This window comes from Silene latifolia, chromosome X (assembly GCF_048544455.1).
Source record: "Silene latifolia isolate original U9 population chromosome X, ASM4854445v1, whole genome shotgun sequence".
In the NCBI taxonomy this organism is placed as follows: domain Eukaryota; kingdom Viridiplantae; phylum Streptophyta; class Magnoliopsida; order Caryophyllales; family Caryophyllaceae; genus Silene; species Silene latifolia.
The window spans coordinates 125,731,345-125,803,433 of NC_133537.1; the positions used below are offsets into that span (position 1 = coordinate 125,731,345).

The following is a 72,089-nucleotide window of genomic DNA, read 5'->3' on the forward strand; positions in this document are numbered from 1 at the left end:
CATGGGCCGAATTTGGAAAGTGTATGTCGACTTGAGCCCAAGAGGGAAGCATTCCTTCTTCACTAATGCGCCCTTGGTAGGCTATTTGATGGAAACTAGGATATAGTGTAACACCCTCATACACCAAGGTGGCTTACCAAGACCACCTAATGCATGGAAATGTTACCATCTCGGTTACCTGAGGCAATGTATATCAAACAGACCATAAAGAAACATACTTAATTAAGTAAATGAGTTTAAGTGTTTACAATTCCAAAACCAAACTGTAAAGTAAATACAAATGTTCCAAAACCAAACAACTGAAAAGCAAACTAAGTTCATGAGACAGCGGAAGACTCTAATGGCATGTGATGACTCCATCCCAGCTATCCCTCGTGCAAGCCATCTCATACCTTGCTCAATAACTGCTCACCATCCCCGAATAGATCACCACAGTTTTCAAAACACTTATATCCGGGCTAGTTACTGATTACATAAAGCAAGATACACAATATACAAACAACACACAACTCCCAACTCTATAATATCACCACACACCTGACTACACACTAAAGTGTGTAGTCCTACCAGAATACTCATCGCAACAGATATTCCACGCTGCCAGTGGGGGACCGCAGCCGTACCCACCAAATCCCCGCTCATCTATTCCGAGCGATAACCCATGTTCCTTAATGTGTTAGGTTCTTTAACCCACTTATTAGACTCTTCTAATATAGATCTAAGTTACTTATTAATTTAGATGTTATGAATCTAGTTGCATGCAAACAAAATAAGAGTAAGGAGAGAAAATAATGTTTTCCTTACATTGAATGAGACGAAAATATGGGCACAAGGATGGACTCCTTCCAACCTTGTTCTTGAGCTATGAATAAAAGGATGATCCTCCAAGTTTCAATCTAGAAACTCTCCTATTGATTGCACCCAAGATTTCACCTAAATATTTCTAGTAATATTAACTACACATTACAAGAAATTAAATCCCTTAATTTTATATTTATTACTACTCTTGTAATGTAATAATAATAATATAGTTGTGTGAGAATATTAGAGAGATGTTTTCACAAACATAGAACAAGAAAAAATGAGCAACAAAATTGCTCTTAAAAGCCTCACAAAACAGGTACCCCATGTCCATTAGTGAGCTATTACTTTTTCTTATTTTAATTTTGCATGCAAACATAGGCAGCATTGCATTAGAATAGGTTATGTCATAAGCATGTAATTAGGTGAATGATTACATGCAAGTGGTTGATTAAAAAAAAAGACAAAAATAAAATGTTGTCAACAACACTATATTTTCGGCCAACATAAGTATAAATGGACAATTTTGATTTTGTAATGTTTGTCACACAAATAGAAGAATCATATATTTATTTATCTTGCATAAATAAATATTAGTTTGATCATATAACAATTATATAATATAAACCAATAATTAATATACACTTAACTCTTAAGTGATAATTATGTCATTATATTAAAATATAATGAGTCCTTTAATGTCCAATTAAATTAATTTATAACCCTTTGTAAATATAATCAACGAATAACCTCTACCTCTAAAAATACAAAACCTCGATTAATTTAATGAATTAACGCTTAATTATTAAATTAAATTTTATTTAATCACATTATAATAAGATAAAATTTATTAGTTAATCAGCGCATAATTGAATAATAAACTTGTGTTGACTCGAGTTCTAAACTCGACTTCAACAAACTCACACAACTATATATATATATATATATATATATATATATATATATATATATATATATATATATATATATATATATATATATATATATATATATATATATATATATATATATATATATATATATATATATATATATATATATAGTGAAGTTCAAATGAGTCCACCTAAAATGGTGAGTCCCTAAGTCCTAATCTAAGCCATTGATCTTCTAAGATTGATGGTTGAGATTTGAAACTTCTAAGCACTTTTTAGAATGAAACTTTAATGTTTTATAAGTGAAACTTTAATCTGTGAATGAAATTTTAAATCTTTACGATTGTAACTTTAATTTTTTAAAGTTATTTTGTAAGTAAAAATTTAAATTTATGCATTTTTGAATATAACTTTAATGTTTTACGAGTGAAACTTCAATGCTTAAAAGTGTAACTTTAATTTTTTTAGGCCATTTTTAATATAAAAATTTGAATTTATGAAATAATATAATTATAACTAATATTTTTTAAATTTAACTGATTTTTGACTGTAACTTTAATGGTATATGAGTGAAACTTTAATGCTTAAAAGTGCAAGTCCATTTTTCCTAAGGCCATTTTTCATAAAAAAAATTAGAATTTATGGAATAATGTAATTTAGACTAATGTTTATTTAATCTAAGTGATTTTTGAGTGAAACTTTATGGTATACGAGTGCAACTTTAATGCTTAAAAGTGTAACTTTGATTAATTTAGGCCATTTTTAACATACAAATTTGAATTATGTAATAATTTAATAATGACTAATATTTATTTTATTTCACTGATTTATGAACGAAACTTTAATGTTAAACTAGTGAAATTTTAATGGTATCGAGTGAAACTTTAGTTTTTTTAGTCCTTTTGCAATATCAAAAATTGAATATATGTAATAATGTAAAAATTTTTGTAACTTTAATGGTCTAGGAGGGAAACTTCAACGATATACGAGTGAAACTTTAATGGCCGAGAGCCCGAGAGTGAAACTTTAATGGTCACCACAACCGCCATCAACCACCACGAACAAAAACCACTCCACCACACTCACCCCGCGGTCAGATCTGAAAAAAAAAAAAAAAAAAAAAAAAAAAACACAAACACGACCACACGACATCCCCCTCTTCACCACCCCCCCACCACCACCACGGTTCACCACTGACCACCACCAACAACCCAAAAAAAAAGCAAATCTAAAATAAAAAGACAACACCATGAGTCACCACGACCAAAAACCACTCCACCACCCTCCCCCGCGGCCATATCTGAAAAGGAAAAAAAAATAACCCACGAACCCCGCGGCTAGATCTAAAAAGGAAAAAAAGAAAATAAGCCACAACAACAACCAACAACCACCACTTACTTTCTCAGATTTGAAAAGTAAAAAAATAAAGGAGAATGGAGGTGGTGGCGTGGGAGAAGGAGGAGAAACTGCGACGTGATGTCGGGTGGTGCGCGGCGTGGCAGATCTGAAAAAAGAAAAAGAAAAAAAAGGGTGAAGGGACAGGCGGCACGATGGGTGCGATGGGAGAAGTGGTGATGTCGGGTGGTGCGAGGGAGGCAGCAGAGGAGACGAAGGAGGCGGTGTGGCAAGGGTGGCGTGATAGGGGCGGCCGAAAAGAGAGGAGATGAGGGAGTTAGAGAGAGAGAGGAGGGAGGTAGAGAGAAGAGGGAAAGTGACTGAATGAATAGGTGAGGAAGAGTGAATTAGGGTTTTTTTGTATTTATATCTCATCTTTTTTTTTTTCTGAAATCTTAGCCCTTCATTTTTTTTGATCCAAAGGTTTATAATGGGACTCATGGACTCATCTAATCTAAGGGGACTCACTTGAACCTAATTCTATATATATATATATATATATATATATATAATTGGGATCTCGTACGAACTAAATTACGGTGCGAACCGTACGAACTAATAAAATCAAATTGATTAATTAATCAGGGGACAAGATAAGCCATCAAAAGTTTAACACACCAAAATCGTATTCCTAACCCAAGGTGCCCCACACTACATCAGTACTCTCACCCATAACTTCACTCCTATCCCCAACTAGCTAACGCCGGCATAGGACTCCGACAACCATCAACGCCTACCGACGACTCTAATCGTCCCCTTAATCCTTCCTCTCTCCTCATTTGTAACCCGCACTCACTCAGCTCGTCGATCCCGATCCCGACGCCGACGTACCGCCGACTCTTCGTGTTCCCCAATATCTTCCTCGTCGCGAGCACGCCACCTTAACCCCACCGTCGACTATCAAATGTCCTCCACCTCCACTTCCACCAAATCTAGTCTCCTTATCTCTTTTCGACCAGATTTGGTCTCCTATCAATGCGGTTTTTTGTTTGTTAATTGAGGTGCGTGAAGTCTGACGTACTGGTTTAGTGTTAGGACAGTTGTGTCGCTTAGTAAAGTTAAGTGCTTGGTTGGTGTTGAGTAGGCTTTGCTAGGAATTTATGAATTGAAGAAATAAATCAGGTTCTTATCAAAAGTTTGATCTTCGCAAGTGTTTGATGGCTTAGTATGTAATTTTTGGAAATTGAATAAGAATTCTATTTTTTCTTAATGGGATCTCTTGTACGTACGCGAAACTTGAGGATGAATATTGTGGTTAGCATTTTATCTGTGTTTGAAGCTGGTTTCAGACGGTGTTGGTCGTGAAAATATGGTGTTGGTCATCGGTTTTAATAATGGTTAAGGCCGCGGAGATGAGTGGTGATTGTTTGGGTGGTGTCGAAATATGGTGGTCAGGTTGAGAGGTGGTGGGTCGAGTGGTCGTCGGTGCGGATGTCTTGGTGTGGGTGCTCGCCTCTGACGCCTAGTGGTGGGGTGGAAGGTTGTAGTGGTAGGGTTGGTGTGGTGTGTATGTAGCAATGGATTCGTGGTCGTGGCCGAGGGTAGTTCAGGTTGGTGTTGTGGGTGAGTGCCCGAGTGGTGACAACATTGTGGGTAATAGAGCGGATGTGTGTGGTGGCAGTGGCGATGGCGGTGGTGGTGGTAGTGGCAATGGCGGAGGTGGTGGTGACAGTGGCAGTGGAGGTGGTTGTGGCAGTGGTGATGGTAGTAGTGGATACACAAAATACCACCCTAGATACATTTGGTATTACAATTGGATACATTTGGTACCAGTAATAGGTACACATGTACATAGTAGTACTAACAAATGTATCCGGTAGTAATACTAAGTGTATCTAGGTAGTTCGTACGGTTCGCACGGGATCCTGCCCCTATATATATATATATATATATATATATATATATATATATATATATATAGATTTAGGATCCGGTGAGAACGAACACTCGGTGCAAACGGTGAGAACGAATATCTACCCAACTACTAACATTAACAACAACTACTATCTGACACCTAACCATAATTTTAATGTGGTGACATTAAAACCCAAACAACAAACACGATCTACAACCGCAAATCACAGCCACCACCGCCGGCAGCCACCACCGCCATAGACATCACCGACAACCACCACTGCCGTCAACATCACCGGCAACACCACACACCATTAACACCACCGGCACCCACAGAAATTGCCTCCACGACTGCCAGTCACGCAGGCGGTTCAGGCGAATTTGTTTGACCACGACGACGCATGGTAACTTCGCCACCGCACCTCCGACGCAAACACAACCAGATTCGCTATTCTCACAACCACTCATATTCACAACTCCGGCGAATCCCTATTAATCCCGATTGCAAATCCCATATCTGTTTTCGCCTTCATACGATTGTTGTCGCCGATGACGACAATCAGTAAGACGGACGAGCCACCAACGAACAAGCATAATGCCACGCAACCCCAGCAAGGTCATTGAGCATCACCAACAACCAAAAATCCCAATTTTCGAATCCCAATTTTGGATTGTACCTACACTAATTTTTTATGTATCTAAACACCATTTTAATGTATCTAATCATAGATACACAAAATAAATTGCTAGGTACATTAAAATGGCTTTGAGATACATCAATAAAGAATCTAGATACATTAAAATCGTGTAGCACAAATTGATTTCAGATCCATTTTCTTATTGTAGGACTTAGTGTCGCCGTCGTCTGCGTAGTGGAGGGAGACAAGAGGTGGTGGCTGTTATAAGTTGTGGTGAATTGTCGTAGTTAGAGGTAGTTGTTGGTGGTCGTCGGAGCCGCGACGTGTTGTCGAACCTTCGGTAGTCTCAAATAGCGTGGTAGGGGTGGCAGCCTATGAGCGGTGGTGGTGGTGGTGTTAGTGGTTCATGGGTTGGGATCGTGAATGGTGATGCGTTAATAATGATGAATGTCGTGTTTGGGGGAGGTTATGACGAAGAGCTTTTTTTAATTTGTGATTGTGAGTGTATGAGGTAGGATATGGGCCGTTGATTATTTTAATCCAATGGTTAGAGTGTGTTCTCACCGTTTGCACCGAGTGTTCGTTCTCACCCGATCTTGACTCTATATATATATATATATATATATGGTAGGTAGAAATTACTAGGTCGCTAAATACTAGAATTAAACTACCAAATTTGATATTTATAAACCAAACTTGACTCGACACTATGCAATTAAGAATAATAGTAAAGGGATGTAAGGGTCGAACCCAAGAGAAGGGATTAAGACTAAAGCTTGAATTAAACTAATGACAATGAACTAAACACAAGACTATGCACAAACTATGGATATTAATAATGGACAACAATTGAAAACACATAAGAGGAGAATTGGCATGGAGAAAACAAGGAACAAGATGAAAGATATATGATTTTGCAAACAATGATAAGAGATGAAACTTGGTATAATCCTACAAGTTCCACATTTTCTCAAAGTATGACTCTTTTCTTTCTAAATTCATTTACCCAACAACAAACCTTAAGCAATTGATTACCACTATCTAAGCCAAGAAGATAATCCTACTTAAACTACAAAGTCTAACATTAAACCATGTATGAATTGTAGCTAAGAGCATGAAGAGTAATACCAAGAGGAAAGTGAATGGAATATCACAAGAGTATGTCTAAGCCAACAAACCCAATGACATATTCAATTTCTACTCACAAAGGTTGATACTTTAAACCAAGATAACAACAATATGAGTTGCTTCAACAAAACATCACAAAAGTAATAAACTTTGCAACATTCAAGCAATAGATGAGTGTTATAGAGGCAAGGATAATTACTTCTCACAACAAAACATTCATCATGACATTCAAACATAGAAATTGAAATAAATGAAAGAGTAGAGATTAGAGAGTCAATACAATGATAAAGATGAAAGCTTGAAATGGATTACACCAAGTAGTGGAAGATTATCCTTTCATAGTCTTCATAAAATCCAAATAACAAAGAAAGATTACAACTTTTGTAGAAAAGTCTTCTAAAATGTTACAAGATTCAAAACCTAATTATGAGAGTGAATGAGATTGTATGAGATTAGATGATGTTCTTGAGGTCTTCAAATCTTGGGTATATATATGGCTTCACGGAAAACTAAAGAGAACCTCACTTAAGAAGCCCAAATGCGGATTTGAAAGCCCCGTAAAACAGAGCTGCGCAGGCTGTGCCAAAGTTACTCTTGCCTGCGTAATCGGGCGCAGCTGCGCTCCTCATTTGCACAGGCTGCGCCTAAGCTCGCATTTGGAATTCTTAATTCCTTGCTTCTTGACCTCTTCAATTGTTCTCAATTCTTCTCATCTTCACTCCTTACTTCTCCCAGCTAGATATTTGGCCATATGTGAGGTGCTTGCGCCATGTCTTGACCGTGGAAAGGTTCTCCTCGACCCTCGGGTTCCGGCATCAAAATCAAGTATAAAACCGAGGGAAAATGGACAAGTTATCACATCATAACCAATTATTGATTATTAGGATAACCAAACCTAAAGACCCATATTAAAAGACATGAGGGTGATAAAATCACCATCTTAGACCGACACAAAACACTACTATCTAACACCCCCACACTTAGACTTTTGCTAGTCCCGAGCAAAACCCGAAATAAGCAATTTTGCAAGTCTACCAAAGAGTGTAGGAGTATTGATCTCTCTTCCCTCACTACAACCTTCTTATATCTCCCTCTCAACAAATTCACCGATTACAAAAAGAAAATCTAGACTCAAAGGTTGACACACACTCTTCTCTCACTCGCCCTCCTTATATCATCCCTCTAAACAAGACACAACACACCTCCAACTCCGACTCATCAACTTCACAACCACCGTACTTATCACTCTATATCAAAGATGGTCACTCTTGCCTTATCCCAAGGCAATAGCAAAGTGACCTACACAATCCTCCAAATCATTCATTCTCCCCTTATATCACCCCCTTATCACTCCAAGCAGTGCAAGTTATGCTACTAAGTTGGCCAAACACCAATAAAGATTAACAACCTAGTAGCTAACATGAAAAACCACCAATTTGAAGCAATTTTCTTTGACTCAAAAAGAAATTAAATCCTAAATCTAGCCTTCTTCCTAAATCCTCCTTGTTTCCCCCTTCTTATCCCTCCATCTTTTTGGTGTTGCATTTGTCAATTTTTCGATTTTTTTGTTTGAAAATCCCTCATTTTGCCTAAGGTGCCCTTTCGGGTTTTCACCTTAGCTCTTCCTTTCCTCTCATCGGTGGCTCGCAACTCGTTTATTAATTTTGCCCGGAATGCCCTTTCGGGTTTTCATTCCATCCTCGGCCACCTTCCCAATCTTGCCTTAGGTTGTAATACCCCGTATTTTAGCCTCGGTCAACGATAGTCAAACCTTGTTTTATACGCGTTTTTTTTTCAAACGGATGTGTATAAAGTATTTTACGTAAACTGTTACTATTTTATAAATCGTAATCCTACGATTATTTCGTATTTCATAATCATTTTATATTTGACGATTATTTCATAAAATGACATTTCATTCGTATTTCTTTAATTTTGATAATATATTATAATTAAATATATTTCATATTTATATTTATTTCTCAATTATACTTGTTTTATTATTTAAGTCATAATTATATTTAAATCATAATTTTTATATATTTTATGTAAGTTCTAATAAAATTATATTCTCATAATTAATTTAATTAGTATAAATAAATTATATGTACTCGTTTATTTTAAGTTACGAGTCGAGGACGGTAAATAGAGATCAATTACCTAGAGATGCGTGACGGACTTTTAGTGATGGGCTTGGACTTGGATGGTGGTAGCAATGAACCGTGTAACACAACCATAAACCCGTTAACCCATCAACACACTACACGACATACAACCCTAATTCACCTATCCATCGACATTCACAAAGTTGTAACCTTCGACATTCACATTGGAAACCCTACTCCTCTATCACCTCATCTGCCTCCCCTAAACCAAACTAAACAAGAACCCTAATCTATAGTGACAACAGTGATTAGAAGAGAGGGAAAGCAGTAGTAACACAGCCGTCACCATCCTCGTAAACATCCATCCACGCCTAGGGCGAATTTGTTGTGGAATATTATTGAGCATCTATCCATTTGACTGTAGTACTGAGGTAGGGGAATACACTGATTGAGTTCTTACGATTATAAAGAGTTGGCATGAATCGGTGATTATATGACATATCTGTTTATCTTATTTATCTCATGAGCATTATTGTTTCATATATTTTATACATTTCTTATGCATTGGAGTTGGAGTGGAGGAGATGAGATTATCGTGATTAAGGCCCAGGCGGGTTCTGCAGGACTTGTCCTGGTGTCCTCAGCTACGAGCTGGTATATCGACGACGGTCGATTTGTATAGTCTGCCGGGGATCGGTATGGCTGGGCGTTCTGGGGATGTGTGTGATGGAGTTGAGATTGGAGGATCATATCATTGCATTCTTTATTATATCGTATTACCTACTCAACCTCGCGGTTGACCCCCTGTGTATTCGTATGCGCTGTGATGATCCATTTTCCGGGAGGATTGATTGTGAGTTGTTGAGACATATGGAGCTGGCAGGGGAGAGAGCATGGATCACCTGACTTAGAGCTAGCCCACTTTTATTCCAGTTTAGCTATCAGACTTTATTTCAGTTTTGAGACATGTTCCATTTGAGTTCTAAATAGTTATAACTTTCAATTTAAAGTACTGTTTATTTTTCCTTTGTTATCTACTGCCTCGGGTTTCCGAGATGGTAACACCCTTCTTTATCTGAGGAGTCCTAGTCCAGGCCCTTAAATAAATGGGGGTGTTACATAGGTGCCCACCCTTGTGGGTTTTCACCTAGCCGGGATTTTCAATTTCTTTCTTTCTTTTTTTTTTTTTTGAAAACTTGCATTAAAAAGAAACACTTGTACATAATTTACAATCAACTCAGTCCCCCACACTTAAATCACACATTGTTCTCAATGTGGAGGAGTGCCAAACTTCTTCACAAATTGTTGTTGGAGGGGCCCGAGCCTTTACCTTGCTCATATGCTCCTCGGTTTCCTCTTCTTCTTTCTCTTCTTTCTCTTTCTTTCTTTGCCCTCTCATAGGCTTCATTCACTTCTTGTTCATTGATGGTGGGTTGGTATTAAGGTTCATTTTGATGTTGGGACATGTCAAAGGGGCCTTGAATGAGACCAAAGGAATCCTCTTGTGCTTGGGCGTCGTGGTAGGAATTTTCAATGTATTGGTGGTGCCTTTAATTTTGCACCCCAAATTGTCGACTTACTTATTCCCTCCACTCATTTTGGGCTTGCCACATAGCTTGGTTATCCGCCCAAACCTTGGATTGTTGTTGTTTCCAGGTGAAAGACTCCTCTTGCCTTTTGACTATCCCTTCTAGCATTCTTGTTTGAGTCAATTCGGCCTCATCCCCCAACCTCTTGTGCTCCTCAAAGGCATTTTGAAATTATTCCAAACTCTCCAACCTTGGCCCATATTGTTGTTGCCAAGTATAGGAGCTCTCAACCCTCCCACTAATTATTTCCAACGTCCCCCAGGTATCCTCAAAATATTGAAACATTTGATGTTGCCAAGGTTCCATGGTGGGATTTGAGGAACCCCCGGCTTCATACATAGGGGTGTCTTGAGGTTGTTGGTGGGGTGAAGGGATGTGGTGGGTATCATGGAATCCTCCCTCAATGAACTCACCCTCCCGTTCCTTCACTTGTTGGGCACTTTGGGATGGCTCCACGACTCTCCTCTTCCTCACTCTTTGTGGTGGTGCCCCGGGTAAATCTCTCTCGGCGGGGCAAAAGAAGTCTCGGGCCCTAAACCCGCTTGGAAGAGGGGCATTTCTTGGTAATCTCATGTGTTGCACATCTCCCTCTCCCAACCAATAACAACTCCATGGGACCGCATCCAAAACTTTGATCATGTGGGTTTCAACCAACCCCGCGGCATTGTAGAAATTGTTACCCCACAATTGAGGTTGGTTGTCGGGAATTTGACCAACTAAATTGGCTACAAAGAGGGTGACTAGTCCCCAACAATTGATGCTTCCCTTTTTCTCTTTATGCTTAGTCCCACTCACCACAAAGAGCCTAGCCCAATCCGGTACTCTCTCCCCCTCAGGTAACATCATCCAAATACACTCTCACACACTATCATTTATCTTCGTCGGTTCCCCCATTGAAAAGAAGAAACAAGAAATAATCCGCGCAATGATTCGGATGGGGGGATTTGTAATGGCGGAGCTTTTATCATTGTTGGTTTGACGAGGTTTCCCCAAAATGCCACACCACACATCATTCAAAGTGGTTCCTTGTGGGTTGACGGAGGAAGGGGGTCTAGAGATTCTCAAAATTTCCCTCACCCTTTCAAAAGTGAGAGAATGCCACACTTTGCACAACCGGAAGTTCACCCTTTCATTCTCCCCTTCTCCCGTGATATGTAGAGTGGCAAGGAATTCCAAGGTATATGTTGGATATGTGTTGAGTTGGAGGTTGATGTATCGCTCAAGCCCCACCTTGGTTAAAAATGTAAGGGTTTGGTCATAAATCCCCATGTCTCTCAAGGTCCTGGGATGGAGGAATTGGGATATGTGTAAGGGTTTACTCTCAAGGGTTTTGAAGTAATTTTTGTATGGTGCGGGCAAACCCTCATCTCCGTGAAAAGCCTTAGGTGGGTGTGCTGGTGCATTAGAGGATTCACCTCTCTTTTTCGACTTTCCCTTGCCAATTCCGAACACCATCTTGCTTTCTCACAAAATTAAGTTCAAAAAGACACTAAAACAACCAAAAACTGAAATTTTTTTCTAAGGGGCAATTCAACAAACACCTTTTTTTTTGGTAGAATGTGAGCTTTTCATTAATAATAAAACACTATTACAACACTAACAATCTTATCAATACAAGTAAAGGCTACAAAACCTTAAAAGTTATACTTCAATACTTAAGCTAAGTAGCCAATCCTTATCCCTTTGAGGCAAAGTAGTCTGAATTTTCTGAAGAATGCGCGCCTTCACTATTGATTGAATCTCCATAATCACTCTCCTTGGTGTAGCTAGTGTCAAGGAAAGCCTGCACTCATTTATTTGTTTCCAAATACAATACCAAGTAGCCATCAATGCAAGCCTAACAACTTGCTTCTGCATCTTTGTACAGTTCAGGTTAGAGCCAGACAATCTCTTGCATAACCAGTGTTCAATCTCAGCAATAATCTGTGAACTATAAACACAGCTGCCAAAAAGATGATCATGTGTTTCAACAGCTTGTCCACAAGTCACACAATTGTTACTGTCACAAATCTGCAACTGGAACAGCTTATCCCTAGTCTGCAGACCTTGATGCTTAACCATCCAGCCAACTAAAGAATGCTTAGGTATGTTCCAAGAATCCCAAACACTATTATACCCGGACAAGGGGTGTGGACCTGCAACCGTAGTAACTGTGATCGAATTGAGTAGCCCCTAGCATCTAACTGCCAGTGACCACCCACAAAACCAGAGCTCAGTATATCCTTAACTTTACAGATATTTCTCCAGTTCTAATTGGAATCAGGAGGAGGTTGATAACTCAAGTGTTTAAGGTATGTTTGTGTGATTTTTCCCTTCCCTAGCAGAAAACTTTTACCAACAATCCACAACAATGAAAAATAGCAAGAATTTAACTCAATTTAACCTAACTAAATAGTGTAAATCGGATTATACAAGTTTGAAATGAAGAAACTAAAGGAAAATTGTTATACCTCCCCGAAATTCCTCAAACTTGCTTGAATAAGTGTGGATGATGCGTAAAAACCCCTTATTGACCCTTAAATCCTTTTGTAGAAGCTTCAGTTTCACCCGAAAAAAGTTAGGGTTCTTGGGAAATTTGGGGGATTTTTCAGAAATGTGGTGTTGTGATGGTGTTTTTGATGGAACAATTGAGTTGTGTGAAGAATTTGGTTGAAAGATTTGAAGGTTGGTGATGGAAAGTAGTGATTAGGTGAGGTTTTGAGAGATTGAGAGTAGGTTTGAGGGTTTTTGGTCGACAAAGAGGGGGTATTGAAAGCTTTGGAATGTCGGGTAATTGAGGATTAGGGAGATGAAATAGCAGACCTGCGTAGGCTGCGCAATCTTTCTTCTCGCCTGCCCAATTGGGCACAGCTGCGCACCTCATTTGCACAGGCTGCGCTTAAGCTCGTAGTTTTCCCCTTTGATGCCTTTAGTTCCAATTTCCATACTTAGCCAAATTTTGCCCTTTTTCTCGTGTTCCCCTTCCTTGGCTTTTTCATATGAATTTGTAAGGTAAACTCGGCTCTCGTCTCCTCTTGGGCACGCCTTCCAAGAGGGTTGTGCGAATCACTACACCATTAACAAACCTCAAGTGCCTCTTGAATTTCAATGCAAATTAAATTATGGAAAACGGAATTAACATGCCACGAAATAAAATACGGAAATGAACTACACTAAGAAAACAATTAAATTGGGATAAAATATTTACAAATTTTGCCGTTGTTTAATGTCGATGGCTCGACATAATGCTTCTTGAAGGTTAATCTTCATAGACGGGGTCCTCCAATTGTATTTCTTCTCCCCCAAGGTCTTGCATCCCTTCATGATAAACTTTGATTCGTTGCCCATTCACCTTTATCAACTTTCCCGAGTTGGGATGCTCCACATCCACCGCTCCATGTGGATGCACTTTCTTCACAATATAAGGACCGAACCACCGAGACCTCAACTTTCCCGGAAAAAGCTTAAACGGATTTTGAAATACAAGAACCTTGTCTTCTTCCTTGAAACTCCTCCGAGCTATCATCTTGTCATGCCACACTCTAGCTTTTTCCTTGTAAATTACGGCGTTGTCATAGGAATCCAACCGGAGTTCCTCCATCTCTTGAATTTGCAACTTTCGACGCAATCCCGCTTCATACACATTTTGATTAAAGGTTTTGATGGCCTAATAAGCTTTATGTTCAACTTCCACCGATAAATGGCATGTTTTCCCATATATGAGACGATATGGAGACATGCCAATAGGAGTCTTATAGGCCGTGCGGTACGCCCATAATGCATCGTCCAACCGTTTGCTCCAATCCTTTCGGTCCGGGTTCACCGTCTTCTCAAGGATTCCTTTAATCTCACGATTAGATAATTCCGCTTGCCCATTAGTTTGAGTGTGATAAGCGGTGGAGACCTTGTGGAGGACACCATATTTCTTCAATAATCCTTGAATAACCCGGTTGCAAAAATGCGTCCCCCGATCACTTATTATAGTCTTAGGGTAACAAAATCTTGAGAAGATATACATTGAATGAAGCTAGACACGGTCTTGGTATCATCAACTCTTGTGCGGATTGCCTCCACCCACTTTAAGACATAGTCAACGGCAAGCAAGATGTAAAGGAACCCGCTTGAATTCGGAAAGGGACCCATAAAGTCGATCCCCCAAACATCAAATACTTCACAAAAAAGTATTGGTTGTTGGGGCATCTCGTGCCGTCGAGAAATGTTTCCACATATTTGACACCGATCACAAGTCTTCACATAAGCTTGGGCATCCCGAAAAATACTAGGCCAATAGAAACCACATTCCAAGATATTTCGGGCGGTCCTTTGAGGACCAAAGTGCCCTCCACAAGCGTACTCATGGCAATGTTGGAGGATTGAGGGGATTTCCACATCCGGAATGCAACGGTGGATAATATTGTCTTGGCACATTTTCCAAAAGTAGAGGTCATCCCATATGAAGTAGCGGGAGATACTCCTCAACTTGTGGCGTTGGCTAGAAGATAAGGATGTGGGAAACTTCCTTGTCACCATGTAGTTGACAAGGTTAGCATACCACGGCTCAACGACTTTCATAGCATATAAAGATTCATGTGGTAAGCTACCATCCACTACTCCGATAGTCTTCACTAGATCCTCATTAATGTGAAGCCTACTCAAATGGTCGGCTACCACATTGGCACTCCCTTGCTTATCTTTGAGCTTGATGTCAAACTCGCTCAATAAGAGAACCCGCCTCATTAACCTTGCCTTGGTGTCCTTCTTGTCCACGAGTTGCCTTATGGATTTGTGATCGGTATAAATAAAGACTTTAGCACCCAAGAGATAAGCTCGCAATTTTTCAATGGCATACACCACCGCCAAGAACTCCTTTTCTGTGGTGGTGTAGTTTCGTTGAGCATCATTTAATAGAAAAGAAGCATATTGAATCACATGGGCTACCTTCCCCTCCCTTTGGCCTAAAACCGCGCCTAGGGCATAATCACTAGCGTCCGTCATGATTTCGAAGGGAAGGTCCTATTTTGGAGCTTGAATTATTGGGGCCGTCACAAGCCTTTGTTTCAAAGAATTGAATGCCACCCTACAAGCATCATAAAAAACAAACTCCACATCCTTGTGCAAAAGCTTGCACAAGGGGTACGTAATCTTGGAAAAGTCTTTAATAAATTTTTGGTAAAAGCCCGCGTGTCCCAAGAACGACCTCACGTCTCGAGTATTAGATGGATACGGCAAGGTTTTAATCACATCCACCTTAGCCGTATCCACCTCAATCCCTCTTCGCGACACTATATGTCCAAACACGATCCCGCTACTCACCATTAAGTGTCACTTTTCAGAATTTAAAATGAGGTGAGAGTCTATGCACCGTGATAGGACCATAGCGAGGTGGTCTAGACACGATTCAAATGAGTCCCCATGGATGTTGAAGTCATCCATGAAGACTTCTAAAATTTGCTCCACATAGTCCGAAAAGATGCTCATCATACACTGTTGGAATGTGCCAGGGGCATTGCACAATCAAAAAGGCATGCGGCGGTAAGCATAAGTACCAAAAGGGCAAGTAAATGTTGTTTTTGATTGATCCTCCGGGTGTATGGGGATTTGAAAATAACCGGAGTACCCGTCCAAAAAACAGTAGAATTCTTTTCCCCCTAGCCTCTCTAGCATTTGATCTAGAAAGGGTAAGGGGAAATGATCTTTAAATGTCACGGAATTAAGGCGGCGATGATCGATGCAAACTCTCCACCCGGTTTGAATCCGAGTAGGAATTAAAGCTCCCTCTTTGCCTTCGATTACGTCACCCCACCCTTTTTCGGTACACATTGAGTAGGGCTTACCCATTGAGAATCGCTAATGGGATAGATGATTCCAATTTGGAGTAGTTTGATTATCTATTCTTTCACGACTTCCATCATTGGCGGGTTCAATTTCCTTTGGGGTTGCCTAACCAGCTTTGGTTCTCCCTCCAACCGGATCTTGTGCATGCATATGCTTGGGCTCATCCCCTTAAGATCCACAATGCTCCACCCAAAAGCTCCCTTGTATTTTTGCAATACATCCACCAACCTCTTCTCTTGGTCACCCTCAAGTTGGTTTGAGATTATGAGGGGGAGGGTGTTGTTTTCCCCAAGAAAAATATACTTCAAGTGGTCGGGAAGTGGTTTTAGATTGGGTGTGGGTGGTTTTATAATGGAGGGGAGTGGTTGTTGGAAATCTATATCTCATTATACTCAACATATTCATATATGTTTCAAATTTAATTTAGTCATAAAATTAATTAGATCTTATGCATGCAAACATAACTAAATATAGAGAAAAAAATCATCATTCTTACATTGGAAATTTCGGATTATTGGGCACAAGTGAGTTCTCTTACTCACTTGTTCTTGAGCTCACCAAATATTGGATGAACAAAGGATTCAAGTATAGAATCCCTCCCAAGGAATAATACCCAAGATAACCTCCTAAAAGACTAATATTATTAATACTAGAACAATTTTAATCTTAATAAAATTGACCCAAAATATTGTTGGTACTCTTGCTAATACGGTCAAAAGTAGGGAGGATTTTTGGAGATTTTGTCTCTCTAATTTTAATAAGATATGTAGAGAGTTTTTATTTCTCACACTAGAAATATTATTGTAAAAATATGAATGAATAATGATAGAGAAAAAAAAAACTCTCTATGTTGTACTTGGAAAACCGGGGAGAGAGGAGAGGACAGGAGAGGTGAGCCAATGCATGGGCAAGTTATTCTTCTCAAGAAAAAACTAGGCTTGCATGGCTATAAGCTAGTTATCATCATTATGCTCTCCACTTAATAATTTAACACAAATTAAACATTATACTCCCTCCCATATTTCGGTCTATATTGGATAAAATGGATTCCATTTTATCTTTGTCAATTTGTCACATGTCACAAGTCATGTAAAAATGTCATGTATTTTTAACGTATTAAAAATCAACATATTAATAAAATACGTCATGTACAAAATCGACTTAGTAATTCACAATTACTTGTACCAAAACACTTTACCAATTATAAATTACAACACCTTGTATTTATAATAAATTATTCATTCAGTTCAATTGTTTCCGTAAACAATAATTTCATCTAAGCAATAAAACAATTCGATTACTTAGACCGTGTCTAATTTAATCAGATTAAAACGAGACACGTAAATATTACTCCCAAAATCATCCGTCAATTTTAAACAATTTAATTGACTCGTATCATCATACGACCAATTAAATATTCAATTAAGAGTGTTACCCTTTAGGTATGACCTAAGGGGATCAACTGATCACCACCGTCGCACGACAGTAATGTCAAACTCTAATCAGCCAATCATTACCGATATGTGTGGACAGTTGTGGTAAAATATTACTTCCCACATGTATTCTTAAAATGAGACTTAAACATGTGATCATCATGATCGACAGTTGTGATCGCATTATTGTCGGAGGACACATATTCCAACAATCTCCCACTTGTCCTCGACAAGTGTACGTCACCAATTCTCTTTTCCTATTACTATCTCTCACTCAATGCAAGGTGTCTTTCAGGTCGTACTTGCAAGTGATCATATCAAGAGTGGTTTCCTCGATCTGGAGAATAACTGATTGACCGGAATTTATCCACCATGGATACCTTCCGAGCGTGGCCACGCATTTCCAGTTCATTACTCCTCGAGTGGCCCTGAGATATTGTTATAACCCTGAAAAGGGGTGGACAATTCCTATTGCACTTATTCCCTTCGACTAGCCACAACCATCATAACCCAAAATATGCACATTTGACCCCATTTACGAAGGTCGTAGTAACACAAATCAAAGTTAATCTGAAACTGTGCCATCTTAGGCGAATAGTCTTTAGTCAAAAGAATCGACTCATTAGAATACTATAGTAGCTCTCGCCACGACCAGGCTATATAAATTTGCCAGAACTCTATAAGCGGTCATAAGGCCCGACAAAGTGTTCCTAACAGTCTGCCTATATGATCGACTAGTCATCTCACATGACTCTATGGCACTTGAACTTGCCATCAATCGTATCACACTCTAGTCACTTCGAGACGTCACCTTATACAAGTGACTATGGTCGAATACCATGTTAATCCGGGTTCACTTTAACGGGGTTCAATATTGTCTCCACAACCCGTTTGGATGTAACAAGGTATAAAAGGAGTTTTTAGATTTAAAAACTCGAACGACAAATGTGATTATCATATGAGTAGTCAATACTTGATTACTACTTCATATTCTATAATCCAATTTAGATCTTGTATGTAGTTGTTCATCTCAATTCAATTGAAATGACATGACTCATCATGTTAAGCCTATGAATAGGCATTGTAAGTAGGTCTTAGCAACTCCCTGCTCAACCTTGGTACATACTTGTTTTCCTTTTGTAATGTATACATTTGCATTATAAAACTTTCTGAGTACGTGTCTAGATCCAATCTAGACATAGGCTTTCTTGCCTTAAAATAGCTCCCACTGTTTTCACAGTGTACGGGACTCATCCCTCTTGCACATCCCATGATTGCAAGTGTACTCAATTTCCGTTGTAAATATTTCTCATTGTTCTTTATTGCCTAGAACGATTCTAGAAAATCTATTTCTTAAATAACATAGCCACAATGGTATCTTAACCATCCTAATATGTTTTGATTATGGTTTTGTCGGAAACCATGCGCAATCTCAATTGTCAATTGTCACTTGTGTAACACCCTTACACAAAATTGCATCAAAAAACACTTTGCATTACATCCTTAATGCTTCTGCAAGCACTTAAGGGTAATCTTCATGGCTTACTTGGTAACTATTACTTAAATTCGATTTGAAACAATTCATCATACTCAAAGTATATGAAGTGTTATACATCATTTCCTATTTAATTGATTCGGCAGCGGAAGCAAATGGAATCAATCAAATGTGTTCAATTCGATTGAACTAGTCATGAATCTTATCAACATAAGACTCCTTATTTGACATTAATATCATGTAGATTTATCTCCATAAATCCGGATATTAAAGATGTACTATAATACTCCAAAAGTCTTAAATCATTCCCAATGATCAATATGTCATCCACATATAAGACTAATTAAAATTTCCGTAACTCCCACTAAACCTCATGTATAAACACAACTTCTCGACTTATCGAGAAAGGTTTTATAACATGATTAAAACATTGATTCTAACTCATTGATGTCCTACTTAAGACCCTCTCTTAAGTTTCACATTATCTTAGGATTGTAAGAATCTACAAAACTCATAACATGTATCGAATACATTCCTTCAATGAAGAAGTGGGTTTTAGATTCACTCACTATATATATCTCATAATGAAACACAGTTCCTAAGAAAATCCAAATAGACTTAAGCATTTCAACTAGTGCAAAACCCTTTGCAACCAATCAAGCTTTGAAATCTCACTTTATTAGTGCAAAACCCTTTGTCACTAATCAAGCCTTTTATTTCGGATTTTCATGGCTCTAAGCCTTGTATTGAGTTGTGACTTAAACACTCTCATGTAAGTCATATGTTATTACATTCCAGAAATAATCAACTTGAATCAAACAATTTCATTGTAAGTTGTAAGCTCTTTACTTTCTTAAAAGTAACATGAATTCATCATCTTCAACAAGTGACGACTTTAACCTCCTAGGTTTTGAAGAAACAACGTTTTACACAAAACGTCTCATGTAGCCAAGAAAGACCAGTTTCTTGTGACATAACATTAACATTATTTGTGGCTCTTTGAATAATTTCTCCCACTCTGTCTTCTAGAAATAAACTTGTATTTTAGAAAGACAGCTTCACGATCCACAAACCCGTTGTACTCGTGATTATAATAAGGAAAAATGAGCATTTATTTCTTTTGAAAACTTACAACCATGGTACCCTACCATTTCATATCTCATATGATTCGTTTTAGATTTAGTGGAAAAATAATTTAGACAAAATGATAAAATCCCCAAAAGGATCAAGTAACTCAAAGTAACTTGATCGAAGTCCAAACCATATCGAATAGCGTTTGATTTCTTTATCCAACCACACATTATCCCATAATGTGTGCTAAGAGAGATTAATTTGTGATACTATATCACATTTTATTTGGCTTGCATCAAAGTCTTCACTTGATAATCCCATCACGACTAAATCGTGATTCCTTGAACTCTTTGAACTTCTTCAAAGATTTCTCTATTTACCTTATTAAGTGAACACATTAGCGTCAACTTAAATCGTTGGTAAAAGAAAATGATCAACCTATTTTGGATCAATGATTTACAACCTCGATCTCCTTTTCAACCAAAAGGCACGAGACATCTTGTTTTGAATACAAGATACGCATATACCATAAGATTAACAATGTAATGGTTTTAAGAGTACTCAATAACTCTTTGCGTTCATCATTCCAGAATCTAATGTTCAATCTTAGGTTACCAATTTGAGTCTTGCATTATCTACATGATATATCATTCTAGTTTGGTTTAGAATATAATCACCTTGATAATGGGCTAGCCATAAATCAAATCATGTTGTATAGGGTCACAAAAGTGAAACCTCTTTTGTATCTTAACAAGTTTATATTCTTATTTAGAGTTTTATGCACTTAATAGTCATAATTAAGTACAACTATAAACCCTAAACTAGATTGATTACACAATGACTCTATCTCTCGACATTATTTGATGCTAGTCGTCATATTATAATCATCTTATGTGTCGAATACAATGATGAAAACCTCCACTGGTTTCTAATATGATTGAAGTAGTACTAGCAAAATTTATGTTAATCAAATAAACATTTAAAGAAGAAGGTCCCATTAGATGTCCCACAACTAACTTGTTGATTCTTCAATAATTTGGGGTAATTTCCTTTCTATCGTCCAACAATTAAGACAATGGAAATTATATCGGTCGGGATTGATAGGTTTAGTATCGTTATTCTCAATAACTTTACTTTTAACATTACCTTGTATCAATTACATTCTATTTTTACTTCTTAAAAACCTTATCCTTTTCTTAACGGTTTAAGAGAATGCTCCCACTCAATTCAATGAATCTTTACTTTAGAGAAGCAAAGTTGAATCTTATGAAGACTACTCTTCAATTCAATTGTTTTAGTCTTAAAACTTTCATTGAAGTGGTTGCGGTATTTTGGTCAATTTTTATTTCCAACAAATCTAGTTACCAAAATGATTTAATGTTTCAAAGTACTTAACTCAATTCAGCATATGAGAAACAATTCATTGTAAGTAGATATGTTAGTCAAGAATCAAAAACCCTTTTGGTCACGAATAACTTTTATCTATACTCTTCACAAGAGATCCTTATAATGGATAATTCGAGGTTTTAGAAGAAATTTCATGTTTGTCTTTAGTTACGATGTTTTAATGGAGATTTGAATCAAAAATCGAAATGATATCGTATATGAATTGCGGTAAAGAAATAGAACAATATGATAACGGAATAGTGGAAAACTCAACATCTATCGTTTTATTAATACTTGTAAATAACAAGTAAAGCATTTACATAGTGACCTCTACCCAACTATTATAAATGATTCCAAGATCCAAATTCATATTAACTTGGGCACGGTGTGGCCGATGAAACCCTTATCAATATAACTCGGCGGATTAACGCTTTAGTCGATTCTACTTTTAGAACTCTTGGTCGATAAAATTACTCTAATATTTATCTATAGCCCAGAACACATGCGACTACGGTCACGAATACTTCCGTTGAGCTCAATACAAATTTCGAATAAACGTGTCCATGATCCAAACTCACATTAACTTGGGCACGGTGTGGCTGATGAAACCCTCATCAACATGAATTCGGTGGATAGACATTTATCACCCACTTCCCCTACGTAACAAGGTTTGTACCCCGGTGTGGCCGAGTGCACTCCCTCACGAAATAGGTTTTCATGGTTTCTACTTTTTGGTAATGCTAAGTCTCAATTGTTTATTTTTAGCGAGAGGTCATGTCAATTTATTATCTATCACGTTTTAAGTGAACTAAAGCGGTGAACTATGATAATTGTAATTGACACGGTCGATAAACTCGATTAAAATGATAATGCTTGTTTTAGTTATGGCGATTTAGCGATGCATGCAACATATAAATAAAATGCAAAGCATAAATCTAAATCCTAGTATGGCCTTTCTAAAATAGAAAATCTAATTAATTATTACATATTCGGAAACCAACTCCATTGGTCCCTTGAACTTCGGTTTTGGCACGCATCTCGAGGTAACACCGTCTTCAATGGATCGCCTTCTCGAGTGACACCGTCTTCAAGGATCTCCGGAATAAATAAATGATATAACAAATTACATAATTTCCTATTATACATTTATAATTAAAATAAAATTGTAATAACCCAAACTTTTGAAATAATTAATTATTTGAATAAACGTTTTATTAGTATTACGCGGTAGTGGTTATATAGTAATATGTTAATCTAATTGGTACTTGTATACTACACGTCTACACCTAATAATACTTGTATACTACACCTAATAAACATAAATATAGTAATAAATCTTGTGGTCCCACCCACCCATATATATTATATATAGTAAATAATAGCCCTTCCATATTCGGCTGATTGGAAAAAGAAAAGAAAAGGGAGGGGGAGATAGAGGAAGAGCGATTGGCCGCGAGATCGAGTAAATAAGAGAAGGTCTTTGCCGAGCACGCCGTCTTAACCCACCGTCCTCACTGTCTTACCGTCCTATTAACCGAGGTAATATCTGTTATTCCCTTCAATTCGTTCATGGTTATTGAGTCGTTTATAGTCGGAATTAATAGCAATGTCACCGTCTAAATATTATGGGTAATTTTGGTGGTCGTGACTGTGGGACGTTAGATGGTGATTTATGAACGTTTAAGGGCCACGATGATGGCTGGGCAGTAGTAGTACATGTACCTCGGTCTCAGGCTCGTTTGAGTCGATTTTGACGTTAGTTGAAGGAGCTTTGATGATGGGTCAAGAGGTGATCGTAGGGTAGTGATTTGGGACGTCCTTTAGAGTTATTTTAAGGTTAGTTGGAGTAGTGAATGGTGCTGGACAGTAGGAACAGGCCTGCTCTGTTTTGGAGCGGTTTCGGCCGAGGATACGTTGAGTTCATGTGTCATCTATGGGTCGGTTTATGATACGATATTAATACCTCGAGTCAGTGTATTGTCAGGCCATGTAATGGTAGTTGGTTCAGTCAGTTTCGTCGCCGTCGCGGCAATGCCTTAGTACTATGTCGCTTGAATTTCACAAGGGGCGTGGTTTGTGCGTGAGGATAGAGATGGAGTCGGGTGTTGTAGTGCAAACGGTGGTGGTGTTCGAGTGTCCGGTATTACTCGGGCCTGCTTAGTTGTCATGTGTTCGTGGTGTTTGGGAGTCCGATAGTGAGCCTTGCGTGTTCTAGACTAAGAATGTCGGGGGTTGTGTATTGTGGTAACCATGAAGCAACTTAGACGTAAAACATGGGTAATATACTAAGTAACTAACATTAGTGGGTTGACCAATTAAAGTTAGCTTTAATGGATGGATGTGGGCACTTTGTTAAATTAAGGGAGTTAACTAGGCTATTAATTAAATGAGTTAGCTAACTTACCTATCTATATGTATTATAATTGTAGGATTCGAATTGTAGAGGAGCAATTTCTAATTATTGTGTGACTTGTGCGCGGAGAGTATTGCTGAAAAGGTAGGATAATCTACTCAACTATATCTGGTTTGCGTGTTTAATACGTGAATGTATTGAAAGGATGATTGGTGTATGATTGCTTATTTAATTAAGCTAATTGAGTGATTAACTTTGTTAATTGTTGGAGTTGTGTATATTTTATACGATTATATTGTGGAATGGTTTATGAGAATTGGATTGCCCCAGGCTTAGTCTGTGGTGGATAATGTGAGTGGTGATTGGACTGCCCCAGGCTTAGTCTCTGGTGGATAACGTGTGTGATTAATTGGAAGGCCCCATGCTTTGTCTCTGGTGGATAACGTGTGTGAGTATTTGGGCGCCCCAGGCTTAGTCTCGGTGGATAACGTGGATAGTTGATGTCGAGATGTGACATGTGAGCAGTTGAGATTGGAATATTGTGATTTGAGAGATTGGTTGTTTTAATGTATTTTATCCTACTCAACCTCGTGGTTGATAGTGTATTCGTGAACACCTGTGATGAACCATAATGGGGAGCAGATTTGACAGGTACTAAAGATTAGCTGACTTGGGAGCATTGGGACGCGAGCTCGATTTGGACCATAGTTGTTGTCTAGATCACTTAGTTGACTTATACAACTTTATTTATGTATATTCCGCTGCGTAGTATATTGTAATGTTAAGGTTTAAATTTAATCGGTTGGCAATGTAATAAAACCATTATTTCAGTTAAAGTTATTAAAGTACTTTGGTTTGTTTTAATTTGTATCATTTACCTCGGGCAACCGAGATGGTAACAGTCCTATTTATTTGGAAATGTCTAGCTAAAGGCTCCTGAATAAATGGGGGTGTTACAAAGTGGTATCAGAGCAAAACGATCCTCAGGCCTAACCAATGAAGTTAATAATGAATATAGGATGTGTCTAATAAAATGAACCCGGGTAGAAACTGTTAGGAGCCCTTTTTGGCTTAGGATGAGAAGGTACCCTCACTCCGAACCCCGGCCCTTCCAGTTTTGAACCGGTTACCTTGAGAGATATTGAAGAGTGGGGTAAATTTAAAATGAATGTTATTTATTTTCTTAGGAGTCATTGTTGACTTGAAGGTGTATTGTTTTTATTGATTTGATGTGTATTGTTGATGACCAATGTTACAGGATGTAACCTTGATTTTAAGGAGGACGGGATGGATAAAATAATGATGTGATGTTGAATTTTTTTGATCATAAGCATGAAAGTTATTACAAATTGATATTGATTATGTGGTTGGATGTTGTGTGATAGTAGTATCATGTCTAGTGATATGCGGTTGTGTGAATCCCAAAGCCATGTTATTTAAAATATATTATGAAATGATCAAGCTTGTGATATGAATGCTTTAGAGTATATACTAGTCGTGTGTGAATGTTTATTGACCAAATTGTGTTGATATAGAAGTAGGAGGGTGTTAATAAGGGCTTGTGACCTAGTAAAAAGGAACCTAGAGCAGAACTTTATTTCGTCAAATTTTACCCCTATTTGATTTAGTTTCCATTTCACCTCCGTTTATCATACAAGGTTGATATTTTTATGAGTGATAACTCAGTGGGTTAGCTTACCAATGCCGTTGGTCTCATGTTTAAAAGTTTTATGGGTTGGGAGAAATAAATGTTTTAGTGGACAGTGGTCGAATATTCCTGTACAGTTAAGTTTTCGACAAACGATTTTGTAAAATCTCTCATTTACCTTGTACTTAAGATTTTTACCTAATTCCAACTCCAATATTTAAAGGACTCAAATATGTTTTCAAATTGATAATCCACGTTGTAAGGTGAATTTTTAACAATTAATAGTGATTTTTACAAGTTGACCTAAAAGTTTTGACTTTTTGCTGGTCAGTTTTGTTTCGACCCACTGAATGGTAAAAATCTTTATAAATTGATTATTCGAGATTTGGACTTGATTCTTTTTCTCATGCTTTAAAAACTCTTTATATTCTCTGGAAAATATAAAAACTCAACGTGGGATGTAATGGTTAATTAATGGTGAATTTTGAAAGTTACAGCTTGACTTTGATTTCCAAAAACGCGAGTCTTTCCAAAAGATTAATATAAATGTCTTATAATTCGTTAACCTGTGATAGTTGAGGGGTAGGAGTGATCATAGAAAGACCTAATAAAGGGTTATAAAAAGGATGGAATTGACCACACCTTATCTTTGTAAGTATAGAATATTTAAAAATGTTAAGCCATCTTTTCTCGGGTAGAAACTTATGTCGTCTTGTTTTACTTTTATAGAACCATGCCTCAAAAGAGATCTACACCTACACCCTCTACCATGTCCCAAGAGGAGATTGACCGTTTGATATCTATGAATGAGGCTTTGACCGTGGCACTGAAGGCTAAGGGGTCGGTTCAGGATCCAGCAAAGATGAGCGCTAGTATCGCAAGGCACAACCCGACGAAATATGACGGATTAGGTGAACCATCTTTACTTGGGGATTGGCATAGGGAGTTTGACAACCTTTTTGAGTTGTTGGGTTGTCCTCCGGAGTTTCAAGTAGACCAAGCTGCTTATTATTTGAGGGGAAAAGCGGGTTTATGGTGGAATCGTAGTAAGGAGGTAATAAGGGAAGCTTGGAGGGAGAGTGATGAATCTTTTATCACTTTGAAGAGTTTCAAGGAGAATATGAGAGCTGTATTTGTACCAGAACATATTAGGAGTAAGATGAGAGCTGAATTTGATTCTTTCAAGATGACTGAGGAGATGACAGTAGAGACTTATTATAACAGGTTTATGGAATTGTCAGAATATGTAGCTGATTTGAATTTTAGTGATGAGATGTTGGCACTCAGATTTGAAAAGGGATTAACAACCACTATTAAGAAGAGGCTTGCAGCTGGTCAACCAAGTACCATGGATGATGTTTATCAACGAGCTGGGCACGCAGAGAGGATTGCAGATATGTTAAAGGAAGAGAGGAGGGAGAAGGAGGAGAAGAAGGAAAAGAGTGAGAAGGGAAAGGTTGAGCCTTCTAGTGAGAATGCGGGGAGTAAGAAACAAAATTCTAACCAATATTACTCTTACTTTGCTAATAGTGCACCGATGGGAGGAGTGAGCCGTGGAATTAATGGTCGGTCGGTGGCTAATAGGGATTTTGTGGGTAGCTGTTTCAGGTGTGGTAAATTGGGCCATAAGATCATATATTGTAGAGTAAATTTGGGCAAGCAAGGAGGTGGCAATGGAAATGGAGGTTATGGGAGTCAAAACCAAAGGAACTACCAAACTCCAGTACAGAGTGCAGGGAGCAATAGAAATGCAGGGCAATGGAGTACCCAGAGGAGCTACAACAATAGGCAAGGCAATGGAGGTGATAAGAGTAATGGTGGGAAGACATTTGGAACAGCTGGTACAATACAAATGATTGGGGAGAAGGGTAATTAGTTTATTTGAGAGAATTAGACTCTTATAAATATTTATGTTGTTAGTAGTTTTAATAAAGTAGTAGTAGTTCCGAAACTTCGGGACGAAATTTATTTTTAGGGGGGTAGAATGTGACACCTCATGTTTTAAGTTTATTTTGTGATACATTTTCGTATTTTGATAAGAATGATATGGTTTGATAATGATTAATAAAGTTAATTGTGTTGCAACGATCGTGAGTTGAAATTGCATTCAGATGTGTTGATGGTTTCACGAGGCTTTTGTGTAGCATTTTTGGGTGAACTTCGGGACGAAGTTCATTTTAAGGAGGAAAGACTGTAATAACCCAAACTTTTGAAATAATTAATTATTTTAATAAACGTTTTATTAGTATTACGCGGTAGTGGTTATATAGTAATATGTTAATCTAATTGGTACTTGTATACTACACGTCTACACCTAATAATACTTGTATACTACACCTAATAAACATAAATATAGTAATAAATCTTGTGGTCCCACCCACCCATATATATTATATATAGTAAATAATAGCCCTTCCATATTCAGCTGATTGGAAAAAGAAAAGAAAAGAGAGGGGGAGATAGAGGAAGAGCGATTGGCCGCGAGATCGAGTAAATAAGAGAAGGTCTTTGCCGAGCACGCCGTCTTAACCCACCGTCCTCACTGTCTTACCGTCCTATTAACCGAGGTAATATCTGTTATTCCCTTCAATTCGTTCATGGTTATTGAGTCGTTTATAGTCGGAATTAATAGCAATGTCACCGTCTAAATATTATGGGTAATTTTGGTGGTCGTGACTGTGGGACGTTAGATGGTGATTTATGAACGTTTAAGGGCCACGATGATGGCTGGGCAGTAGTAGTACATGTACCTCGGTCTCAGGCTTGTTTGAGTCGATTTTGACGTTAGTTGAAGGAGCTTTGATGATGGGTCAAGGGGTGATCGTAGGGTAGTGATTTGGGACGTCCTTTAGAGTTATTTTAAGGTTAGTTGGAGTCGTGAATGGTGCTGGACAGTAGGAACAGGCCTGCTCTGTTTTGGAGCGGTTTCGGCCGAGGATACGTTGAGTTCATGTGTCATCTATGGGTCGGTTTATGATACGATATTAATACCTCGAGTCAGTGTATTGTCAGGCCATGTAATGGTAGTTGGTTCAGTCAGTTTCGTCGCCGTCGCGGCAATGCCTTAGTACTATGTCGCTTGAATTTCACAAGGGGCGTGGTTTGTGTGTGAGGATAGAGATGGAGTCGGGTGGTGTAGTGCAAACGGTGGTGGTGTTCGAGTGTCCGGTATTACTCGAGTCTGCTTAGTTGTCATGTGTTCGTGGTGTTTGGGAGTCCGATAGAGAGCCTTGCGTGTTCTAGACTAAGAATGTCGGGGGTTGTGTATTGTGGTAACCATGAAACAACTTAGACGTAAAACATGGGTAATATACTAAGTAACTAACATTAGTGGGTTGACCAATTAAAGTTAGCTTTAATGGATGGATGTGGGCACTTTGTTAAATTAAGGGAGTTAACTAGGCTATTAATTAAATGAGTTAGCTAACTTACCTATCTATATGTATTATAATTGTAGGATTCGAATTGTAGAGGAGCAATTTCTAATTATTGTGTGACTTGTGCGCGGAGAGTATTGCTGAAAAGGTAGGATAATCTACTCAACTATATCTGGTTTGCGTGTTTAATACGTGAATGTATTGAAAGGATGATTGGTGTATGATTGCTTATTTAATTAAGCTAATTGAGTGATTAACTTTTTTAATTGTTGGAGTTGTGTATATTTTATACGATTATATTGTGGAATGGTTTATGAGAATTGGATTGCCCCAGGCTTAGTCTGTGGTGGATAATGTGAGTGGTGATTGGGCCCCTGGCTTAGTCTCTGGTGGATAACGTGTGTGATTAATTGGAAGGCCCCATGCTTTGTCTCTGGTGGATAACGTGTGTGAGTATTTGGACTGCCCCAGGCTTAGTCTCTGGTGGATAACGTGGATAGTTGATGTCGAGATGTGACATGTGAACAGTTGAGATTGGAATATTGACAGTTGTGAGAGATTGGTTGTTTTAATGTATTTTATCCTACTCAACCTCATGGTTGTGGTGTATTCGTGAACACTGTGATGAACCATAATGGGAGCAGATTTGAGTACTAAAGATTAGGCGACTTGGGAGCATTGGACGCGAGCTCGACTTGGACCATAGTTGTTGTCTAGATCACTTAGTTGACTTATACAACTTTATTTATGTATATTCATTGCGTAGTATATTGTAATGTTAAGGTTTAAATTTAATCGGTTGGCAATGTAATAAAACCATTATTTCAGTTAAAGTTATTAAAGTACTTTGGTTTGTTTTAATTTGTATCATTTACCTCGGGCAACCGAGATGGTAACAGTCCTATTTATTTGGAAATGTCTAGCTAAAGGCTCCTGAATAAATGGGGGTGTTACAAAAATAAATCTATTAAATTACAAAACGGTGATACGAGATCACAATAAATTACAACCGAATCGATATTCCCATACATTTTGGGTAATACCAATTAAAAACTAAGGCCATACTAAGTAAAATTACATAATTCAAAAATTACATAAAATAAAATTATGACAATCATAAATAAAATGCAGCATTATAATATGTATGAACATGCCCAATTTTATGGTAAATCGCCTTTAAGGAGCCAATATCGTATATTAATCGGTTTTTACGGATTTGCGTGATTTAACCTTTTAAAATCACTATTATTACATAAATTCATATTTATGTAGAAGTTAATTACCCTAACCAACTAAGGACTCAAAATTAATCTCCACTAACTATTTGACAATAATTAACTTATATTTCTTAAAATTGTTCATAAATGGACTCAAAATTACAAAATAAAGTCATAAACTTCAAAAAAAATCAAAAAAATTTCAAAAAAATTTGAAATTTGAAATTTTAAACTCATGAACATTCTGGAAAAATACCATGACACTCATAATGTTCAAAAACTTAGGTTAAAAATTTAGAAATTCATCTAGGAAAAACAATGTTGCGGTTTATCGGATTTAACAATAATTACCATAAAAATATGAGAAAAATTATTTTCATTAACTATTCACTTTTAGATCTGAAATAGGTGATAAAATGCAACATGTGACGTTTTTCCTTAGTCATGAAGTATGTTTTAGCAATTTATACTAATTAAAGTCACTATTTATGTTATTTTTCATCAAAAATTCATAAATCATGCATAAGGACTTCATTATAGCCAATTATTTTACACACATCTTTTAAAATTCCATGTGACAACATACTAAATTTCTATGACCATAATCGCAATATTACTCATATTAACCTATTTTTCATTTAAATTCGATATTTATCATGAAAAATCCATATTTCGAGCATATGAACTCATAAAATTATGAAAATTTACAGGTCATAAAAATATAATACATTTAAAAACATATCCAAAAATCACTGGAAAAAACGAAGTTTAGCTAATTTTAGTCCAAAAATGACATTTTTATCATAAAATCACATTTTAATGCCATTATTATATAAAATGAACAATAAAAATCCATAAATTAACCAAAATATCCTAAATATATTTTAGGACCAGAAACTTTAACATGCATAATTGATTTCGTGATATATCATAATAAACACAAATTTATAAGTTTTATATGTTAATCGTATAACTCGGAAAAACTATAACCGATTTGCATGCAAACAACCTAAGGCTCATGATACCGCTTGTTGGAAATCTATATCTCATTATACTCAACATATTCATATATGTTTCAAATTTAATTTAGTCATAAAATTAATTAGATCTTATGCATGCAAACATAACTAAATATAGAGAAGAAATCATCATTCTTACATTGGAAATTTCGGATTATTGGGCACAAGTGAGTTCGCCTACTCACTTGTTCTTGAGCTCTCCAAATATTGGATGAACAAAGTATTCAAGTATAGAATCCCTCCCAAGGAATAATACCTAAGATAACCTCCTAAAAGACTAATATTATTTATACTAGAACAATATTAATCTTAATAAAATTGACCCAAAATATTGTTGGTACTCTTGCTAATTCGGTCAAGAGTAGGGAGGATTTTTGGAGATTTTGTCTCTCTAATTTTAATAAGATATGTAGAGAGTTTTTATTTCTCACAATAGAAATATTATTGTAAAAATATGAATGAATAATGATAGAGAAAAAAAAACTCTCTATGTTGTACTTGGAAAACCGGTGGGGAGAGAGGAGAGGAGCGGAGAGGAGAGGTGAGCCAATGCATGGGCAAGTTATTCTTCTCAAGAAAAAACTAGGCTTGCATGGCTATAAGCTAGTTATCATCATTATCCTCTCCACTTAATAATTTAACACAAATTAAACATTATACTCCCTCCCATATTTCGGTCTATATTGGATAAAATGGATTCCATTTTATCTTTGCCAATTTGTCAATTTGTCACATGTCACAAGTCATGTAAAAATGTCATGTATTTTTAACGTATTAAAAATCAACGTATTAATAAAATACGTCATGTACAAAATTTACTTAGTAATTCACAATTACTTGTACCAAAACACTTTACCAATTATAAATTACAACATCTTGTATTTATAATAAATTATTCATTCAGTTCAATTGTTTCCGTAAACAATAATTTCATCTAAGCAATAAAACAATTCGATTACTTAGACCGTGTCTAATTTAATCAGATTAAAATGAGACACGTAAATATTACTCCCAAAATCGTCCGTCAATTTTAAGCAATTTAATTGACTCGTATCGTCATACGACCAATTAAATATTCAATTAAGAGTGTTACCCTTTAGGTATGACCTAAGGGGATCAACTGATCACCACCGTCGCACGATAGTAATGTCAAACTCTAGTCAGCTAATCATTACCGATATGTGTGGACATTGTGTAAAATATTACTTCCCACATGTATTCTTAAAATGAGACTTAAACATGTGATCATCATGATCGACAGTTGTGATCGCATTATTGTCGGAGGACACATATTCCAACAGTGGTCTTTCAAGGGAGGCCTCTAGGGGAAGGAATTTGGATTGTTAATCATAAGGAGAGGAAGAAAAACAAGCCTCCACGGAGCTGGAAGCTGCGCAGGCTGCGCCCTGTGGTTGCGCAGGCTGCGCACTTGCTCGACATTTGCTCCTCAATTTCTTTTATTTCTTCTTCCTCCTTAGCTTCCTCTAACGGTTCTTCTTCCTCCAATGCTTCTATACATTCCTGCACATCATGAGACAACAAAAACCGCAAACATTCCTTCTCGACATTATTAGTATCGGCCACTTCAAGTGGGTCCCTATGACACAATTGTTAAGCTCGATTTGTCAATGGTTCAATTACATCAAGAAAGTAACAAAAGCTCAAATCATCGGTCTTTTTCATTGTCTCATACACATTGTACCTCACGATTTTTCCTTCAAATTCCATGGTTAAATTTCCATCATACATGTCAAGCTTTGTTTTAGAGGTTCTCATGAAAGGCCTCCCTAGCAAAAGGGGTGTAGCCTTGGAGTCCGGTTCCATGTCTAAAACATAAAAGTCAGCCGGAAACATGAACTTGTCAACCTCTACTAGCACATCTTCTACAAGGCCTTTGGGGTGAATCGTAGAACGGTCCGCTAATTGGATCACAACATAGGTCTTAGACAAGGGAGGCAATTCTAAGGTCTCATAAACGGAGTAAGGAATAACATTAATAGAAGACCCCGAGTCTAGCATAGCTCTAGCAAAAGCTTTGCCTCCAATTGAGCACGGTATAGTTAGCATGCCCGAATCATCACACGTTTTAGGAAGATTTCGTTTGAAAATTGCCGAGACATGCCTACTAACCGTGACACTTTCAATCCTTTCCTTGGCTTCCATTTAGGGGTACAAAGTTCTTTGAGAAACTTTGCATACCTAGGGACGAATTTAATGATAGTAAAAAGAGGGATGTTGACCTTACAATTCCTAAAACTTTCATAAAGATCGGAGTTTTTATCAAACTTCTTGGGATTTGTGAGGGCACTAGGAAATGGTACCTCCGGTTCAACATACTCTCTTTCGATCTCCTCAACTTGATCTTTGGTGTTGGTGCTTTCTTTCTTTCTTTTGTCCTTGCTCAAAGGATTCACCTCTTCTTTCCCATTGGCCCTTGAGGGTGTCCCTTTCTCTTTTTCAATCACAAGCTCTTATTCAATTTGCTCTTCAATGTTAATGACCCTCTCATGTGACTTTGATTTCTCTTCTTCTTTGGAGGAGATTCTAGAGTTCTCCCCTTCCTCAATGTCATTACACTAGCATTTTCCTTTGGAGGGTATGTTGTAGATGGGATTGAGTCGGGGTTCCTTTGATTGTTCTTGGCCATTTCTTGTGCAAGTTGGCCAAGTTGGATCTCAAGATTCTTCACCCTTGCATCACTTGAGATTTTATCCGCATCCATCTTATCAAACCTCTTGATTGTCTCGGTTTGCCCTTTAATAAGCATCTTGAACATCTCCTTGGTAGATAAATCTTCATCTCCTTGAGAAGAGGAGCCTCCCCCTTGAAAATTTTTGTGGTTACCTTGGTTACCAAATTGGAAGGATCCTCCTTTTTCTTCTTGAAGATTGTTGTTTCTTTGATAATTTGTGCTTTGACCTTGTGAGTTGGAGTTCCTCAAGTGATGGAATTGGCCATTTTGAAAGCTTCTTGAGGTATCCCCTCCCCAAAAAAGGTTGGGGTTGTCCCTTGACCCAATGTTGTAAGTGTTGCCGCTCGATCATACTTGTAATACCCCCCCCCCCCCCCCCATTGGGATTCCTAGAGTTATATTAACCATGCATCATGGCACTCACATTCTCCTTGCTTATCCCTTATTCCTCTATGATGGGGCAAGTCTTCATTGGGTGTGGACCTTGACAATAGTTGCACTCCAAGTTAGACCCTTGTGCTCCTCCTTGATTGTTTCCCACTAGTTGAGATACCATTCTTGTTAGCTCATCCACGGTTTTCTCAAGCTTGTTGTTGGAAGAAGAAGGTGTCTCAATGGAGTTAATAGTCTTGGATCCCTTCCATAGTTCCTTGTTCTAGCGGCCAGCCTTTCTATGATCTCATTTGCCTCCGCCACGGAATAGTTGCCAACCCCACCACCCGTAGCGGAATTTACCATGATTTGATATTGTTGGGTAAGACCATCGCAAAAGTTGACCAAAAGGTCATCATCACTAAGACCATGGTAGGGACATTGAGCAACCAATTTCTTGAATCTCTCCCAATACTCATACAAGCTCTCACTTGGATCTTGCTCCGGAGAAGTGATGGCTTTATTTGCATGGTTATGTCTTGAGTCGGGGTAGTATTTCTCAAGAAAAGCCGCTTTCATGTCCTTCCAAGTACAGATTGTACCCGGTTGAAGGTAAAACAACCAATCTTTTGCCACATCTTGTAGTTAAAATGGGAAGGCTCTCAACTTAAATTGATCTTCCGTGACACCATTGGGAATTGCCCCTTCACACATCATATGAAATTCTGAAAGATGGTGATTTGGGTCATCTCCCGCATGTCCATGGAACTTTGTAAGGTTGTGGATGAAGTAGCCTTTTAATTCAAAATTTGCATTAGCCCCCATGGGTGGGTAGGGTATGCAAAGAGGTTGAGTGTCATAATTCCTTGCCCGGAGCTCCCTAATAGTTCTCGTATCATTCGCCATTGGAGGGTATTCTACTTCAATGGAGTCCACCGAAAGTGGTTCAAAGGTTTCTTCTTCGAATTGTCCTCCCCTTGGAGGTCGTTGATACCAAGAGTTGGTGAATAACCAAGAATATGCTCCAAATGCGTCTTCTTCAATTGGAGTGAATTCACCACCTTGCTGGGAACTAGGCATAAACCTCTACACTAAACAAAATGGATTAGAACTACCACTTACTTCTAACAACAAGAAGGATATAAAAACAACTAAATATAAATTCAAAACTCAAGCTTTTAGCTATGTTGCCCCTCCCCGGCAACGGCGCCAAAATTTGGTAGGTATAAATTACTAGGTCGCTAAATACTAGAATTAAACTACCAAATTAGATATTTATAAACCAAACTTAACTCTACACTATGCAATTAAGAATAGTAGTAAAGGAAAGTAAGGTTTGAACCCAAGAGAAGGGATTAAGACTAAAGCTTGAGTTAAACTAATGACAATGAACTAAACACAAGACTATGCACAAACTATGGATATTAACAATGGACAACAATTGAAAACACATAAGAGGAGAATTGGCATGGAGAAAACAAGTAACAAGATGAAAGATATATGACTTTGCTTATGAAACAATGTAACAAACACTTGGTATGCAAACAACAATAATAAGAGAGGAAACTTGGTATAATCCTACAAGTTCCACCTTTTCTCAAAGTATCACTCTTTTCTCTCTAAAGTCATTTGCCCAAAAACAAACCTCAAGCAATTGATTACCACTATCTAAGCCAACAATGATAATCCTACTTAAACTACAAAGTCTAACATTAAACCATGTATGAATTGTAGCTAAGAGCATGAAGAGTAATACCGAGAGGAAAGTGAATGGAATATCACAAGAGTATGCCTAAGCCAACAAACTCAATGACATATTCAATTTCTACTCACAAAGGTTGATACTTTAAACCAAGATAACAACAATATGAGTTGCTTCAACAGAACATCACAAAAGTAAGAAAATTTGCAACATTCAAGCAATAGATGAGTGTTATAAAGGCAAGGATAATTACTTCTCACAACAAAACATTCATCATGACATTCAAACATAGTAATTGAAATAAATGAAAGAGTAGAGATTAGAGAGTCAATACAATGATAAAGATGAAAGCTTGAAATGGATTACACCAAGTAGTGGAAGATTAGCCTTCCATAGTCTTCATAAAACCCAAATAACAAAGAAATATTACAACTTTTGTAGAAAAGTCTTCTAAAATGTTACAAGATTCAAAACCTAATTATGAGAGTGAATGAGATTGTATGAGATTAGATGATGTTCTTGAGGTCTTAAAATCTTGGGTATATATATGGCTTCACAGAAAAGTAAAAACATCCTCACTTAAGAAGCCCAAATGCGGATTAGAAAGCCCCGTAAAACAGAGCTGTGCAGGCTGCGCAAGCTGCGCCAAAGTTACTCTTGCCTGCGCAATCGGGCGCAGCTGCACTCCTCATTTGCGCAGGTTGCGCCTAAGCTCGCATTTGGAGTTCTTAATTCCTTGCTTCTTGACCTCTTCAATTGTTCTCAATTCTTCTCATATTCACTCCTTACTTCTCCCACCTAGATATTTGGCCATATGTGAGGTGCTTGCGCCATGTCTTGACCGTGGAAAGGTTCTCCTCGACCCTCGGATTCCGGCATAAAAATCGAGTATAAAACCGAGGGAAAATGGACAAGTTACCACATCATAACCAATTATTGATTATTAGGATAACCAAACCTAAAGACCCATATTAAAAGACATGAGGGTGATAAAATCACCCTCTTAGACTGACACAAAACACTACTATCATATATATATATATATATATATATATATATATATATATATATATATATATATATATATATATATATATATATATATAAGGGACTGATCAACCTGTATCAAATACATTTGATCAGTTAATAATTTGGGTTCTATCCTATAGGTGTGACCTTAAGGGATCAACTGATCACCACCGTCAAACGACAGTAACGTCAAACTCTAGTCAGCCAATCGTTATCGATAAATGTTGATCAGTTGACTATATAATGTATCATCCCTTATGTATTCTTATTATGAGATTTAAATATGTGATCGCACTATTATTGAGGACACATACTCCAACAATCTCCCACTTGTCCGAGACAAGTGTGCGTCACCAATTCTCTTGTCCTATTACATCTCCCACTCAATGCAAGGTGTCTTGCAGGTCGTACTTGCTTGTGATCATATCTATAGTGGATTCTTCGATCTGCAGAGTAACTGTTTGACCGAAATTATCTACCGTAGATACCATCCGAGCGTGGCCACGCATTTCCAGTTCACTACTCCTTAAGTGGCCGTGAGATTTAGATAACCCTGACAAGGGGGTGGACAATTCCTATCGCACCGTTCCCTTTGTTCAGCAACAGTTCATGATGACCCAAAAGATGCCCATTTGCACTCCATTTTCGGAAGTCGTAGAGCAAAATTCAAAGCCAATCAGAAACTATGCCAACTTGGGCGAACAGTCTCTAGACAAAGAACCGACTTAAAAATAATACTATAGTAGCTCTCACCACGGCCAGGCTATATAAAAATTCCAAGAACTCTATAAGTGGTTAATGCCCGATAGAGTGTCCCATACAGTCTACCTATGTGATCGACTAGTCATCTCTTATGACCCAATGACACTTGAACTTGCCATCAATCGACTCACACTCTAGTCACTAGGAGATGTCACCTCATATAAGTGACTAAGGGCCAATATTAGAGTAAAGTAGAGTAGAAGGACCCAAAGTATGCAAAAGAGTAGGTTTAAGGACCTGAAATATTAAAGCAAAGGTTTAAGGACCTACAGTTAACTTTCCATCCATTTTGCCGTTACAAACCACTAAATAGAGTACTACATCTGCAAACTACAAGTTTCCCACCAAAAAAAGAGTGTTATGGACTTTACACATAAACCATTAGCCAAGTGAATGATACAAAAATTTCCAAATATGCATTTGTTCCCATAAAATATGGAAAAAATAATTCTTCACTTTGCTATACAAAAAATTCACCAACGTGCTGCAGAATATGTCCATTCACCAAACCGGATCATACTATATAATATATCGACCAAGTTTCCGAATAAGTACATATACTTCGAGCTTGATTATTCTTCTAAATTTCATTTCTTCTTTCCATGTTATGAGCAAAATCCTGATGAAAAAGAATGAAAACCCGAAAAAACGTTAACGATAATAGAGTATTAATTTAACCGAAAATATTTGTAAACTACCTGCAATCGCTGTTTAGTAACATACATTCTACCTTTTGAGTCAACGAAAGACAATAAAGTATTTTCTGATTGGATGGAGGCTTGAGAAGGCATACTGGGAATGTCATTATGCATATTGGTCATGGATTATAAGATTTGGTGACCTTCATTGTCAGTGTAGTATGCCATTCTTTTTCTTGGTTGCATCATCTATTTCGATTCACAAAAATACTTATAAAGACGAGTCCGATAAATTATAAAATATAGAAAAGTAAAAAAAAAAGTTAAGAATACTTACACTAGATGATCTGGTAAAACCATTTGGATAAGTATATACACCATATCCCCTCTGATGCATTGGTGTCCTAGACTGTTGTGCTCTTCCATTTGATGTCTCTGAATTTTAGATTTGTTGTGGACCGACTTATGGTACATCTTCACTTGTTCTAGTGCATGCTTGTACTCTTATAGCATTAGTGCTCTTGCACTTTCTTTTGTTGTGGCCAGATTTATTACATTTGCTGCATCTCATAATAACACCAGATTTGGTGAGCCTGCCAGATGAATTTTCACCAATTTGCGTCCTTCTTTTTGTCTTCGGCCTGCAAGCTCTGAGTTTCTTCAGAGGCGGGGGGTTAATTGGTTGATATTCGGAGTTATGCCATTCATGTGGACCATTGAGTGGTTCCATGCTAAACTGATAGGCTTTTAAGTACCCCGCCTTGTGATAGCATTCAGCAACATAATGCTCCGGGTGCTCCACGTTTTTCCATATAGCTGTTATTGCATGTTTACATGGTATACCACTCAATTGCCACGATCTGCAACTACATGTTCTGTATCTCAAATCTACTACAAACTTAACTTGAGTGGCTCCATCTCTTACTCCAAAGCAAAACTTCCCATCCCAAAAAGCCGACCAACCCCTTGCTTCAATCTTAGCTTTCTCTAATTTATCCTTGATTCTTGGGCATAAAAATATATCTTTTTTCCCAATCAAATCTCTTTTGTTATGCAATCTCTCCATCAAACTTTCTCGGATTTCTTCTAACATTGATATTACAGGTTTTTGCCTAAATTTTAGAATATAGGCATTGAAAACATCACTCATATTATTATCTACATTGTCACATTGTGATTGCGGAGTGTAGAAAGCTCTACACCATTTTTTATAATTCCTATTCAACAAATCATTCGCCCCTGAATCTAAAATTAACCTAAACTTTGCAATATTTTCATGAAAATCATTCTCGGTCGAGCTCTTAGCGATTGTCCAAAACCTTCTCCTGTAATCTAGCCCTCCTCCAAACACACCCCTGAAGTTCACATACACATGTCTAGCACAACACCTAGATTTTGCTTGTGGCCACACATCAGAGACGGCTCTTAAGAGCCCTTTTTGCTGGTCAGACATAATTGTGTACCCACTGCCATCGGTTGTTCCCAGGTCAGATGCTAGTAGTTCCATAAACCAACTCCAAGATTAGGTATTTTCTAATTTAACTACGGCCCAAGCAATAGAAAACATTTGGTTGTTCCCATCCCTCCCCACGGCCACAAGAAGTTGTCCACCGAATGGTCCTTTGAGAAAACACCCATCTAGAGATATAAAAGGCCTACAACCCGCCAAAAACCCTAGTTTCAAGGATGAAAAACATATATAAACTCTTTGGAATACCCCATTATCCAAGGAAAATTTAACAGTGTTGTCAGAGTAAGTCTTCAATATCTCAGCCGCATACCTGTGAAGCAACAAATATTGCTCCCTATATTCACCAACCACCGATAACTGAGCCTTTTTCCTAGCTTGTCCTACCATATAATTTGACACCTTACTCCCCCATTCACTCCAAACAGTGTCTATAATTTCCTGTAACTTTATATAAGGATTAATCTTAAACTTGTTCTTGTAGTACTCTACTATCCAAGAGGAACTGATTTTTTTCACCACGTTTCCTCTACCACATTTATGTTCACCATTATAAGTCTTTACTTGGAACGTCTTGCTTTTTCCGGCCCAAGATGCCCATATTCTCCAAGGACAACCTGACATTTTGCAATTAGCTCCTACTTTGTCTTTATGATTTTTCTTGTATTTGATATCGATCCCTAAGTTTACACAATAATTAACCAATGCTTTCCAAAAGTCAATTGCATTATTAAACATCTGACCAACAACAAAGGCGGTATCATGTGGGGTTGTCCCAGATTTGTATGTCATGTTACTCACCCTTATTTTCTTAGAACTTTTAGTGTTGGCAAGGTATCCAATGTCGTTATCATGCATCTGAGCTCTCATCAGGACTATTTAAGTCAGAGTTATCCTCATAATCAATTCTATCCCTATTTGGTTGCTCCTTTGACCATCCAACTAGCCTACCAAGACCCTCCATCTCACCCTCATGCGCTTTTTCTTCCTCTAAGCTTTCCTTAATTTTATCTCTAGCTTCAACGACTTCCTCATCTTCATTATCACTCCCTTCGTCATCATAATCAATGTCTCCAATGACCATATTATGGTCAGTTGCATTAGTTCCATGTGTGTCTTTCAATAACTCAATAAATGACATATTCATATCTAATTCACTAGTTCCGAAATCATTAACATCAAACCCAAGCTTATTTTTGATATCACCCAGTGCGACTGCATTACCATCATGTTCACAAAATAGATTAACCTCACCATGTTCAATCAAACAACAAACAAACGCTTCAAATGTTTGTTCACCCCCTAGAAATCTAACACCAGTTCGAAAATCCAATTGTGGAACCAAATAGTGAAGTTTGATGACATTAGTGTAACCTAAATCATCTACCAAATTACGAATATATCTTAGGTCCATATCATCAGGTACATTATCATAGATATTTACTTTTCCTCCAAGATAACGAATATCGGGTTCCATTTGCCATACTCCTCCATGGTGTATCACAATGCAGAATTTTAGAGATGACATCTAAATCAAACAAGCAAACAAAAGAATAAGGGACACATTTTGATTACAATTGATATATAATCGCAAACGATTTGTGGAGAAGTATGTAAAACTATATACACACCCATTAATCCATAAAGTTGCTTATATAAAGTATATACTAAAGTAATTAACACATCAAAGACTGACACTTTCTATTCCTTAAAAGACTAAAACATGTAAACAGCTAACTTAAACATCAAAATTAAACTATAATAAGAAAAAAAAAAAACAAGCTTTCGAAAAAAATAAAAAATCAAAAGATGTGCATTAATCATAATTACAGATTTACAAGAAAAAATATAAAGAACAAAAAGTTTCATCCATGTTTAAGAAGTGGAAGATTTAATCGCATACCTTAACTTCTAAAAAGAATGAAATTTAATCAATATGCCTTGGAAAATCTAGATTCATTATTACTTTGGTGATGATTGGTGTATTATGTTAAACTAATTTGGTGGGAAAGGGTTTGGGGTTTGCCTTTGTTGCCGCCAAAAACACAAATGGGAGAAGAAAGTGACAGTGCTTTTGATAGATTTTAGGTTTTCTTAATTTTCTATTTATTTGGTATTTACACGTGTAGATATCGATGCATAATTTGACGGATTTTATGACGGAGTTACTTTCAGTTCCTTATACCTACTTAATAATAGTTTGGGTCCTTAAACCTCTAAAAGTGTAAATGTTAGGTCCTTAAACTATGGTTTACTCGCCAATATTATGTTAATCTAGTTCACTTTAATAGGGTTCAACGTTGTCCTTATAACCTATTTGGACATAACAAAGTAATAAAAGAGTTTAATAAAACTCAAACGATAAATGCGATTATCACATATGAACAATCAATACAATATTATTGCTTAATATCTCATAATCTTAAGATTATAAAATCCATGTTACTTCATGGTGGTTCCTTCAAACCTGTAAAAAACTTGGTTGAAGATTATACAATATAACCATCACCCCAACTTCATAAATTGCAATTTCCTTCTTTCGATGTAATCTCTTAATTACATGAATTTTCTAAGTACATGTCTAGGCTTGAGCTCTTTAACTTGAAAGATGCTCCCACTGTTATCATATAACTTGTGACAAGATCCATGGTTTAAAGGATTTACTTCTAGTTCCTTTACAATCCATCTTATCCTTACCACAAAGTACTTAGACTCTATTTGTAGAATTCACAATGACTGACTTTTTAAGGTTGTTCTCGCTATTCGCACTTCTAACAATTGACAACAAGATCAGCCTAAGAAACTCGAGGTTTTGTAACCCTTAACACAAAACTCCATGTTTCTATAAAAGACAAGTACAAATCCTTATTCCTTCTCAAAAACTCAAGGATGTATCTAGCGGCTATCCATTGACCCTCACATGGATTGACTTGTCTTGCATAAAGCATACAATTTATCAGTACTTGCGCATATCTTAGCACATTAGGTCGATCCAATGTCAGAAACATTGGGAATCGATTTCATGCGTTCAACAATTTCAGATTCAGTGGGTAACTGTGATCGGTTCAAAGTAATCCCACAACCCCTTGGAATAAAATCCCTCTTGGATTTATCCATGCTGAAATGATGAAGAATCTTATCAACATAAGACTTTTGACTTAATGTCTATATCCTTTTAGGCCTATCTCTATAGATCCGGATATTAGTTATGCGATGTGCCACACCTAAATCTTTCATCTGGAAATGATTTCCCAACCACCCCTTAACGGAGGTAAGCATCGGTACATTATTCCCAATGAGTAATATGTGAAGACAATTTTGCTCCCACTAAACTTCATGTATAAACATGGTTCCTCGACACATCAAGTGAAACCATTCTCTATTATCACATGACTGGGAAAAATGAATTTTTACAATCTCTTAATGCTTTGATTAAAACCACATATGGATCCTTTAAGCTTAATTAGCATGTTAGGACTCTAAGACTTAAACCAAAGATAAGTGTCGTATACACATCCTCTTCTAAATACCTATTTAGAAAAGCGGTTTAATATCGCTTGCCATGTTTCAACAAAATGAAATGCGGCAATCACTAACATGATTTAAGCGGATTAACATCACCATGTTCATCTACGCTATTCTATACTTAAAAGATTTACTTCAAGGGTCCAATATCTTAAAGTAATTATTATTAGCTTTGCGTATAGAATCTATCACGGATTGTAAAACCAAGACTTCTTTGCAATAAATTCTGATTTGGTTCACTAGCAACAATTCACTCATTGGATAATAGTTCTATTACTTTCAAAAAGCAACTCTATTTATAACATATGGATGCCTTTTAGAATATTTTCTCGTGTCATTATTTCACAACATAAGTTTGTAGCGATTTTCTCCGAATCTATCTTTTAGAAATACACCTACTTTCGAAAAAGATAGCTTAATGAGCTACAAACATTTTTGTTCTTTTGAATGCAAAAGAGCATTAGGCACATTTTATCCTTGAGTTATCTATTAAGATATGTTACCATTTTAGAGACTAATTCTTTCCACATCTTGTATGGAGTCTCGTTTGTGATTTATCTTGCGCGTTTTCGATTTAAGCAACTTATGCTAATATTGGTATTCAAATCCCCAAATATGAGTTCAATAACTAATTTTAACTCTCAATCGATCGATCTTATATTACACAAGAAATGTCATGGTGCCATGAATCTTTCAATTGGGAATCAAATTCATAACTTAGGACTTAACCATATTGAACAAATCATCATCTTTCAATATGATCGATTGAGTTGAGTCTACTATTTTCATGTTATAGATATTAATAGAGAAAGAGGAAAGATGTCTTAAAACTTAAAATGTCATAAACCGAAATGACTTGGGTTGAAAGCCAAGTCATTCAAAACAAAATACAATATTTTTTCGGAGATGCAAAATAAAAGAAACTTCCACGTCTAACATGGAAACAAAATAAGTTTTCAAGATAAATTCATAACATAAATTCTATTATGAATACATTTTCAAAATAAAATGCCAATCCAAGCCCATAGGTCTCCATCTATGCGGCGGCTACTCTAGCGTCCCTTGGAGATCCTTCTCATGCTTGCTTAGCTTTTCGTTTCTTCTCATGCCCTAAATTCAATAAGAAAGGTGAGAAACACAACTAGTATCTTAATACAAAGTTGAGTTGGAAAATTAATATCAATAACATAAACTTTTGGAAGAAATATTACCTACTAGAGTCACACGTCCAGCTTTGATGTCTTCCAAATATTTGGGGCAATTGCGCTTGCAATGGCCTATGCCATTACAATAATGGCACTTATCATCGGATGTGGCTCCCTTTTCGGGTTTGGAAGAGCTATTCTCAATAGCTTTCCCCTTACCTTTGTAGGGTATGGGCTTCTTACCCGTGTTAGCACTTTTCTTAAAATTTCCCTTACTCTTTGCATTGATGTTGAGCACATCCTTGCTAGTGCTTGCATTAAGCCTCATATCTCTTTCGGCTTGCACGAGCATTTTGTGCAACTCATGGAGATCGGTTTTCAAGTTTTGCATGTTATAGTTTACCCTAAACTGAACATATACCTTGATACGGCTGAAGGAATGGAGCAATCGGTCACTCACGAGTTGCTCGGGGATCTCAACCCCTTGCAATTTGAGGGTCTCAACATACTCAATCATTTTGGGCACATGAGGGCTCACTTTTTGTCCTTCTTTGACATTGAGGTCAAAGAATTGGGAAGCCACTTCATATTGAATAATCCTAGGAGCTGGTGAAAACATGGTCACAAGTCTAGTATAGATTTCATAGGCGGTGCTCATCTTTATGACACTCCTTTGAAGATCGGGTTCCATGGAGAAAATGAAGACATTCTTGACTGCGGCGGATTCATTTTGGCAGGTCTCATAGGCCTCCCTAACCGTGTTTGTTGACCTAGCATTAGGAGTAGTGGGAGGAGCCTCAGTAAGGTATTTGAGCTTGTCATCACCTTCCGCGGCTAAGCAATGTTGCGCATCCCAATTGGTGAAATTTGAACCATTCTCTTCGAGTCTGCAACGATCCATAAAAGATCGAAGCCATGAAACGGTAGTGAGAGGTGGTGCGGACGAGCTAGAGGTTGTCATTGTGATAAATCAATTTGACTACAAAATATGAGATGAAGGAAAAACTAACATTTATCGTGAATAAGACTTGTAAATATTTTAGACAAGTTTAGCATTTATATAACGACCTCCACCCAATTATATAAACGATTCCAAGACCCAAAATTCATATTAACTCGGTTGTGAGCCAACGGGCCCTCTACATCCTTACTAATATAATTTGGTGGGTTAACTCATTTAACCGATCTACATTTAGAACTCTTGGTCGATGAAATTACACTAAGTTCATCTTTAGCCCGGACCTATTGAGACAACGGTCTCTCTAATACATCCGTTGAGATCAACCAAATTTCGAAATGTAATAACATTTTATTACACCACTTACCCAATGTAAAAAGAAAGAACCCCGGTACAGTATTTCAATACCGTATTGTACCGCTAATGAAATTGGGATTCATGAGTTCCTACTATTTGGTAAGGCAAGTCTCAATTTTATAAAATGTGAGAGGTCTGGTCAATTTATTATCTATCTCTTTTAAGTGAACTAAATTTAGTGATCTATCGATAATTATAATTGACAAGGTAGATGATTCAAAATAAAAATGCATGAGATGTTATGGCGATTTGGCATGCATGCAAACATATAAAGAGAGAAAATATAAAGAAAAGACAATTTCCTAGTACGGCCTTTCCTAAAATAGAAAAACTAGTTATTTATTACATATTCGAAAACCAACTCCTTTTCTCCCTTGAACTTCATGTGACACGCCTCCCAAGGAAACATCGTCCTGATCGGAACGCCTTTCCGAATGGCACCGTCTTTAGGAATCTCCGAAATTACAAAATAATAATAAAATACATAGCTATTCCTATTATACATTTGTAATAAAAATAAATCTATTAAATTACAAAATGGTGATGCGAAATGACATTAAAATTACAACCAAATCGATATTCCCTTACATTACGGGTAATACCAATTAAAACTAAGGCCATACTAAGACAAATTACATCATTCAAAAATTACATAAATTTAAAGGACATTCATCTCTAAAATGTGCAACAAAAATATATGTATTCAAACTTGCAAAATGAATGTGCCAAATCGCCCTTCTAGATTATATCATATATAGCTCGGTTTTTATGGAAACACGTGATATTTAACTTATTAAAAATCACTAAATTAACACTTAAATCAAATTTAAGGCCAAGTTAATTATCCTAACTGTATTAGGACTCAAAATTTAGTCTTCACTAAAATTTGACAATAATCCAACTTGGTTATACATTGTTGCTCATATTTAACCCTTTTAATCATAACATTTATGAAATAATTCCAAATTTAATTACAATAATCTAAAAATTTGAAATTTGATTTTTTAAAATTCTGGAATATTACCATGACCCTCATAATGTCAAAAATATGGGTTAAAAAGTTCTAATTAATTTAGAGAAAAATATAGTTTCGATTTATCGGTTTTATCAAATAAAATGCCTAAAGCATTCGAAAATTAATCTAATCAATTTTCCAACTTTACATCTGATTTGTAGGACATAAATGAAACCTAAAATAATTTTCTCATGCCATGGAATTCGTTTTAGCTATTTTTAGCTTATATAATCTCGATTTATTCCATTTTAACCATTAAAATCATAAATCATGCAAAATTAATCACATTAACTTCATATTTTACATACAATAAGTAAAACATGCATGTGAGATCATATTAAAATTTCATGGTCAGATTCGAAGTTTAACTATTTTTAGTTAATAAACCACCATTTTACTCACTAAAATGTTATTATTATACTAAAAATCATAAAAATAAGAAATAATTGTCCATAAACCATCTAAAATGACCTAAAACATTTTATGACCAGAATGTATACATGCATCAAAAATTTCGTGTGTTACTCTAACTTACACAAATTTCCGGTATTTATTTTAGTTATCTAATAACTCGTAAAAAACCTATAAAACTATTTGCATCCAACAACAAAGCTCTGATACCAATTGTTAGGTTATTTAACCCTCTTATTAGACTCTTCTAATATAGATCTAAGTTACTTATTAATTTAGATGTTATGAATCTAGTTGCATGCAAACAAAATAAGAGTAAGGAGAGAAAATAATGTTTTCCTTACATTGAATGAGACGAAAATATGGGCACAAGGATAGACTCCTGTTTAGGTATTTTTTACCGAATTGGATGATTCGGGTCAATGTGGTCTTACTCGCTGGATATTCGAATAATTGTTTGTATGTTGATGCGTAAATAAAGAAATAAAGTACGAAATATAAATTGACACGTGAGATTTGGTGACGCGGAAAACCCAATGTGGGAACAACCGCGGGAGGGACGGTACCCTGCCAAATATTGCACTGTACTTGAATAGGAGGATGATTACAATTGAGATGTAATGCTAATCTTGCTGGCATGAGGTATCGGGCCTGCAGAATCTTAGACGGATGTATATGTGAGTACGAGAATGTGCTAATGTCTTGATGTCAATGCGTGTGTATGTGGATGTGTTGTTGAATGTCCTTCCTTGATTGCTTCCTTGGCTATTTATAGGGTAAGAACCCTAGATATGTCCTACCTTGATTATGGAAAAGGAATATAACTTCCATAAAAACTCTTTCCATGTTTGGCCGTCTTCCTCAATTCTTCCTGATCTCCCTGACTTCTCCCTAACTTCTCCCTGAATTCTACCTGGCTCTTCTTTCCTTAATCCGGACGTCTCCTCTAACGGGCCTAAGTTTCTTTCTACGTGCATGCTGGCCCATTCTCTTCCTCGCGCTTTATTCCAACCGTGGACCCCCCTTCTTCTTACTAGATCTTTTATTCACCAAGTGGGCCTTCTCTTATTGTGCTATTTTTAGCCCAAACAGTTTGCCCCAAATTTCTTGTGAAGTACGCTACGAGGTGTCGAGCAAGGAATTTACGTAATCGAATGTTAAAACCCTAAGCCGTCATTTGCACTTCTTTTCATGCAGCCCCATCATTTCAGCCGCCACTCTCCTCTTTTCTCGCACCCTACTTCCTCTCTCTTCTTTATAACCCCAACCTCCACCTTTCACTTTCATTAACTCCAAATAATTTCAAAAACCTCCTCCTCTCTCTAAACCCTCAACTTCCCTCTTCTCTGATCTTGCCGGCTTCATTGTTCAACTCCCCTCCGTCTCTTTCACCAGGTATTCTTCCCCTTTTCTCCTTTAATTTCCATTTTCTCTTTCCTCATCATCGGTAAAACCCGATAATCTTCATCAACTCCCGCACCCACTGACCGCAATCCTGACCCAGTATTCCCTTCCCTGGGACTCTTCACTTACCCCCATGACTGTGACTCCGCCTTGACTGCTGCTGATATTCCCACGATCAAGGGCATGCTTGGTCTTGGTGACGGGGTGGATATTACCATCCCTGGACCAGGACAGAAATCTGATGCCCTTCGTCCAGGATGAGTCTACTTTTACCTGTACCCTTTTAAATACGACCTCCGTTTTCCTTTTCCTAAACTTGTCCAAGACTTTATCTTTACCAATAATTTCGCCATGGCACAAATTTCTGCGACTGTCTTGAGGGTTCTTCTTTACTCTCTGGCCGCTGGTCAAAACACTGGCAACTCTCTCTCTCTCTGGGTGATCTAGCCCATATGTACAACATCAGGTCCCTGGGTAGGGGCCAGTTCTCTCTCCGGGGGCGTGGAGAGGCTCCCTTCAGGCATGTGTCCAAATCCCGAGATGAGAAATGGTTTGAGGACTTCTTCTTCGTGAGGAAGGACTCCATTCAGCCGCCTGCTGATTACATCTTCGAGAAATGGGTCTTAACTTCGAGTAAGTAGTCTCCCTGTCACCTGATTTGTTTATCTCATTGCTTACTAGCTTACTTCATCGTCTTCGTGCAGGCCCCTGTGACCTGACTCGCATTGGTGCCAAGAGCCCTGCTTGTAGCAAGCTGTTCTGTATCTTTGAATCCGAGAGAAAGTTTCCTGACCTACTCCCTGGTTTTTCACCTACTTCTTCCTCCAACCCTCCTCAGTCAGCTCACAGTATGTCTTCTGGTATGTTTTCCACAACCGTTTCAATTTTCATGCTGCTTCTCCTGATGTTTTAGGTATCCTGACACCTGTGGTGATGCCTTTTTGCTGGTTCCAAGGCCGATCCTTTAGAAATCATCCTCCAAAGTGCCAAAAGAAAGAGGTCTTCTGCGAGTCCTGACGTGGCATCCGCCTCTAAGAGGAATGCTCCTGCTGCCTCTTTCCAGACCCCTCCTACATACTCCAGTTCTGCTGGGCCTGAGCCCTTGGAAGTTGACCCGCTCTCTCGCCATCCGCCTACTCTTCCTGCCAGCCCTCGTGCCTCAGCTAGCGGAGGGACTATTGTTCACTTCCCAGAAGGTTTCGGGAATATGAACAAGGTACCATACTGGCCGGAGATCGACCAACTGCTCTTCCCTCCTCTAAAGGAGACGTTCTCAGAGTTCTCCCCAGAGGAGATGGCTGAGAATGACGTGCACAACGCCTTTATGGTGAATGCTCTTCATCTTCTACCTGTTTGTTTGTCTTCCTTTTTTTTTTAGATTTTACCCTTTAACTTCCTTGCTGACTTCTGATTTTTCCTGCCCTAGACCCTCAAGTCTGCACTCTATAATAGGAAGATGATCAACATAGTGCAGACCACCAGTCGTGCCACCAACGCTAAAAACAAGGAGCTGAAGGGGACAATTGCCGACTTGGCGCAGCAGCGGTCTGATCTAAAGGAACGTGTGGTGGAGTTGAAGGCTGAGCTTGCTGTCACCAAGAAGAAGGTGAAGGAAGGGGCTAATTAGTTGGCCCGCACTCAAGAGGTATGCAACACTTTCTCTGACTCCCTCAAGCGCTCTAACGAGAAGATCAACGAGCTGATCTCCCTGGCCACCAATGTTGTTGCCTATGCTACCTGGCGGGGAAAAATCAGTGGGATGCGTGCTGCTCTTGAGGAGGCTCCCACCCAGCAAGCTATAGAGGAGGAGGAAAAACAGCTGGAGATGCTCTACCCCACCCAACCTGATATGAGTGCGCTGATGCCTGAAGTTGAGGAGGTGAATTCTCCTGCACTGGCTGAGCAGGCTGCTGGTGGAGACGCTGGAATGCCCCAGGAAGCTGCTAACGGAGCTCAGGAAGCTATGGCAGCTGAGGGTGTGCAAGCTGGTGCGGTACCTGAAACAAAGGGTCAGCAGGCAGAGGAGGTGCCAGAAGTGGAGGTCATCAATGTGACCGATAATTAAGTTTTTTTTTTTTATGAATGAACGTTTTGGCAGTCTGGCCCAGAGGTGGCAGACTTGTAAGTTTTAAACTTTTTTCTGGCTGTTCCGCCAAGGTGGCGGTTTAAACTAAGGGGCTGTATTTTGGCCATATTTTGGAATATCCTTGCCGCAGTTTTGGCAAGGTTTGATTTATATCTTGTGCTTGTTTCTTAGATTTTTTTAGTTTAGGAAGTTGCCGTGTCAGCCCGCTGGCTGATTTAGGCGAGTCTTGCCATCTTGAGAAGGCCGACGTTCTGACTCAGCTAGCTACCGTTTCAGCCCGATGGCTGATTTAGGCATATGCCGCAATGTAAAGAGGAGTGGCCGTGTCAGGCTGAGAGGCTGATTTAGACCAGTCTTGTCAGCCTGAAGAGGCTGATCCAGACTAAGCTAGCTACCGTGTCAGCCTGATGTCTGATTTAGGCGTATGTCGCAGTTTTGGATTACTTAACCTTGTTCATGACGCAAGGTGTGTTCCTCACGTTTAAAGCCAACAGGGGCATAATTTAGGGAAGTTTATTGTCATTCTAGGACCAATGGGACGCTGGAGGATTCTGGTAGCGCAGATATCCCTACATTCCATGTTCGTGCATGCATGTTGGGGCCCTGATTAATTGCGATTAGTGCGACCTACGTCCAGGGGGTGGTATCACGGGTAGTTGGGTAAGCGTGTTTAGCTGTCAGTCAGGCTCCCTTTCGTATGTTCCACAGTCCGCCTGGTGAGGGTGCTCCTTGTGGAGAAAATAGGTTAGGCATGTTGGAGTGCCATGTGCCTTGTCACCCCACGTTAGCAGTTGACTGTCCTGCTAGATATCCTTTCAACGTACCAAAGACACTAGGATTCAGAGTGATGTACCTAGAGAAGCCTGAAAATAGAAAAATCTATTAAAATGATGTGAAGTACCTGTCGCCATCTCATGGGGTACCAGAGCGATTGTGGTCCAAGGACGCTGCCAGACCACACCATCTAATAGTAGTTTAAAATCATAAAATAGCTAGAGACACTAGAAATAAGAGTGAAATTGGCAGTATGGCTACTACCGGATTTTTATTTTAATTTTGAAAACGATTTGGCTTTTCATAGTACATCATCCTGAAGGCTAAAATCTACTTATTATTAAAATTAATATCTCTTCAGGTGAAGTATGTTCCATGGGCGTTGTATGATTTGACCGTCCATAGTCATTAGTCTGTATGCACCATGGCCAACAACTTCTTCTACCTGGTATGGTCCTTCCCATTTGTAGGCGAATTTTCCTGCTTTACGATTCTTGGTGTTTTGAAACACCTCTAGGAGGACCAGGTCTCCTACCTCCAGGAGCCTGACTTTCAAATTTTTGTTGTAACTCTTGGCCACTGACTGCTTATAGGCAGCCATACATATTTTTGCGCTTGCTCGCAGCTCGTCTACTGTGTCCAGGCTTCTGACCATCTCTGCATTGTTCAGTTCTCCTGTCATACTTCCATACCTGTGGGTGGGAACTAGAACTTCTGATGGGATGACTGCTTCTGCGCCAAACACCAGGCTGAAGGGTGTTTGACCTGTTGCTACCTTTGGCGTCGTTCTGTCTGACCATAATACTAGTGGCAATTCATCTGCCCACTTTCCTCCTAACTCATGTAACCTCCTTCTCAGATTGTCCATGACGATTTTATTGCAGGACTCAGCTTGCCCGTTGGACTTTGGTGTCCTGGATGCTGACTTTTTTAGGGTGATGTTCCACCTAGCACAGTATCCATCGGTATTGTTGGAGATGAATTGTGAGCCATTGTCACATATGATTTCTGATGGGATACCAAACCTGCAAATGATGTTTCATTTTATAAACGAAATGACTTGTTTGTCTTTTACTTTTGTGAATGCTTCTGCCTATATCCACTTGGAGAAGTAATCTGTCATTGCAAGCATCCATGTTCTGTTTCCTGTGGCTCTTGGCAGAGGTCCTACTATGTCCATGCCCCATGCCTTGAATGGCCAGGGAGAAATGATAAGGTGTAAGGGTTCTGTTGGATGATGGATCATTGGTGCTGAGCGCCGGCAGACGTCACATTTGCGTGCGTACTCTGCTGCATCTGCCTTCATTGTAGGCCAATAGTATCCCTGCCTGAGGGCTTTATTTGCCAGACTCCTGCCCCCTGCATGGTTTCCACATTCGCCACTGTGGAGAGCATGTAACACAGTCTGCGCTTCTTCCTTGTCCAGGCACCATAGGTAGGGGCCTGCCAGTGATTTCCGGAATAATGTATTGTCAATAAGTATGAATCTGGAGGCCTTCACTCTGAAAGCCCTTACTTTCTTCTTGTCATCTGGTAGCTTGCTATGACGCAGCCAGTCTAGGTAGGGCGTGCGCCAATCCCAATCATCTGCCTGTTCGTCCGCTTGGTCGGGCGGCTGATCGGCTGGCTTAGAGGCCTCACCTGCCTCTGTAACTGCCTTCTCCGTTCTGTGGATCCTCCAGTTCACCTTTATCTATTTCATTTTCTTTTTGGATGGAAGGTTCTAGCATGTGTGCTATTGGAATGCGGGAAAGTTCTGTCGGTTTAAATGTTGCCCCCAGAGTTGCTAAGGCATCTGCTTCCACATTCTGATCTCTAGGGATCTGCTTAAGCTTGCAAGTCCCGAATTTCTGTTTTAACTCCTTCGCTATATTTAAGTATGCAATCATCTTCGAATCTTTGGCTATAAACTCATCATTCACGTGATTGACTATCAGCACAGAGTCACTGGATATGCGCGGGTGCCTGACTCCTAACTCCAGAGCTAGCTTCATTCCTAGTATCAAGGCCTCGTACTCCGTTTCATTGTTGGTTGCTTTGAATTCACATCTTACCGCTTGTGCTATTAGGTCTCCTTGTGGTGACCGCAGGATTAACCCTACACCTACCCCCTTTTGATTGGAGGCTCCGTCAATATGCATCTTCCAGTCCTCTGCCTCCTTGCTTCCCCCTAGGGTTAGGATTTCCTCATCTGCCAGATTTTGGATGGCTGGGCTGAAGTCTGACACAAAGTCGGCCAGTGCTTGCGATTTGATTGCTGTTCTTGGGTCATACTGGATATCATACCCATTGAGGTGTACAGACCATTTTGACATTCTGCCTGACAGTTCAGGGTTCCTTATGATAGATTTCAGCGGGTAGTTGGTCACGACATGTATGGTGTGAGACTCAAAATAGGGGTGCAGTTTGCGAGATGCTACTACTAGTGCTAATACTAACTTTTCAAGAGATGTGTACCTGGTCTCTGCCGGCAGCAGAGACTTGCTTACGTAGTATACTGGCTTCTGCTCCTTTTCCTGCTCTCTGACCAGAACATCGCTCACTGCCACCTCTGTGACGGCCAGGTGATGTGACCATAATTAGAGCATATTTAGTCCCCAAAGTAGCCTTGTTCCCATGCTTTTTAGTGCATATTTGGTTAATTTATTGTCTTTAGTTCTTTGTTTTGCATATACTTTGAGGTTTTGTGTCCTTGGTCAGAAAGGAGTGCAAACCTTGCATTTTCATGGCAAAATGAGGCTAAATTGATTGTATTCAATGACCAAGAATCAAGTAGAGACAAGATTAGAAGGCCTTTGTACATATTATAGTAGATGGGCAATGATGAGAAAAGATCCTTGCATCCCCGAGGAAATCCTCAAGGATTTTATGAAGAAAAAGGAAGAAAAGAAGAAGGAACAAGACTGCCCGATAATCCGTGCGGATTTCCTAGAAGACGCCCGTCCACCCCCCACAACCCGTGTGTCTTCCTCCACAAGACGCCTGGGCAGAACCTCCAGAAGACGCCCGTCTTCACCCTTTGGACGCCCGTCCAGGAGCTGCCAAATTCGCCCGTCCCGTGCTAAAGACGCCCGGATTCCCAGACAGTCCCATTTCGTCTTCTTCAAGCTTCAAGGAAGGATGCACATCTTTTTTTAGAGACCGGAGTCTCCCTAGAGACCGGAGTCTCCCTAAGAGACCGTTGATTCCTCAACAAGGGACTTAATCGTCATTTAAGCCTTTAGTTAACCCTAATTCATGCACCTAATCCCCACTATAAATACCCCATTAGTCTAATTAGAAGAGCATGTTCTTCTTAGCAATCTTTAGTGTAGTTAATATCAATCAAATCTCTCTTTAATCTTGTAATCAACATTTAATCAAGTTTTAATACAAGTTTTATTTCCTTAATCTCTCTCTTGTTCATCCTTTATTTTAGGTAATTGAAGATTATTTGGGTTATTATTGGGAGATTGACAACCTTCCAATCAAGCATCAAGTACTTCTTTTATTCTTTGCTTTATTATTGGAATCATTAGTAGGTATAATCCTCTTAATCCCTTTTTAATTATTGTTAATCCCTTTCATTTATTCATCATGTTTCACTTTGTTGGTATGATTGACAACCTTGCTAGCATGTTCAACATGATAATGAGTGAGTAGTTTCCTTAGCTAGGGTTAATGGGTAATTAGGGGAAACCAACATGGGGAATGATTCATGCTTAAATTAATATGCTTTCATAGTTCATTTGCTTGTTGTGATCTCAACTTATGCACATGTTATGTTTGATGAAATGTGAGCCTATGAATCCTTCCATTTTTTACCCATCACCTATCTTTTCAATGAGACTTGTAAGACATAAACTAACTCGAGTCTCATTAGACCATGCATATTGTTGAGTAGGGAAGATTAAGTCGACTTGTAGGTGTTGTACAATCTAATCGATTCGGCTCCGGGACCCAAACTTTCCTAGGATTGTATGATATAAACCAACTCGATCCATCACAACAATAATTGCTTGATTATAATTTGAGAATATGTTTGTATGATCAATTTCCATGAATCCCCTATGACCCCATGACACCCTAGTGCCTTTTATCAATTGTTTACATCCCTTTTAATTCATCTTGCTTGTTTACTTTCATTGCTATTTAGTTTAGTGATCTTCTACTTCAAACCCCAATTGTGACACCCCTTTAAGGCACCACTAGTTACAATAGAAATCTCATCTCAATTCCCGTCCCTTGGGATCCGACCTTTACTTGCCTCTTTACTAATTGTAGAGTTGTTGGTGAAGTTATAAATTGTGTTTTGGTCTAGGTGCTCCTAACGACAAGTACTGAAAAACTAAGCCCCACGAGGGAACACGACCAAAAATGGCGCCGTTGCCGGGGACGGTGTTAACTTGATTTAGATTTTCTTACATTGTTATTAGTTGTGTCTTTCTTTGCCTTGGGGAAGTAAAACTCCTCAAGGTTTGTTCTAACTATTTTCAAGTTGTTTGATATTTTGCAAGATGGACCTTATAGATTGTTTTGTAGAGGACCACTTAAGTATACCTTTCTTCAAAGACCCCATGCAAGCATTGGAAGCCTTAGAAGCAAGTGAGGCTAAAAATATGTATTGGGAATTGGAGGTAGATCTTTTTGAGGCCGTTCTAGCTAACAAAGAACTTACTCATGCACAATCCGAATTAGTGCATAACATCCTTGTGGAAGTATGTCAACCTATAGAAGATGAGCAATCCATCCTAGAATACATCTTACAAGCTCAAGAGCAAGAGGAATTCTTCATGGAATTCGAATGTGACGAGATTGATGAGAATGAAGAACAAGTTGAATATGGCATGAGAATGGAATGTCTAATGGAGATGGAGCAAATTCTCAATGAAACTCCAAAGGAGGAAAGTGAGGTACAAATCCCTACTCTAAAACCCCTTCCCCCAAATTTGAAATATGCTTACCTTGATGAATCAAAGACCAAACCCGTGATTGTTAATGATAGACTTGAAGAGAACCAATTGGGAAAGTTGCCTGATGTGTTGAAACAACATGAGAAGGCTATAGGTTATAGTCTAGATGACCTTAAGGGGATAAGTCCCAACTTTAGCATGCATAGAATTCATCTAGAGGAGGACCATAGACCTACCATTCAACCTCAAAGAAGATTGAACCCCCACATGCAAGAAGTTGTCAAAGGAGAGGTTATGAAATTACTTGATGCGGGAATCATATATCCCATATCGGATTCTTTGTGGGATAGCCCCGTTCAAGTGGTACCTAAGAAAGGAGGTACCACGGTAGTGACAAACGAAAAGAATGAGCTAATACCCACAAGGAAGATCACCGGTTGGCGTATGTGTATTGACTATCGAAAATTGAATTCCGCAACAAGAAAGGATCATTTCCCCTACCATTCATTGACCAAATGCTTGAGAGGTTAGCCTCCAACAAATTCTTTTGTTACCTTGACGGGTATTCGGGATTCTTTCAAATCCCTATACACCCGGATGACCAACATAATACCACTTTCACATGCCCTTATGGTACTTTTGCATATAGGAGGATGCCTTTTGGCTTATGTAATGCCCCCGCCACTTTCCAAAGATGCATGATGAGTGTCTTTTCCGACTACCTAGAGACCATAATGGAAGTTTTTATGGATGATTTTAGCGTTTATGGAAAGGACTTTGACTCATGTTTGCATAATCTTTCTCTTGTATTGCAAAAATGTGAAGATGTTAGTCTTATTTTAAATTGGGAAAAGTGTCACTTCATGGTCAATGAAGGAATTGTTTTGGGTCATTTAATTTCGGAAAAGGGCATCGAGGTCGATAAAGCTAATGTTGAGGTGATAGAGAAACTCCCACCTCCCGTGAATGTTAGAGGGGTGAGAAGTTTTCTCGGTCACGCGGGTTTCTATCGCCGTTTCATAAAAGATTTTTCAAAAATAGCGAAACCCCTCACTCAACTCTTGCTTAAAGATGCCCAATTCCATTTCACTGATGAGTGTGTTGAAGCCTTTAATATAATCAAGGAAGCACTAATCTCGGCACCAATCATTCAACCTCCAAATTGGGAACTACCGTTGGAGATTATGTGTGATGCTAGTAACTATGCCGTTGGAGCGGTTCTTGGCGAACGGGTAGGAAGAGCTCTTCATACCATCTATTATATAAGCAAGACTCTTGATCCCTCCCAAGTGAACTATGATACCCCCGAAAAAGAGCTTCTTGCCATTGTCTATGCTTTGGACATATTCCGTTCCTACTTACTTGGATCCAAGGTGATTATCTTTTCGGATCACCGTGCTCTCCGACATCTCTTGATAAAGGAGGCAAAACCAAGGTTGTTGAGATGGATTTTGCTTCTTCAAGAATTTGACTTGGAAATAAGAGACAAGAAAGGAGCCGAAAATGTAGTGGCGGATCACTTGTCAAGGATCCGATTTCATGATGAACATGGAGAAACACCGATCAATGACTCATTTCCCGACGATATCTTGATGGCCATTCAAACACAACTTGAAAGGCACATCACCCCATGGTTTGCCGATTATGCCAACTTTATTGTTGGAAGAGTACTCCCTCCAAATTTAAACCACAACCAAAGAAAGAGGTTCCTATTCGAAGTAAAGAGGTACTTTTGGGATGACCCAAACCTCTACAAAGAATGTAGTGATGGGCTCTACTGGAGATGCATCCCTCAATAGGAAGTCCAAGGAATCTTGGAAGGGTGTCACTCATCACCCTACGGTGGGCACCATGGAGGAAGGAGGACCATTGCAAAAATTCTTCAATCGGGCTTCTATTGGCCTACAATGTTTCAAGACACAAGGGAATTCATCATTCATTGTGATGCTTGTCAAAGAACGGGGAATATCTCTTGGAGGAACGAAATGCCACAAAGGGGCATTCTAGAGGTGGAGATCTTTGATGTTTGGGGGATCGACTACCAAGGTCCGTTTGTGACATCCAATGGGAATAAGTACATCCTTGTGGCCGTAGACTATGTCTCAAAGTGGGTAGAGGCAATTGCCACTCCAAACGATGATGCAAAAACGGTCACCAAACTCTTCAAGAAAATAATCTTCCCAAGATTTGGAGTTCCTAGAGCAATCATAAGTGATGGAGGAACGCATTTTCATAAAAAGAAACTCGCATCTCTTTTGACCAAATATGGTGTTCAACATAGAACCGGCTTGGGATATCATCCTCAAACAAGCGGTCAAGTTGAAGTTTCGAATAGAGAGATCAAGCAAATCCTTGAGAAAGATGTGAACAAGACCCGAAAAGATTAGAGCACAAAGCTTGATGACGCTCTTTGGGCTTATAGGACGGCCTATAAGACTCCCATAGGAGACTCCCCTTACAAGCTTGTTTATGGAAAAGCATGCCACTTGCCAATCGAATTGGAGTACAAAGCTTTTTGGGCAATCCGAGCACTTAACCTTGATCTCAAATTAAGTGGTCAAAAGAGGATGATTCAAATTCAAGAGTTGGAGGAATTCCGACTACAACCCTATGAAAATGCCAAGATCTACAAGGAAAGGACAAAATTGCTCCATGACAAAAGGATTAAACAAAAAGCCTTGAAGAAAGGGGATAAAGTCCTTCTATTCAATTCCCGCTACCGTCTCTTTCCGGGAAAATTGAACTCTAGATGGATGGGTCCTTATGTGATAACCGAAGTTGGAAAATATGGGGATTTTGAAATCAAGGCGGAAGATGGAAGCAAGTTCAAGGTCAATGGTCAAAGGTTGAAGCCATACTATGAGGGAGCGTTTATTGGAGAGGTCGAGGTCACCTACCTCGGGCCTTCTCATCCCTTGAAAGAACCGTCAAAGGGAGAGTGTGGTGGAGTCCTCCCTAAACCACCACTTGTAAATATACTAACCCTCTAACTTGTATTTATAATTTTATTGCATTCCTTTAATTATAAACATAAACTCTTTCCATGAGAGTAAGTGAGGGAGGGTCACTAACGAATTTTGAATGAAGGAAGGAACCAATTTTCAAGTGTGGGGAAGCATTTGTCAAAGTCAAGGAAAACAAATAAAAATTCACAGCAAGGAACCCGAGCGTCTTCCCTGGAATCCGCCCGTCCTGCTGGAATCCGGGCGTTTTTGGCAGAATCCGTTCGTCCTTTTAGGCTGTGAAATTAAAATTTTGGGACTGTCGAAGAATCCATGCGTCCTGACAGAGAAGACGCTCGACCTGAGGAATCCGCCCGTCTTTACAGAAAGACGCCCGTCTTTTTGCCTGTGAAAAACAAGAAAGGTTACTGTCTCAGAATCCGCCCGTCTTTGGGAAAACACGCCCGTCTCCTTTCAGAAAATCCGAGCGTCTTGGGGTCGAGACGCCCGTCTTGGCAGCGTGATATTTTTTGAGAATCAACTGTGACAGAATCCGGGCGTCTTCGCTCAAAACCGCTCGTCCCGAGATGCTGGAATCCGAGCGTCTTATGCTCGAATCCGCTCGTCTTCCTGCGGTAAATCAACCACGATTTTTCCTATTTTTATTACACCCCACCACACAATTTGTGACACATCACCCTTCCTTCCACTTGTATTATAAAAACCCACGTCCTTATGACTCCAAAGCATATCCCAATCACTCTTTTACCCCACAAAATCAAAAAGCCCCAATTTTCTAGGGTTCCAAAGGCACCATTCAATCCACAAGGAGCATCTTTATACTTTAACAAATCAAAAATTCCAACTCAACAATCAAAGAATGCCACCAAAGGGATCTTTCTTTAGGGATAGGAGAAGACCAAGGGTAAGAGGAAGCTCTTCTACCTCCCATATCAACACATTAAGAAGGGAGCATGAAGAAATTGTGGATCTTACAAGACTTGATGATTTCTCAAATGTTGAATTCGTCAATGATGTGCAAAGACTCTTCTTCCACCGGCTTCTTCGTAAGAACATTCTCCCTACTAAGTTTTTATGTCATGATACTTTGAGGAAACTTGAGATTTATCACCAAATGGAAGCTCTTTTTGAGTTGTTTGGTCTCTCTACCCTTTTCCACATACATGAGCAAACTTACCGATCCCTTGTACTTGAATTTTTGAGCTTCTTGAAGATTACAACCTTGAATAGAACAATATGCATATAATTTAGGTTGGAAAGTGTTTCAAGAATGACGACTCTAGTGGAATTTGCTAATGTGCTTGGTCTCGATGTCTCGCCTACCCGGACATCAAAACCGAAGAGATATAGTGTTGCGCCCCTATGGAGGGCCATGACCGGCCGAGATTTCATGTACATCAAGGAGTGTCTAGCTTTCCACATTCAAAATCCTATTTTGAGACTTACTTACCGGTTCCTTTCCGGCACTCTACTTGCTCGCCGAGATCCGGCAATAGTGAACGAACTTGACCTTGTGTTCATGGAGTCTTATCTCAATATCCAAGGAAGGGGTGGGTACCGCTTCAATGCGCCTCTTGTGCTACTCGAAAAATGGGCAAAGTTTAGGAACGGTGATAATGATGGGATGAGACACATTGTTAATGGAGGGCTCATTACGAAGATTGCAAAGCATTTCAATCCAAAATTCAATGAGAATAATGAGTATGCTCCTCCTTTCGGAAATACAAGGATAAATGAAGACCTTCTTCTTATTCATCATCATTGGATAACCCTTGAAGGGGTTGATAAAAGGATCAAGTGGATAACGAAAGGAAGCGATCCAATCTACCTACCAATGACCGGTCTATCAAGAATCTCACCAAGAAGAGGACCTTTATCACCAATCCCATCCTACCTCATCCCTCCAAACCCAACCCAAGCAAGGCAAGCACCACCACCTCCAAATCCCAAACAACAACAAGAAGAGCAACAATCTCAAGATGAGAAAATCAAAGTGCCTCCCTACCCATTTCATTATCAACCGTACAACCATCCCAACCCCTTTATCCTTCCCCGTGATGACTTTGTAACAGGAATTCTACAAGATTTGCACTTCCGACAATATGAAGCTACCGTGGACAATTATTATACACTCTATCCTCAATACCACGATATGATTCAAAGGGGAAAGATTAGTGAGGAGGGATCATTTCCCTCTTGGGCACAAATCGATTTACTCTTCCCCAATTCGGAGAGGGCAAATGAAGGGTCAAATGGGCGACAAGAGGAAGGGAGCAACAATTCTTGCGGAGGGGACATGGTGGAGCTTGGAAGTGAAGAGGACGAATTCATGGACCCGAATACAAGTGATGCATCCAAGAAAATATGGGATAGTGATCTAGAGGGAGATGACGACGATCTCTAGAGGATCTCTTCATAGCTAGATGTAGCGGGCGTGAGGCACCCATCTCAAGCTTAAGTGAAGTTTCCTCATCTCCTCTCTTTAGTTTCAATTTTCATGAAAGAAGTTTATGTTTTGTTAACTTGTACATTATTTGACTTTGTCTATGGTTGGAGAGTCCTAGCAACATAGAGGACTAACACCTCGGCCCCATTGAGGTGTTCTTATTTCATTGTTCCCACTTTTGAAAATCCAAAATGACAATTTAGTTTCTTGCATTGCATCTTGTGTGCATGAACTACCCCAACTTTAGGACATTAGAAATAATGTCTATCTCGGTTTGGGGAAGTACATGCATACGCAACGGGAGGTAATCTAAATTACGCTCTCCGTCATAAACAAAAACCCATGCATCATGTAGTGTAGATTAGTATACCTTGCATTTAGTGTAGAATTCATGCATCATGCTTGCATAATTTCCCATCATTTTGGCCATTGAGGACAATGCCCATATTAGAGTGGGGATGGGGAATTCTAACTTAGCTTTTATTCAAAAATCCAAAAAAATCAAAACATTTCGAAAAACCATAAAAACTTGAAAATCCAAAAACAAGTTCATTTCCTTTGTAGTGTAGTCATGTATATATTGTGTTTGTTTTATCCTTGTTCACATTGATCGTCTACGCCACATCCGAGACATGAGGATATTGAAGACCGCATGGTATGATCTTTCCAATCTCCTTTTTCCTCTTTATGTTAATGACTATGTGGCTTTATTTTGATTGATGCGGTATAACAATGTGAACTTAGGACTTGCATTTAGATTATTTGGCATATTAGTTGGTAGAATTATTTTCATTAGGATGTTTATATGTTAGTTGCATCATGGCATGTAGTTGCATGTCAGAAATTTTTTGTGAAACCGTCTACTTGGGAAGTTTGACAAGTGTATATAGGCCCTAGTCGATGTTTTCTTCTTAAGACTTTGCTTGTTAGAAAACTTGTAAAACACCCTAGGATGTGTCATGCTAGTATCCTATGACCCATGGATTAAGGCCTAGTCAAGAGTACCTTGTGGTGTGATAACTCCTTGGCTACCGTTTATTCCAAGGTGACCCTTGAAACCATGCATCCATCCATCATCCATGTTCTACCCCATTTTTGTCATCAAAGGGAATGGGCACAAAAAGAAATCAATTTGAGTTCAATGAATTGAAAAGTGAAAGAAAGTTTGCAAAACAATGCATCAAAAGAAAAGAGGAGCAAAAATAGAACTCCTAAAGCTTCAAATATAAGGAACCCTTACTACATATGGGGTGACTTTGAAAATGTTCAAAAAGAAATGCAAAACGTTGAAAGTTGTCAAGTGTTGAAATGCCAAACATCAAAGAAATGGCAAAAGAAAGTGTTCTCAAATGTCAAATGCCACAAGAAATTGGGGGGAAAACAAAAACAAAAGCAAACTCCCAAAGTGAAACTCAAATATCTATCGATCCCTTTATCCATCGTATCCAGTTTTGTGCATGGTAGAGAGGGGACGACCCTTCTTCTTGTCTAGGCAAGAGGGGGAATTCCGCGATCCTCCAGTGTTTCTAACACCATAAGGAGTCTACTCTTGACAAAATCATTTAACGATTGAGGACAAAGGTACCCTAGCTTGACACAACTTGGAGGTGATTTATTGGTATCCTTCTAGGCTTAGTAGTTTGAAGAAATTGCATCTTTGAAGGAAGGTGTACCCTTGAATTGCTTCCCTTGTAGATAATTTCCCCCACTTAGATGAGGAAAGTGGCTATTATTTTGTAGATGCATCCATTACTTGATTTTGTGTGCTTAATGTTTGGATGTGTCCCCATTTTGGCAAGACCCACCTTGCCTTGCAAGAAGGCATCCTACCTCATGGTTGTCTTGTTGTGAGTTGAAGGGGCGGAGTGAGACCCGCTAATTGTCTTATATCGGCTATGTTATTAGGTTAGTTTAAATAATGGTCCTAGTCTTTGTCACCTCTTTACTCGGGATGAGCAAAGGTTCGGTTTGGGGATATATGATGTGACCATAATTAGAGCATATTTAGTCCCCGAATTAGCCTTGTTCCCATACTTTTTAGTGCATATTTGGGTCATTTATTGTCTTTAGTTCTTTGTTTTGCATATTCTTTGAGGTTTTGTGTCCTTGGTAGGAAAGGAGTGCAAACCTTGCATTTTCATGGCAAAATGAGGCTAAATTGGTTGAATTCAATGACCAAGCATCAAGGAGAGACAAGATTAGAAGGCCTTTGTACATACTATAGTAGATGAGCAATGATGAGAAAAGATCCTTGCATCCCCGAGGAAATCCTCAAGGATTTTATGAAGAAAAAGGAAGAAAAGAAGAAGGAACAAGACTGCCCGACAATCCGTGCGGATTGCCTAGAAGACGCCCGTCCACCACCCACAACCCGTGCGTCTTCCTCCAGAAGACGCCCGGGTAGAACCTCCAGAAGTCGCCCGTCTTCACCCTTTGGACGCCCGTACAGGAGCTGCCAAATCCGCCCGTCCCGTGCTAAAGACACCCGGATTCCCAGACAGTCCCATTTCGTCTTCTTCAAGCTTCAAGGAAGGATGCACATCTTTTTCTAGAGACTGGAGTCTCCCTAGAGACCGCAGTCTCCCTAAGAGACCGAAGATTCCTCAACAAGGGACTTAATCGTCATTTAAGCCTTTAGTTAACCCTAATTCATGCACCTAATCCCCACTACAAATACCCCATTAGTTTAATTAGAAGAGCATGTTCTTCTTAGCAATCTTTAGTGTAGTTAATATCAATCAAATCTCTCTTTAATCTTGTAATCAACATTTAATCAAGTTTTAATACAAGTTTTATTTCCTTAATCTCTCTCTTGTTCATCCTTTATTTTGGGTAATTGAAGATTATTTGGGTTATTATTGGGAGATTAACAACCTTCCAATCAAGCATCAAGTACGTCTTTTATTCTTTGCTTTATTATTGGAATCATTAGTAGGTATAATCCTCTTAAGCCCTTTTTAATTATTGTTAATCACTTTCATTTATTAATCATGTTTCACTTTGTTGGTATGATTTACAACCTTGCTAGCATGTTCAACATGATAATGAGTGAGTAGTTTCCTTAGCTAGGGTTAATGGGTAATTAGGGGAAACCAACATGGGGAATGATTCATGCTTAAATTAATATGCTTTCATAGTTCATTTGCTTGCTTGTTGTGATCTCAACTTATGCACATGTTATGTTTGATGAAATGTGAGCCTATGAATCCTTGCATTTTTTACCCATCACCTATCTTTTCAATGAGACTTGTAAGACATAAACCAACTCGAGTCTCATTAGACCATGCATATTGTTGAGTAGGGAAGATTAAGTCGACTTATAGGTGTTGTACAATCTAATCGATTCGGCTCCGGGACCCAAACTTTCCTAGGATTGTAAGATATAAACCAACTCGATCCATCACAACAATAATTGCTTGCTTATAACTTGAAAATATGTTTGTATGATCAATTCCCATGAATCCCCTATGACCCCATGACACCCTAGTGCCTTTTATCAATTGTTTACATCCCTTTTAATTCATCTTGCTTGTTTACTTTCATTGCTATTTAGTTTAGTGATCTTCTACTTCAAACTCCAATTGTGACACCCCTAAAGGCACCACTAGTTACAATAGAAATATCATCTCAATTCCCGTCCCTTGGGATCCGACCTTAACTTGCCTCTTTACTAATTGTAGAGTTGTTGGTGAAGTTATAAATTGTGTTTTGGTCTAGGTGTTCATAACGACAAGTACTGAAAAACTAAGCCCCACGAGGGAACACGACCACCAGGTATAGGAATAGTGGTTCTCCTTGTTCTGGCTTCGACAGCAGTGGTGGGCTGCTGAGGTAGTGTTTCAGCTCTCTGAAGGCTTGCTCGTGATCCGCGGTCCATTTAAACTTCTGACTTTTTCTTAGTATGTCGTAAAATAGCCTGCACTTATCTGAAGATCTTGAGATGAACCTGCTTAAGGCTGCTACCTTTCCAGTTAGTCTTTGAATATATTTAGGCTTCTCAGGTGACTCTAGTTGTAAGACGGCTTTAATCTGCTCGATGCTGGCCTCTATCCCTCTTTGAGTTACAATATAGCGTAAGAATTTGCCAGAAGATACTCTGAAGGTGCATTTAGATGGATTTAGCTTCATTTTGTATTCCCTCAGGGTGCTGAATGTTTCTGCCAGATGCCGCATGTGATCTTTGGCTTTTTCTGATTTCACCACCATGTCATTAATATATACCTCCATAGTTCTTCCTATCTACTCTTTGAACATACGGTTAACTAGCCTTTGGTATGTGGAGCCGACGTTCTTCAGGCCGAATGGCATAACGTTGTAGCAATATATTCCTCTCTCATACATGAATGCCGTCTTCTCTTGATCTGCAGGATCCATCTTAATCTGATTGTATCCACTCCATGCGTCCAGGATTGTCAGCATCTCATGTCCAGCTGTCGCGTCTACCATTGCATCGATATGAGACAGCGGGAAGGGATCTTTTGGGCATGCCTTGTTGAGGTCGGTGAAGTCCACACATACTCTCCACTTTCCATTTTTCTTAGGTACCACCACCACATTAAACAGCCATTTTGGATATTTTACTTCTCTTATTTTCTTTGCTGCCAGCAGACTATCTACCTCTTTGTTGATCACCTTGTTCCTTTCTGCTGCAAACTTTCTTCTTCTCTGCTGGATGGGTTTACACTTTGGGTCCACACTAAGCTTGTGCGTTATGATGGACGGATCTATTCCTATCATGTCATCGTGTGACCATGTAAAATAGTCCATGTTATCCTGTAGAAATTTAATTAACTGTTGCCTCAAGCTTCCTGTGCATCCAGCTCTAATTAGCACTGTTCTTTCTGGGTGCAGCTTGTCCAGGTTAAATTGATCTAGCTCTTCTGCTGGGGGTTCAATGTATTCGTCCTGGACAGGCTGCTTCTGTAATTGCTATGCGGGAGGGCTGGCAGTACACTTTAGTGCCTTCTTATAACAACCTATAGCTTCCTCCTGATCTCCTCTTATTGTCACTACTCCCCATGGTGTGGGGAACTTTATGCACTGGTGATATGTTGAGGGGACTGCTTTCATCTGGTGTAGCCACGGCCTTCCCAGGATGACATTGTAGGTGGAGGGGCCGTCTATAACCAGATACCTGACTTGCTTGTTGACTCCTCCCACATAGGTTGGGATGACTATTTCTCCGAGCGAGTTAGCTGTTTCCCCACTGAAGCCTACTAGCGGAATAGTCTTCTTCTGCAGATCCTTCTCGCTGAATCCCATGTTCTCTATGGTCTTCAACATGATCAGGTTGACCGAGCTGCCTGTATCTACCAGGACCTTTCTAACCGTGCAATTGGCCATTTATAAGGTGATAATAAGTGCGTCATGATGCTCTCGTTCGTCGTACGTATCTCCTTCATCAAAGCTGACAGCTGGTAAATCGCTGTGAGAAATTCTGCAAGAATTTGTTGGCCTATCTCCTTTGGTCTCGGTAGCACGGCTCTTAGCTGCTGAGTATGTCAGCCCGCTTAGGTCTGAGCCGCATGTTATCAGGCTTATGATTTTGGTACATGTGGGCGGGGTTGCAGGCTTGGTGGAGCCTACCTTATCCTGTTGCTTGCCCCCACGTGGTAATAGGTGGATGAGCTTTCCTTGTTCATACAGGCGCTTGATCTCTCTCCGTAATGTGTAGCAATCCTGAGTGTTGTGCCCAATATCACGGTGGAACTCACACTTCTTTTTTCTATCCTTTCTCCATGCTTGCTCCCCTACTGGTGGGTTGGGCCACCTGACACCATCTCCCATCTCCCTGAGTGCCTTCAAGATTCCTCCGATACCTGTAGTGAATCCATATTCTGCCAGAGTAGGGAGTTGCTGATTTTCCTCGATTATGTTGACTCCCCTTCCATATGGTTTGTACCTCTCGTCTTTCTTGCTCGTGGTTTGCTTTCTTCCTGATTTCTCCACGGCTGAGGTACTAGAAACACTTGGTGCATTAGGTAGGCTGGCTATGGCTAGTATGTCTTCTTCCAGTCTAATTGCGGCAGATGCCTTTTCCTGTACTGCCTCAAAACTATGGCAGGGATGCATTGTTAGCTGCTTGTATAGGTCGGAGTCATGGTGGAGGCCTCTTCTGAAGGCTTCTACTGCTGTCGAAATGTCGCACTCTCGTACTGCTACCTTCTCATTGTCGAACCTAGTATTGTATTCTCCAATGGTCTCTCCTGCCCCCTGTAAGATTCTGTATAGATCTCCCGCATGCTTCTGTGGCTTCCTACTGCTTGCAAATTGCTGGGTGAATGCGTTTACTAATTCAGCAAATGTGCCCGTCCTGTTAAGGTGGATCCAAATCCTTTGCACATGCAAGCCTCCCTAACTTGCCCTACGGCTGTTACTGTCATCATCTTCTGCTTATATTGGCTTATATGATCAAAGGGATCTGTTGTGCCGTCGAAGAGAGGCATATTTGGATTTGTGAGTCCCTTTGGCATGGCTATGATGGATATGGTGTCTACGAATGGCGAATCGGCATAGCTGTCTTATGCTACTTTCTCGAGTGGGGGTGGAAGCCCTGGGACCCTGCTCAGTATCTCCTTTAGCTCCAAGTACTGCTGATTTGTTATGCTGCCTGAATCTGGGGTCCGTCTGTCAGCCGCCTGCTGATATAATATACTGCCTCCTGATCCGAGCTCTTGAAGGTTCTGACGTGTTCCAGCAGCTAGAGGAGTTGATGTAATGATTGTCCCCTACTGCCAGTTCACTTGTTGGTTCGACTCGGATTCTACTCCAGGTGTCTGATCAATCATTGCGGGAATGTTGACAGGGATGCCATCTGCCCGTACTTCCACACAGCTGGCTGCAGGCCAGTTATCCAGCGTGAGGTATCCCAGCCATTGTGGGGCTATCCTTCCATATGATGGTATTGTAGACTGATCCAATCTTGTTATCAGTTCAGCCGGTATCTGTCGAAGTGGATTCCTGCTACCCAATGCCCCTTGTGTCAGATCTACTAGTGGAGACCGATCTTGGTCTGCCCTGCTCGCTGGGGTGGCAGACTGCTGTTTCATAATGTCTATCTGCGCCCAGAGCTCTCTGTCCCTCTTCCTTGCTTCAGCTTCAGCTTTCTTCTGGTCTTCTCTCATGTTTTCCATGGCTTTCTGGAGATTCTCTACGCCAGTGAGCAAGATTTGTGTGGGACTAGGCAGCGGGGTGACGCCTGAGCTTGACGTTCCTTTATCTGATCTGGCCTTGGTTGCGACAGCAGGAGTCCTAGGAGGTAGAGAGGTTTTTGCTGTTGGTATTGTTCTCGGAGTATGTCCAGGAGCCTGTGTTGCCACTGTTGATGTTGGATTTTGAGTAGAGGGCGGTGGTGGCGATGGTTGTCTGCTCTCTGACACGGAGTCCGATGCTTGCTTATCCATTGTGTATTTAGAGTATCAACGATTGACGACCACAATGCCCCACGGTGGGCGCCAAACTGTTTAGGTATTTTTTACCGAATTGGATGATTCGGGTCAATGTGGTCTTACTTGTTGGATATTCGATTAATTGTTTGTATGTTGATGCGTAAATAAAGAAATAAAGTACGAAACATAAATTGACACGTGAGATTTGGTGACGCGGAAAACCCAATGTGGGAACAACCGCGGGAGGGACGGTACCCTGCCAAATATTGCACTATACTTGAATAGGAGGATGATTACAATTGAGACGTAATGCTAAACTTGCTGGCACGAGGTATCGGGGCTGCAGGATCTTGGACGGATGTATATATGAGTACGAGAATGTGCTAATGTCTTGATGTCAATACGTGTGGATGTGTCGTTGAATGTCCTTCCTTGATTGCTTCCTTGGCTATTTATAGGGTAAGAACCCTAGATATGTCCTACCTTGATTATGGAAAGGGAATATAACTTCCATAAAAATTCTTTCCATGTTTGGCCGTCTTCCTCAATTCTTCCTGATCTCCCTGACTTCTCCCTAACTTCACCCTGAATTCTCCCTGGCTCTTCTTTCCTTAATCCGGACGTCTCCTCTAACGGGCCTCAGTTTCTTTCTGCGTGCATGCTGGCCCATCCTCTTCCTCGCGCTTTATTCCAACCGTGGACCCCCCTTCTTCTTACTAGATCTTTTATTCACCAAGTGGGCCTTCTCTTATTGTGCTATTTTTAGCCCAAACAACTCCTTTCAACCTTGTTCTTGAGCTATGAATAAAAGGATGATCCTCCAAGTTTTAAATTAGAAACTCTTCTATTGATTGCACCAAAGATTTCACCCAAATATTTCTAGTAATATTAACTAGATATTACAAGATATTAAATCCCTTAATGTTATATTTATTACTACTCTAGTAATGTAATAATAATAATATGGTTGTGTGAGAATATAGAGAGATGTTTTCACAAACATAGAACAAGAAAAAATTAGCAACAAAATTGCTCTTAAAAGCCTCACAAAACCGGCACCCCATGTCCATTAGTGGGCAATTACTTTTTCTTATTTTAATTTTGCATGCAAACATAGACATCATTGCATTAGAGTAGGTTATGTTATAAGCATTCAATTAGGTGAATGATTACATTCAAGTGGTTGATTAAAGAAAAGACAAAAATAAAATGTTGTCCAACAACACTATATTTTCGGCCAACATAAGTATAAATGGACCATTTTCATTTTGTAATGTTTGTCACACAAATATAAGAATCATATATTTATTTATCATTAGTTTGATCATATAACAATTATATAATATAAACTAATAATTAATATACACTTAACTCTTAATTGATAATTATGTTATTATATTTAAATATAATGAGTCCTTTAATGTCCAATTAAATTAGTTTACAACCCTTCGTAAAATATAATCAACGAATAACCTTTACCTCTAAAAATACAAAACCTCGATTAATTTAACGAATTAACGCTTAATTATTAAATTAAATCTTATTTAATCACAATATAATGAGATAAAATTTCATTAGTCAATCATCGCATAATTGAATAATAAACTTGTGTTGATCGAGTTCTAAACTCGACTTTAATAAACTCACACAACTATATATATATATATATATAAATATATATATATATATATATAAATAAATAAATATATATATATATATATATATATATATATATATTTATATATATGGTGAGTCGTGAGTTTGGTTCTTATGGTGAGTCGTGAGTTTGTGTGCTTTAAAATCTCAGCCATTGGATAAAGGTAAAGTCACGACTGAGATTGAATTAACAAACCAAAGACGACAAAAGAAAACAATCACCGCTCTTTACTGAAAACATCCCGCAACTCTTTTCAATCCACCGTCTTTTTCTCTCTAAAAAAAACAATTTAATTAAAAGATCTCGTATTCTCGATACTACTCTTTTCAATTCACACATCATTAATCACCGAATTTAATAAACTAGTCAATAATCAAATAAAAACAATAGTCGAATCGTAATCAGCGAGAGATTGCGTAAGGCAGAAGAGTTCAATAGTCGAATCGGAATCAACGACGGAACGAAGAAACATGAAAAGACGACGCAGAACACGAACTCGAAGAAAAGAGAACTCAGCGTGCGCGTCTCTAAGTCCGGATCCGTGAGCAAGACTGACTTCTCTGTAAGTTTTGCGTTGATGCTCCCGCTGGTGAACGGTAGTGTTGAAGGTGGGAGCAGTGGCATCTCAAAGGTAGAAGCGCAGTATTTATACTTCTTTCAGTGCAAAGGTGAGATGTAGGCGGCTGATTGCTGCTCAATTTTGGGTCAATTAAAGTGGAGCGAATTGGTGATGTAGCATCAGAGGTAACTGGGACATTGGGAAGTAATCAGATCGTGTTGGTTAGATCCGATTTCATATTATTGCTACTATTACTATGTTCTTTTGATTATTATTGCATTGCTGCATGTTAAGTAATGTAGGATGATGTTAATTAATTCTCTTAATCTTAGTATTATTTGATAATTTCTAATTTTCAGATTAATGTATCTATTACTCCGTATCTGTTAATGATCTTATCATTATAAAGTTTTTGTTACTTCTTTGATATGTACCGCGTAATTTTCTCCTTTTATTTGCAAATTACTTAGTTTTGTAGTAATTGAACCCTTCTGTTTAAGTTGCAAATGACGAAATGAGCTCTAATCATCGGAGGCCTACTTCACACTCAAAAGATTTGGGGTTTGATCTGGCAGTCACGGTTGAGCAGAGGTGTTGGGGTTTGATCATGGCCTCGGTTGAATAATACTC

General features: G+C 38.9%; 3 protein-coding genes across 6 annotated transcripts; 1 reads left to right on the plus strand and 2 right to left on the minus strand.

The window, feature by feature from the left end:
• Positions 1 to 22,997: 22,997 nt before the first annotated feature.
• LOC141623584 (uncharacterized) lies at positions 22,998 to 27,672 on the plus strand. 4 transcript variants are annotated; one of them, XM_074439679.1, is made up of 3 exons: positions 22,998 to 23,141; positions 24,032 to 24,099; positions 26,333 to 27,672. In XM_074439679.1, the coding sequence occupies exon 3, from the start codon at positions 26,337 to 26,339 to the stop codon at positions 27,477 to 27,479; it is 1,143 nt and encodes a 380-aa protein (XP_074295780.1). In that variant the 5' UTR covers positions 22,998 to 23,141; positions 24,032 to 24,099; positions 26,333 to 26,336; the 3' UTR covers positions 27,480 to 27,672. The 4 variants fall into 4 exon arrangements, 2 of the variants coding, with proteins under 2 accessions (XP_074295780.1, XP_074295781.1); XR_012533461.1 differs by lacking the exon at positions 26,333 to 27,672 and adding an exon at positions 24,598 to 24,819 and having other exon boundaries at positions 23,012 to 23,141; XR_012533462.1 differs by lacking the exons at positions 24,032 to 24,099; positions 26,333 to 27,672 and adding an exon at positions 24,598 to 24,819 and having other exon boundaries at positions 23,012 to 23,141.
• Positions 27,673 to 38,874: 11,202 nt separating this feature from the next.
• On the minus strand, positions 38,875 to 39,864 carry LOC141618281 (uncharacterized). The gene has a single exon (XM_074435379.1). It carries the CDS (start codon positions 39,862 to 39,864, stop codon positions 38,875 to 38,877), a length of 990 nt encoding a protein of 329 aa, XP_074291480.1.
• Positions 39,865 to 39,933: 69 nt separating this feature from the next.
• On the minus strand, positions 39,934 to 40,671 carry LOC141618282 (uncharacterized). Its single transcript, XM_074435380.1, has one exon. The coding sequence runs from the start codon at positions 40,669 to 40,671 to the stop codon at positions 39,934 to 39,936; it is 738 nt and encodes a 245-aa protein (XP_074291481.1).
• Positions 40,672 to 72,089: the final 31,418 nt, after the last annotated feature.

Excerpts from the sequence above, each read along its gene's own strand:
- LOC141623584 (XM_074439679.1), top strand. The coding sequence starts at position 26,337 with ATGCCTCAAAAGAGATCTACACCTACACCCTCTACCATGTCCCAAGAG.
- LOC141618281 (XM_074435379.1), bottom strand. The coding sequence starts at position 39,864 with ATGTCTGACCAGCAAAAAGGGCTCTTAAGAGCCGTCTCTGATGTGTGG.
- LOC141618282 (XM_074435380.1), bottom strand. The coding sequence starts at position 40,671 with ATGACATACAAATCTGGGACAACCCCACATGATACCGCCTTTGTTGTT.